General features: G+C 41.2%; 3 protein-coding genes across 3 annotated transcripts; 2 read left to right on the forward strand and 1 right to left on the reverse strand.

The window, feature by feature from the left end:
* The first annotated feature begins 352 nt into the window (after positions 1-352).
* On the forward strand, positions 353-14,450 carry ptpdc1b (protein tyrosine phosphatase domain containing 1b). Its single transcript, XM_036139230.1, has 11 exons — positions 353-398; positions 2,724-2,946; positions 3,385-3,466; positions 5,001-5,166; positions 7,152-7,232; positions 7,348-7,466; positions 10,153-10,290; positions 10,378-11,369; positions 13,798-13,980; positions 14,059-14,169; positions 14,278-14,450. Exons 3-11 carry the CDS (start codon positions 3,421-3,423, stop codon positions 14,413-14,415), a joined length of 1,974 nt encoding a protein of 657 aa, XP_035995123.1. The 5' UTR covers positions 353-398; positions 2,724-2,946; positions 3,385-3,420; the 3' UTR covers positions 14,416-14,450.
* Positions 14,451-14,497: 47 nt separating this feature from the next.
* Positions 14,498-22,508, reverse strand: fbxw12 (F-box and WD repeat domain containing 12). Its single transcript, XM_012871386.3, has 10 exons — positions 22,262-22,508; positions 22,132-22,169; positions 20,474-20,640; positions 20,255-20,379; positions 18,461-18,667; positions 18,212-18,376; positions 17,811-18,021; positions 16,777-16,958; positions 16,537-16,667; positions 14,498-14,914 (listed from the first exon to the last, which is right to left on the reverse strand). Exons 1-10 carry the CDS (start codon positions 22,358-22,360, stop codon positions 14,815-14,817), a joined length of 1,425 nt encoding a protein of 474 aa, XP_012726840.2. The 5' UTR covers positions 22,361-22,508; the 3' UTR covers positions 14,498-14,814.
* A 551-nt stretch (positions 22,509-23,059) lies between these two features.
* On the forward strand, positions 23,060-32,354 carry LOC105932296 (protein Wnt-7a). The gene is made up of 4 exons (XM_036139242.1): positions 23,060-23,529; positions 23,907-24,133; positions 27,146-27,417; positions 30,708-32,354. The coding sequence occupies exons 1-4, from the start codon at positions 23,321-23,323 to the stop codon at positions 31,188-31,190; spliced, it is 1,191 nt and encodes a 396-aa protein (XP_035995135.1). The 5' UTR covers positions 23,060-23,320; the 3' UTR covers positions 31,191-32,354.
* The last annotated feature ends 36,646 nt before the right edge of the window (positions 32,355-69,000 follow it).

The raw sequence follows: 69,000 nt of genomic DNA on the forward strand, positions 1-69,000 counted from the left end.
AAAAAAAAAAAAAACAGAATCGAGAAGCTATTTATAAATCTTTTCCAACCACCAAAATGTATTTCCTAATTACCAACGTGCATCAATTCCATAGGGTTCCACATTTATACACAATACCTGGAGAGGGGCGCATCAAACTTATTCTACGTCGTTTATTTCTGATAAACTGCCGTAAACACAGCAACTCAGCCTCTTTCAGGTCTAACATCATGCGCGCGTCCATTTTTGGTGCGTAACGTTTCTTCTTCTTCTCCTTGTATATTTATGGCGTTTGGCAAACATCTTAAGGTGTATTACCGCCACCTTCTAGATTGGAGTATGGACCAGATGTTCTCAACTTACTCTTCTTAAAAAAAAACTTAAAACTGCTAAAAACTACACCCCAGATCATCTTTGAAGTAATTACCTTATTGTCTTCTTCTTAGTTAGATTTCTAATTAATATTTTTCTGTCATAACGTATATTTATTACATTCTGTTTCTGTTTGTCCACAACGAATACAACAAGCTGTGCTATGTTTATTGATTATTTTAAGAGCACTATTTATTCCTGTATGTCCAATTATTATTTCAATTTCTTCTTAATGTATAATTTAATTATACTCTTAACCTCATTTTTACTTATTTTAATATTCAAATCCACAATATTCTTTTTTTGTCAGCCAATTAATTTCCTATGACTCAAATATGGGCAGGAATCCATACTAGCTGTGATCCATACTTTTTAATCCTAAAGATTAAGTGAGATATATCCAATATAATATCTTGTCTTGATTCTGAATTTATTTCCTGAATAGTTGTTAATGCACTACTTGAGCCTGAACAAATTTTAAGCTTCTTTTCTCTAACTTATTTGATCCATTCTAAAGCCATAAAAATTGCCATTAATTATCCTGTATACACCACTAATGTATCTGTTATTATTTTATTTTTGAGCCTGAACAAATTTTAAGCTTCTTTTCTCTAACTTATTTGATCCATTCTAAAGCCATCAAAATTGCCATTAATTCTTCTGTATACACTACTAATGTATCTGTTATTATTTTATTTTTCATAATATTTAAATCTGGAACTCCTTCTTATTTTGTAAAATCTTGTGGTGGTGTGCAATCGCTGTGTATTACACATTTGCCGAACAGAGGTGTGCTCCACTAAATATAAAGGATTTATTCTAACTTCCATTTAATTAAAAAATAAAAATTTCAGCTAATTTTATGTCCTTTAAACACTTAACTATTGCTTTAACTATATAATGTCACTCAGGCTTACTTATATCACTCATAGTTATTGAAAGTCTTATTTCCCTTCTCATTTCCTCTCCTTCTCGCATACTTTCTACCTTCGACCAAAACATGCTCAATACTTTCTATTTCTCCACATTATGCACAGATCCCTGATGGATTTTCCCTATTTAAATCACTATTTAGACTTTTGTGCCCATTTCTCAGTCGTGCTACCCATACTCTCTTGCCTCTTCATCACGCTGCATCTTCTTGCTCCCTCCTTTTGTAGGAGGGAGCGTGTCCTATCCACGCGTTCATAACCCTCATCCCTCCTATGTGCAAACCATGTGAATTGTATATATACGTATATTTTTGTTGATTTATATTATATTTAACATCTACAAGGTCTTGTAGTCTTGCTGATGTTCTACCATGAATGCTGGGTAGGCGAGACATTGAGTCTGACCATATTACACAGCAAAAACGCAACTAAAAATAAGCGAAATTTTCTTAAAATTAGTGTATCTGTCCTTGATTTGAGCAGGTAAATAAGACTATCTGCTAATGGAATAAGATTTTTGCACTTAAAATAGGAACAACTCATCTCCATCATCTTATTTCAAGTGCAGGATGTCTAATTATCTTATTTTAGGGGTCAAAATCCATTGACAGATAATATCATTTACCTGCTCAAATCAAGGAGAAAAACCCAAATTTTAAGAACATTTTACTTATTTTTAGGTCAGTGTTTGCAGTGTACTGCTTTACTGGGTTAAGCCTCCTCTACCCGATGCAAGGCCAGTATGATTGCTATCATCTCTGCTTAGATTAAAGTGCAGATATTAGATTTCATGTTTTTCTGATTACTATAAAGTGTCCAGCGCAGTTTTGAATGTGCATGAATTTTACTGGCTTCTAGGTCTCAAAAGGCTCTACACAGTCGACTGATCTCCCTGTGCTCACCTGAAGCCAACCTGCATTAGTAAGGTGAAAGATAAGCTAATGAGATTTTATCTATGGGCTACATTACTAGGGTGACATAATTTGCAAAACAGTGGTAGGTCAGCTTCAATGTGCTGACATAAGAAATTCTTCAACCTCTCCACCATATATACCTTAGTTTCTACTTTGAATTCATGATACGTATTTGTCAGATTAAATTATCCAATTATAGAGAATCTAATATGTTTAACATTTAGCCAGGTTACATGATAAATGTTGGGGATACATCTCAACAAGTCCTATTATGTGGTGGACCATCAGGAGTGTCATTGTGGCATTTTTTTCTGGAGGAGTGGGAACTTTGCGATTTAGCTGGACCTAATAAGATTAGTGGTCTAATCTGGGAGGAGTAAGAAATAGGTTCAGAATGTCCTGAGAGGGTCAGAGTTACACACAGAGAACCTGTGCATAACGCACTAAACCAAACAGACAACTTCTCTGCAGTCTCTTTGCACTCTGCAGCTGATTCGATCTCTTGATCTGTCATGGCTTCTCACAGAGGAGTCTCCATCAGAATCCATCGCTCGGCTTGGGCCGCTCAGACTCAGGACATGGAGATAATCTGACGGCAATCAGGCCACAGGATTGGCTTCTCAAAGAGCGGAGAGGGAACGACAACGTCAGAGGTCTGGAGAGTGATGTCAGAAATGTCGACAACTGCAGGAGTGGACCTTTTCCCTTCTGAGGTTGGAGCCACCGGCAGCTCCTCTCCACTTCTAAAGGTACGACTTCCCTATAATTATATACATCATACCATTTCTTGTATTTTTTTTTATCTGTCGTGTAACACTTTAAATGGGAGCAAATGTTTGAATGTTTTTTTTTCCAGCTTTTCGAGTGCTGATGAATTTATATAGTAAAGATGACAGATAAAATCAACTTAAACTGGAAATCTCTTGAGTTTGTTTTACATGTGATCTTTACAGTTCTGCGGTGGTAATCTTTGACTGTGACGTGTGCTGCGTTTATCTGGCCATTTTTTCAGTTTAAAACCAATGACGAACGTGTTCCTCGTAACAACTAGATACTGATGTTCTTCAAATTTAGCACTGCATTTTAGTCACCAGGGTAACACTGCAGGTAACTGGTTTAACAGCATCATTTGGGAGTAAGTCAGACAACGTGTGAAACGATATAACAAAGTGTGTTTGGTTGTCCAGGCCCTGCTATGACCATCACCCTGAGTGAATGTACTCATGGCGTTCCCTGTAGGACTAGGAGGGGGATCTCTGATGGAATACAGTAAGGATAATCAAGTTTTATAAAAATATACCAGAAGAGCAGTTACCTTTTGAGATGCACCACTCAGTAGGCCAGTACTCTCAGTCACCCCGTTTGCATTTGTTTGGTTCTGACCACTGATGTAAAGGTAAAACAAAGAAAAATCTGAATACATTTTTTTGATTCAAGACTTAAAACTCCCACATTTATAAAATTATGGTTTTGTTTTCTGTCTTGTGAATGGGCTCCATATGGATAAACTGATTTGAATTGAATGATTATTTTCAGGCTATGAATACACCCACAAACATTCCTTGATCCTCTTTGGCTTGATTTTTGTAAAAAAAAAAAAAAAAAAATCCTTAAAAAAAAAATAAATAAATAAGGAGGTTGGGACAAATGTTTGGAGGCTTAAATTTGCAATTCCTGCAATTCTCTTTTACCTCTATCATTCAAGCTGACGATGTTTGTTGCTTTCAGTTGCTTGATAAAAAAAGTTTATGCAAATATTTATACTCCTTGAAAAAAGGCTAAAATTAGAATAGTCTCTTTAAACTACAAACCAATCCAGAAATCTGTGTCAGCTACTAAAAGCTTGATTAGAACATCTCTAGCTATTTTTGTTGTAATGCCCTGATGATGAGCTTGCAGGGCCAAAGCAAGGATTAGCGAGCCCACACCTCTGATGACCTTAATTATTTAGGCATTATAAAACGATGTAGATTTTGTACCTGTTGATATCAGTGGTGCTAAAACTCTTTTAAAACAAGTATTACCTTTGCCAATACATGTTTTTTTTCCAAGTTTTGCTACCATGACAGAGCCTTTCAGACACTGGTACAACCATACTGGTTTTGTTCTTTTTTCTTTTCTTTTTGTTTTAGCTTTTTGTCTTACGTTTTAAAACAAAGGACTAACAGAAAGGTTTTGTAAAGTCAGAATTTCTAGATGGAAAATCAGAGGTGTCTCTCTTAGCCAAACCACCTCTGTCTTGGATTTAATGCCTGCAGTACTGAGGTGGATTTGCAACCATTTTTGTTGAATGAAATCTCTCAGCTTTAAAAGTTTAATGCAGAGAAACCCTTTTTTTGTTAGCTTGTATGACTAAGAGTAGTCTCCCCAGTATCTGAACATATAAATAATAAATCCCAACTGTTTTTTGAACTTGCAACTGGATCTCTGTTAAGTTAGTTAAGTCATTATTACCAGAGCCGAGATCTGAATTCCTAGTTCAGTCATTCATCAATTCAGTTCTGACTGTGGCTTCTCAAAATGTTGAATGAAGCAAAGATCAATGTGGATAGACAGAATATATTTTTGGCTGTTGTTGCTCATTATCTCTATGTCACAGGTATTTTTTTTCTTATTTTCTGCACAAACAATTCACACAATTGCCAACAGTTGAGGGTTTCTAAAGCACCACGGATTCAAATATTTTAGTTATAAGGATCAAATTGTCCTGATAAAATGTTACACGTACAGTGACTTTTGATCTAAAACTTTGGTGTAAACCTTTTGTGTAATAGATTCTTGTTTCTTTCTTCCACCCTGATAGTAAAAGCGCCCAGAGCAAAATACACAATTGTTGGAGAAGCTATACGATACATCATCCCCGAACATATGCAATGCTCAATCGGCTGTGGAGGAGAAGATTGCAAGTATGACAACCCAAACTACTGGAGTGAGGAGCAGCAAGCGATAAAAGGCCTCTATTCATCCTGGTACACATATGTTATGACTTACAGTACCATCAAAAAGTGTTTGCTCCCTTTTAGATTTCCTTCCTTTTTGTTTTGTTTTTCACACTTATATATTTCAAATCTCCAAACTCATTTTAAAATCAAAGATATCCTGGGTAAATACAAAAAATCATTTTAAAAGACAGTTCAGCTTTCCAATCCAAAACTGACCCTGTAATTTATTTACAGGCTTTATTAATCCCAGACCTGCAAAATCAAGGAATCTTTTAATCTTGTAGAACCTGTGTGACAACACAAAGTAGGTTAAAAGCTCTAAAAATCAAAAACATTGTTTCTCAACCTAAAGGAATTCCACTCTACAACTATGCAAACTTAGAACAGGGGCCAACTTTCCCAGTCGGGGAAACCCGCCCAGATTTATTTCAGTAGGGCAATCAATTTCTTGCTCAGGAGATCACAAAATTATACAGAACAACGTCTGCGGCACTGCAGATGTCACCTCAGTTAAGTTCAGTGTTCGTGATTAAAAAATGAGAAACTGGAAAAAACTAAACAAAACATGGAAGAGGTCCTAAGTGAAAAGCACTCATGACTGATAGAACCCCACAGAGGCCTTTCTCACTTTTGCCAAAAACATCTTGATGATTCATGAGACTTTTGGGAACATAGTTTGTAAACTAATCAGATGAAATCCAGATTTTTTGGAAGGTGAGGGTCCTGTCACCACTGTTGTAAAACTAACAGCACTTTCATCCCTACAGTCAGACCTGGTGGCTGAAATCTAATGATCACAGGGTGTTTTTTTGCTGCTGCAGCAGATGAGTGACCTGCTGTAAACAGGAAGCAATGAAATCTGCTCTCGACCACAGATTCCTAGAGGAGAATCTATGTACAGCCATCAGTTTGTGACCTTAAAGGGGACATATAGTGCTTATTAATGCCTCCTTTTCACGTTTAAATAATTTAGTTGTGGTCTGTATAAAGTGGAACTGCAACGCTTTGGTCTGAATTCCTCATTAGTGTTGCCCCACAATCGTCTTCTACCCCTGTGTTGAGGTGTGTCTGAGAGCAACTCGTTTTGGTCTCTTTAAATGTTCACATCCCACCTCCCTCCAGGTCCCAGAGCATTCTACACCACTCCCTTTGACCATTTTAGTAGTTTGATGGGGATTGTGTAATGAATCGTGTGGGTTAATGCACCCAAGACAAGAATTATTTTCACTTGTCCACTTGTAGCTTTGGCATCCTTGAGCTTGTACTACAGCATGGTGGCAGAAAATTTAAATGCAATATTGGTAAGCTGGAAGTCCTTGACTTTGTCTAGCAGCTCTGCAGCAAATATTGTGATGTAACTGTAAAAAAAAAAAAATCTAATAGAAAACAGAGAAAATTGAATGGCTTGAAAACTATGCCCCAAACTGAATATTAAGATGTCTGTGCAGCACCTGGAGAAACCGGATTCAAAATGTCTGCACTCATGGAGACTCCAAGTACACAACAATATGTATTTAAGGGTTAAAAAGACTCAGAGTGGGCCTCTGAGTTACGGCCCACTGGGGTTAAGCAGCAGGACAGTGATCAAAAGCCCAAATCAAATCTACCTCTGAATGGATAAAACAAAAATAAAAAGGCCAAAATGAAAGTTTTAGGCTGATCTAGTCAAAGTCTGAATTTAAATCCAATTAAGATTCTTGGATTGTCTTTGAACAGCTTCTCCAGAATGGCTGATTTAAAACAATTTTGCAAAGACGACTCCAGTCATCAATCTAACCGTGTTTAATATTAACTCTGGTAATCTTTGTCCTATATTAGTATTTGCTGGATGAGATGAAACATTTGAGTGTGTGAAAAAAGCTAAATCTGGGGAGGCAAATACTTTTTCACAGCACTGTGATTTAAAAATATATTTTTCAAATCACAGGTTTTAATTCATGTACACTGTACATATGTACAGTTCATGTATACTGTACATACAGTTGCTGACTTTTACTGCTTTACTTTTTTAGGGTCACTGACCATCTTCTTGCTATGTCCAGACCTTCAACAGAGATCATTCAGAAGTACAACGTTATTGATCAGTTTATAAGGTATCCACATCACTGCTTTACAGTGATCAGTTTAAGACATTTTTTTTTTAATAAAGCTTGAAGGGAATGAGAACAGTGACCCGTTTTCTGCTCTGTTATTGTTCTTGTGTTGAAGGAATGGCATCAGAACAGTGATTAACCTACAGTTACCTGGAGAACATGCGAGCTGTGGAAAGCCTCTGGAGCCAGAAAGCGGATTCTCATACCGCCCTGAGGTTTTCATGGAAAACAACAGTACGTGCCTTTGCAGCAGTTTTTCTTAATATCTAGAGCAAGTCATTGAAAAACAGTGACCATTTTCAGTAAGACCAAAACACAATACAAAATTCCATCCTGTCCCTCACCTGTGGTACCATCAACCTAATATCAGGCTTTATAGTATAAGCTCACCCGGCTTACAGTACCGGACTCCAATTGTCTGTCAGCTTCTTATCACCAGCTTCCTGACTGACCGGCAGCAAAAGGTGAGGCCTAAAAGAACCATCAGCACAGGTGCCCCCCGAGGGGTGTGTTCTCTCCCCACTCCTCTTCTCCCTGTACGTTCATGACTGCACCTCGTTAGACCTGTCCGTGAAACTCCTGATGTTTCCACTGTCATTAGTCTGATTCTGGACAAGTCCGCATATAGACAGCAAATGGATTGGCTGGTCCACTGGTGCTGTCAGAACCAACTGGAGCTTAATCTGGTCAAGAATGTGGAGAAGGTGGAGGACTTTCAGAAAACTTCCCCCTTGCTGCATCCGCTCAGAATTCTCAACAACGCTGTGTCTGCTTTGGATCACTTCTGGTTCCTAGGGACCACCCTTTCTCAGGACCTGAGATGGTCTCCAGATACTGTTCAGAAGAAGGCCGACTAGAAACTGTACTTCCTGCAGCGATTCAAGAAGTACAACCTTCCATTGGAGCTGCTGAACCTCTTCTACACTGTTATCATTATGTATGTCCTGTGTTCATCCATCACTGTGTGCTTGGGTTCATCCACAAAACAGGACAGGTCCAGAGTGCAAGGAACAATTTGGTCTGCAGAGAAGGTCAATAGGGCTGACATTCCCGCCACCCAGGACTTGTACCAGTCCAGCGTCAGGAAAGAGGCTGCCGATACCTCTGCAGATCCCACACATCCTGCACACAAACTGTTTAGACTTTTACCCTCAGGTCAGAGCCACGGAGCGCTATTAGCTAAATCTAGCTGCCACAAAGGCAGTTTCCTCCCTCAGGCTGTCTCTCTGATGAACACAATAGAAACTCTACTGCAGGGGTCTCCGACCAGTAGCTTGTGAACTATTTACCGCTCTCCACCACTTTCAAAGTACACGGATAAATGTTTATTTTCTTTACATTAATGGAACAATAAGTAATAATGTCACCTAGTTGTTTAAATCGGAACAACACACACGCAATGCCATTCACTGAGACCCGCATTTACCAGACAGTCCACAGAACTTTTACTTCCACAGGACAGGTATATAATGCTGTATTCTCTTCCATTTCTGGTCTGATTGTCTTACTGGCTTCCACGTTTGCAGGCTGCTGCTCTTTTGCCAACATAAAATACCAAATGCTTCGCTATGTTTTGGGAACCCTGGGAATTCTCATATGATTGGCTCTGGAACCAGGAAGTAATCATGGGCTATGCTCTAAACCAAAGTAGCTCTGGACCGTACCACTAGGTTTAAAAGGAGAAAGACTTGACTGAGACATTGTTGATGGAGAGGACCGATTGTTTAAAAGGAATGTTACTTCCATCCTGGGTGACATATGAAAAGGATTTAGGTTGATTTTACAGTAAATATCGTACTTATAGCTCCTTTAAAATACGCTAAGCGTCAGACGAATGTTACAAAACATTGTAGCTCTCTGCCACTTTCATTCAGTAAAAGTAGCTATCAGGGCTGAAAAGTTTGGAGACCCCTGTTCTACTAACCTGACCCTAGCCAGCTGAATTTTGTTCTGCTTAGTTACGCCTAGCTTCACTCACATCCATCTGGGACCTCTTCCATAGAGAGTGATTTCTTCAACCAATTTTATTGTCCAGCCAATCAGGACGCAGGGCTGGAGTTTCATAGATGTGAGACTTAAGCAGAGTTGGTCACCTAGTCAGTAGGACGTAGAAGGAGCGGCGCCTGTGGACTCCATGCAAATGGGGTCTGAGGCAGTTTGCAGGAATGCAGCCTTGACGGCTGCGCTGATTAGCAGCGGCCAACTGGCTGCGTTTCCTTGGCAATGCAAGGCCCCAGTCAATCGTTCCCCCAAAATGTGATGGACGGTTGTACTGAAACTGAACTTTTGATTGCAATGAAAATTGCAGTTGACAAATAAAATTGATTGATTGATTGATTGATTGATTGATTGAGAAAGCCATAGAGTGATGTGCTTATGCTGTTTAACAGGATGCTGGAAAACAGAAGACAGGATGTGTGTGCACCACTGTAGGTCCTTTGAATGTGATCAAATGTTTCTGTCCAAACTTTTGTTAATTCAGATAAGACCAACATGTGTACAAGGCTGTCAAGGCAGTTGGAGGATAGATTCTAGATAATTTATGATTAGTTTAGCGCTGTTGGTGTATGGGGTGGCAATGTGCTATTGTTAGTCTGAGAAACACTCCCTCTCTGCTTAGGCTTAGCTGTGAGAAGACTGTCAAATAGTGTCTGAAGGAGAAGATTTGGGAATAGTAGTTGAATGAAGCACTAGGGATAGGAAACTTAAAGCCTGTCTGAAGTCACATTGTAAACAATTATTATTACCGCAATATTTTCTATGCCTTTGACAGACCAAGTTAAAAAGTCCAGAATTAAAGGTTTGAAGTTGTGGTTGCTAAATACCTGAATAGAGGAAGCATGTAGGCCAGAATGCATCATCTGTATTTTTAGTCATGAATGTATAGGATTAAAATGGATAATGCATGTTATCATTTCAGTTTATTTCTATAATTTTGGCTGGAGTGACTACGGAGTGAGCAACCTCTCCACCATTCTGGACATGGTGAAGGTGATGGCCTTTGCCCTGCAGGAGGGAAAGGTAGCGGTCCACTGTCATGCCGGACTCGGCAGAACAGGTAGCTTTGTGGAACGGCGTTTCAAACGCTGATCTTCCAACTGCACATCGAGGCGCTGTGCTAAAGTTTTTTCTGAACTCATTCTAGGTGTGCTCTTGGCGTGTTTCTTGACCTATACCACCAGGATGACTGCAAACCAAGCTATTTTATACGTCCGTGCCAAACGGCCCAATTCCATCCAAACCCGGGGTCAGCTGCGATGCATCAGAGAGTTTGTCCAGTTTCTTGTCCCTTTAAGAAGTGTTTTCTCCTGCTCCAAGCCTAAGGTCCACTCCGTAACCCTTGCCCAGTATCTTAACCGTCAGAGACACGTCCTGCATGGCGTTGAGAGAAAGGAACTGAGGCACCTACCCAAGATCATTCATCTAGTTTGCAAACTCTTGGTGGACATAGCAGAGAACCGGCAGGTGATTGAGGAAGACATCCTTGAAGCCCCTGATATTCAGGAAATTGAAACGACTCTCAGTCTCATTGAGAATATGGGGCCTGAAACATTTGCAAAGGAGCCCCGCTTACCCGGTTCCCCCACCTTACCCAGGCATTACAATGAGCCTGCCATCTTCTACCACCGCAAAAGTCTGAGCTACAGCGAGTCTGACTTGAGACGGCTGGGCTCACAGCTAAACCTTCTCACACAATCTCTGACCTCCGTCTCCAAATCGGACAGCGCTCTCCCCTCATCCCAGGGTCAAGGCCAGAACATCAACGCGTCAGATGTCTCTAACCGCTTGGCAGGCTCGCTGTGGCAAATCAAGAATGAGCAAAGCCAGAAAGATGGAACTATCATAGTGAAGAAACTGAAAACGAAAACCATCCATCGCAGCGAATCAGTGGGAAATGACAAACCAACCAAAAAAGGTAGCATGCTGACCAGGTGGAAGACAGAGCAGAGAGAAGAGCTGGCGATGAATGGGGTAAAGTCTCAAGATAAGGAAAACGAGCAATCAGAGGTTCCCTACATCACCCTGCAGTCTGAGCTGTCTCTGGAAGCCAGGAGGATGCTGGTGGCCCAGGCACTCGCAGTGGACCTTTTTGTTGATGGGGAAGAAGAGCACAAGACCAAAGTACTGGCATGGCAGGTAACCAACTCACTGCGTGGATGTTTGGTCAATATACAGAAGCAGTGTTATTGCAAAGGTAGTTCTAACTAGTGTTGCGCCAATGTCATTTTTGGCCCCGATACCTGGCTGTGCAGTATTGGACGATAGATACCACATCGATACCAACTGTGTGAAATTGATGTGTGTGTGTATGTATGAAGAACTGCATACCACTTAGGGTAGTAAAACTTTGTTGCCTACCTGGAATGGGTGACATTAGTTGAATAAACATTTGGCTCTTAAAGGCCAAAATATTGCAACATTCATGAAATTATAACATGTATAATATTAGCACAACAGTAAGACTGTACAATTACATTAATAATTGAATAATATCTTTTAAACCCTGAGTTTTGGCTCTCAAATGCCAAAATAGTGCAACTTTCATGAACTTATATAACATGTATAATACTAGTCGGGAGAGAGAAGGCTGCGTTCAAGTGACATACAAACATCTAAATGGTATCGGTGCCCTATTTGTTGGTACTCGCCGATACTGATGCCACCATTTTAGTTCTGGATTGGGGCCCCGTCCGATACTGGTACCAGTATCGGTGCAACACTAGTTCTAACCCATGCTTTTCCACATTTTATCAAATGGTGATCACAGACTTCAATTTAAATCACTGTATATTTACATTCAGAACCGGCGTCTGAGTCAGTAATTTAACTGCAGTTATAGCGGCAGGTCTTTTGGGGGAATGTGCATGAGGTTTTCATATCTAGAGAGAAACTGCTGCCCATTCCTCTTTTGCAAACTAGTTCTAGCTCAGTCAGATTGGATTGGGAGCATCTGTGAACGTCAGTCATTGTCTCTTGTCACAGTTCTCAATGAGATTTAGGTCTGGACTGGGATTGGGCTTCACTAATCTGACCAGAGCACCTTTTGCCACATGCTTTACTACATCTCATGTAGCAAACTGCAAACAACAGAGCTTTTTTAAGTTGTCTTCCAAGAGTAGTTTTCCTCTTGCCACTGTTTCTTAAAGGCCAGATTTGTCAGTGCATGATTTATAGGACCACAGTAAGGTTTCTCCCACCTGAGTTCTGGATCTCTCTAGCTCTTGCCATTGTCAGATGGGTGACTGAGCAGTGCTCAGTCAGATGTTTAAAGCTCAACATATTGTTTCATAACCTAATCCTGCTTTAATACTTTCAATTCAATTCAATAAAATTTTATTTATAAAAATAAAACGTCAATTCATGATACATGTCATCTCAAGGCACTTTCCAAAGTCAAATTCAATCATATTATACAGATTGGATCAGATTATACAGATTGGTCAAAAAGTTTCCTATCTAAGGAAACTCAGCAGATTGAATCAGGTCTTATTAAGCAGCATTCACTCCTCCTGAAAGAGCGTAGAGCCACAGTGAGAGTCATCTGCATTGTCGATGGTTTTGCAGCAATCCCTCATACTGAGCAAGCATGAAGCGACAGTGGAAAGAAAAACTCCCATTTAACAGGAAGGAAAAACCTCCAGCAGAACCAGGCTCAGTGTGAACGGTCATCTGCCTCGACCTACTGGGGGTTAGAGAAGACAGAGCAGAAACACAATAAGATACAGAAAAAGCACAGAAGCAAACATTGATCCAGGAATCTGTTCTACGTTTTATGGTAATAGCGGGTGATCTGTCTTCCCTGGATGATGTCACAGCTAACAGAACGCCAGACAAGGTGTGCCTACTATGAAGAGAAAAAAAAATGACAGAGAACAAAAAGGAAAAAGATGAAATAACAATCAAGCAAATTGGAGAACAGTAGAACTCAGCAGAGTGAGAATAGACCCTTGTGTCCTTCAGCAGCCTAAGCCTATAGCAGCATAACTATAGAAGTAGATCAGGGTAACCTAAGCCACTCTAATTATAAGCTTTGTCAAAAAGGAAAAGTTTTAAGCATAGACTTTCCCACAACTGTGTCCCTGATCTACGTGGTGTGCTCCTCTCCAGGGAACATCCAAAGCCTTCACATATACGGCTGTGTTTATACTGAAATTCCATTCGACAGAGATCTTTATTTACTAATTAGGGGACTTCTGCAGGAACTCGACTGCCCTACATTGGATTTTATTTAAGTACATATTAGAGTAAAGAGGGCTAACATGCACTCCACCCTTTTTAGGTAAATTTGGGACCATAAAAAAAACACGTATCCTTTTCTTTCACTTCACAATAAAATTATACATTGTGAAAAAATATGTGAAATAAATCATAGACGATATGTTATAGCATGTTATAAAGTGTTGCTGATAGAAGCCATACAGACATAAACTGTTATTATGTTATTTAGATAGTTGTTTAATAAAATATGTTGTATACCACCCCCTGCTTCATGTGAACAATAACTAGTTTTAAGGTGTCAGAACTGAACTTGCAACGGCTGATGGTAGCTCTGAAATGTGTCCAGGCGGAGCTGAATCAAGGCTGTGCGTGGGAGAGACTGTGCACAGAGCGTGACCCGTTCATCCTGACCGGAATAATGTGGGCATGGCTGGAGCAGCTTAAAGAGCCAATCATCTCCGTCCAAGATGCCAACACCCTTAATCCAGACGTCGTTGATGCAAAAGCTGTCCTCAGCACACTCGGCCAGGTCAAAAAGTATTCTGATATAACAGGGTGGAAAAAAGGTATTTTAATCTAAACACTTTTTGTGTTGTTTCTTTTTTAGGCACCTAAAGAAACAGTAACGTGCATACTCAACTGCATGGCTCATATGATGAAAATATCAGAGCAGGTTGAAGATGCTTTTCTGAATAGAGCTATCAAGGCTTTCACCTGGGTAGGAAAATGTTAAACCTTTTTAATCTGGGACTTATTTCAAGTCTTTTAAACTGACTGTAAGTGGACATTTTCACCAAGTTTGGTTTATCCGTTTGCATTTTAACAGATCAACATTAATTCAGAGGAGGGGAGCAAGCTGTACGAGCCTATGTCAACCGTTCTGAGGCGTGTTCTGCTGGACCTGAGAACTGTGGCTATCGAGGAGGAGGAGGAGAGAGCCAAACCTTCACTCCCCGTAGCATGACTGCAGCCAGTCTTACATGAAATAGATACTTCTGTGCCTTGTGACAGCTTTTGCAATAAGTCAAACGCCAGCTTTGACAATATGAATTCATTTGAACTTTTATATTTTGCAATATTAGGAAGAAAATGCATAAGTTTACCATAGTACAGTTTAGGTAACACTTCAAAGAACGGATTAGAATATTCGATTTAAAACACTCTGCCTTAAGCCTTGGTGCATTCAGCACTCCTTGTTTTAAGCACAGTTAAAGAACATTCATTTCTCAACAACCAAAGTGCATGTTGTTGCGTCCTAGTTTACCGCCAACATGATCTCACTCTAGAACCCAAGAGTCCATAATAAAATCAAATGTTGAAAGGTTGTGTAAACTGCGTTGGTCTTTTTGCTGGGCTGTGATGCTCAAGATGTGAAAGAGTAAGCTTTAAGGACATCCTTCCCGTTGTTTCCTTCTACCGAAGCCACGATGCTGGAGTAGTCACAGGCGACGTGAGTGAACCCTCTGCAACGGAGAAACACCAAGCAATCAGTAACACAGAACAAATGCACTCTCACTGGGGTCGTCAGAATCTGTAGTCCAGATTAGCATTTTTTTTTTTTTTTGTTATTGCCATGTAAAATGCTGTGAAAAACAATTAGTCTCCTTTGACATGTTTCTGTTTTGACAATTTTGTCACAGTTAAAAATCGGTTTAAACAATTGCACATTTCTGAGTAAATACTTTATGCAGTTTTCAAACAATAATTATCTTTATTGGGGTAAAAAAAAAAAAAAAAAACTCTACAAAACCAACTTGGTCCTGTGAGAAAATGTATTCCTGTCTCTTTGTATATTATGAATTAGCTGTGCAATTAACCAACTTTATGAAAGCAGTGCCTATACTTTGGACAGAGAGGACAGGTGGTTGAAAAGAGGTGTAAAAGAGCCTATTTTTTGTGAGGGTAGAACAACTCTCACTCTGCGCCTTAAAAAGAAGGGAGCAAGGACCTCCTTCAGCAGCTGGAACACCTGTCTCTGGCAACAACTACAACTCCCAGTAGTCATGTGACTGAGATCATGGGACTTCTTTATTTGTGCGTTAAAAGCCAGAGACATTGCCTGTTTGCACTTACAGCTGATTTTTGTATTTGGATAAACACTTAAACTTTTAAAAACCGTTTTTTAAAAATAGTTTTTACATCCAGTGTTTTGTAGATTAAACCTCCTCAAGAAGCTTTCTGGAAAGGCAAGTTCAATTTCGCTGTTTTCTGCGGACTCAAAATACAAAAGTGCAACTTTTTGACCCAGCGATACAACGAGCTTTGGGAACTCGCTATATATCGGAGGCAACATTTTTATTTATTTTTTTTATAATCCATTACCACTCAGAATGGCTTTTGGGAGTGGCCTAGTCAAAGCCCGGACTTAAATCAAATTGAGATAATGAGGCATGAGTTTAAAACAGTCTTAATAAACAGGTGTTTACCCTCAAAAACATCCAATTTGGCTGAATTTATAAAATTATGCAAACAAGAGCAGACTAAAAGTTCTCCACCATGATGTTAAAAGACTGAATAGGGCTACATACACATTCTGATTTAATTCTTGTTTAACCCCCCCCCCCACCCCCCTCAAAAAATTCACAATGACGTTTACCAGTGAGAGAGAAAGCCTGTATTGGCTGTTTGAGTTTGGAAAGCGTAGATAACACTCTACTCAAACAACATACAAAGCATTTTTTTTTTTCGCAAAGCATTGAAACATCAAAGCATTGCATCAAAATACTTGTCGCTCACAAAAAAAAAAAAAAAAAAAAATCAAACAAAATAAAGCCAAGACTGTAATATTTTGAACGGCACTGCTGAATGAGTTTGGTGCAGGAAAAAAAATCTAAACCATGTAATACCGGCGACATCCAATGGTTTATTTTATCACACTTTTGAGCTACTGGGTTTTCAAGGCATCCACATGGCGCTGATTAATTAATTTATTTTTTACTTTAAATTGTCTCAAATTTGGATTCAGTGCCAGTAAAAGCTTGATCTCAAAATATCAGCTATCAGAGAAGAAGCCCCCTTGGCCGGGACACGATCCCAGCAGTCTCGATGAAGCTGCCGTGGCTAGTTTAGAGACGCTGACACTAACCTGGACATTGCGTGAGAGCCTCCCAGTAAGTGGTACTGACTCTCCAGGGTGAGCCCGCTGTCTCGGTCGTTCTTCCACGTCAAAACGCGTAAGGAGAGGTCCTGAGACGCTGTCACGACACGAAAGCAGTCCTGCAAAACCACAATTCACAGCTCAGTAATCCATCCCTCCAAGATGCTAACAGCTCAGACCAGCTGAGGAAGTAGAACTCTGAACCTCCTTAAATTAAAAACGGCTTACCACGCATATAGAGGAGATGGGCATGGTGTGATCTTTAAAACTAGCAAGCAAGGCCCCCTTCAGTGAATACGCCCACAGCTGCGCTCCGGCTGCCAGGACTATGCAGTTGCTGTTCTTGGCCTCTAGGAGGATTTCTGAGGAGGAGCTGCAAAGTGTCAAGGAGAAGGACTCCACCTGCTGGACTAAGGTCGGAAAGAGGAGATTGGAAATAAACCAAGTCAAGGATACATATATATATATTGTATTTGTGTATTTGCTTGTGTGATGTCACAGAAACACAAATTTAAGCGACTCTGATCCGTAATCCGAAGGGTTTAACACCCTGTGCACTATAACGGCAGTTCAGGAGAAGGCTTTCCACCAGGTTAGGCTTGTTATAATTTTGACCATTTCTCCTGAAGAGCATTTCTGAGGTCAGACACTGTTGTTGGAGGAAAAGGCATGGCTTAATGTTTCCATTCTAATTAATTGCAAAAGTGATCTGCTGTGTCGACGTAAGGCCTCTGCTCAGGCCAGTCAAGTTTTCCCACTCTAAACTTGCTCATCCGTTATAGGGAGACTACCTGCCGCACCAAAAAGTTGGGGACAATGTCCAAGTTTTCCCAAATGTTGAGCCTTAACAGTTCCTTTTACTTAGCTTAGCTCCTGAAAAACAGGCCTCCACCACAATTGATACTTGGAGAAAATATTTCAGATCTGTGCTCACGGCTATAGCTTTTAAAAAAAAAAATCATTCAGGTCGTCTGCCGTTCAATCGCTCCACCCGGAAAAAACGATGATGCCGTTGATGAGTATATGGAAGCTTCTCGCTGGCACCGCACGTTGTTATTATTAAATCCACTGAACGGGCAATAAAAATGCTCCGCATGCCACGAGAGTAAGCTAAATAAAGCGCTAGTGCCAGGAAGATTTCCAAACAGACATTTCTCCTGAATGACTCACCAACAGACTTTTTGTTTCCCCCCCCCCCCCCAACGATCCGGGTTCAGAGCTAAAGCATTTTCCAAGCCATTGTGCTACACGTCAGGCCTCACCCTGGATCTCCGTCTTGTACTTCATCTTTTTAATGCTGACATCGAAGACAGCGAGGGCTTTGTTGCCTCTGGGCCCAGTGTGGTGGATGATGGCCAGTCTGGCGGGCTGGGTGGGTATGAAGACAGCAGCTTGGCACCCGGGGACTGGCACAGACTGGCACAGAGGATCTTCGTCCTCAGACGGTGAGGTCAAGCTCTCGCTGTAAATCACCTGGCATTTAAAAAAAAAAGAAGAAGTAAAATGACAAAAGTGTACAGTGACTTTATCAATACTTTCAAGTATTAACAATTCTCTTTCTGGAGGAATGATGCAGAAACAGACTGGAGCTGGGAACACACACACACACACACACACACACACACACACACACAGTTATGCAGTCACAGATAACCACAAATACCTTTGGACTTATATCAACATTTTCCTTTGTTCCAGCGAAAATCCACTTCTTGTCGGGTGAAACCAGGAGGACGTTGACTCTGAAAGAGTCACACACCATTAGACTGGACTTTTTAGTCAAAGTCAAATCGGCTAGTGTGCAAATCGACCCCTGACCAGTTCCAACCTGAAAGAGAAGATAACGTCAGGAGGGGGAAAAAAAAAAATAATCCACATGATCAATCAGGAGGTTTTTGGGGCTGCTGCTTACAGTCAGGAACCAATCAGTGTCGATGTTGTACTGCAGTAGAGTACAGTGTGACGAATCAGTAGAAAAAGAGGCCAGCTCCTGGCCACTCTGGCCCTGCCAGGTCTTAATGTTACCAGTAGAGTCTGATGTGACGATAACTTCCCGCTTCTCATCAGCTATGATGCCCGTCAAAGGACTCTGCACAGGACTGCACCACAGGCTCTCGCCCTGAGAAACAAAACAAACGTCACGCTTCGTGTTCATACCTCCAAAAAAAGGATATCATCACAGCACATGCCACTCTTTTAAAACGTGCAGCAAGAAATATGGGCAAAAGTCTTTTGGGCAGATTTACAACAGCTGATTCAACGCATACTAGCGGATAAAAAAAAATCAAACACCGTAATTTCAACATTAACACCATCTCCCTTGTAAACAAAGCTATATAGAAGGGTTTTTATTTTGTTATTGTAAGTTGGATCCGTCTTCTCAATAAACCCCAACAGTGGGGAATGCATTTTAACTAACATAAAAGGATAAATACAAAAAAATACGTGCATCAATAAACACAAAAGTTATTTTAGGCAGATAAAAAGCCCCCCAAAAAAGTCTTCATCAGCCAAGAGATTATGACACGCGAAGTGATTGACATCTGTTACTGCGTGGCATATGTAAGGCTGCAAGTGAACATTTTTGTCCCTTAGAGTTGATTAGATTGAACAGGAGTGGCAAACCCCAAGGCCTCAAGATCCTGTGCCCTGCATGCTTTGGATGTCCCCCTTTGTTCAATACACCTGAACCAGACGTTCATAAGGAGCCCTCTGCAGAGCTGGATGACATTGTGAAGAGATTAAATTGGCTGTTTTGTAACAGGAACGTTTCTAAATCATGCAGGACTTTCGCCGACTGAAGTCGGCTAGCCCATTGCTAGAAGCAGGTACAACTGGCAAGTGTGAGGGTTTGAGCGAGTATGATGAGGGTTAAAGCAGAAGTCCAAGAAGGAACACTGGAGAATCACCAACAAGGATAAGGGATGCGCATTTTTGATCAAACGCTGCTCCGTGCGCTTTGATCCAACAGAAAAAGATACCGTAGATTAGGGCTGGGCGATATGGATTAAAAAATAAATCTCTGATTTTATCATACCAAATCCGATTAATCGATTTTTTCCTCCTTTTTGTTTCATAAAAGGAAATTAAAGAAATTATTTTATAACCTTGCTTTTTATGTCAAGCATTTCGTCAGGGAGTTGACCTGAATTAAAAGTGCAACTAAAAACAAGCTGTGAAACATGCTTGTAAAACAAGATGGCAGCCGTGCCATTATAAACAATAAAAATATAACAAAACATTTGCTGCTAGTGGTACTACACATTGAGCTAAGAACAGGCTTCACTTCTCTTGTGAACATCAAACTAAGTAAAAAAAAAAAAGTAAATAAGTAAATGAAGTACCTCGTATTATGGTAAAAAGAAGTTTCCACTTAACAATATTTTGACAATACATTTGCCTAAACATATATTCAGCATCACATGCTGTTCTCTTCATGGAAACCCAATGAGTCTATTGGCAAAATAAAATCCAGATTTTCTAAAAATGAAATCTTAAAGAATTGTAAATTTGAATTATTCGATTAAATCGATTTATCGCCCAGCCCTACCGTAGATCAAACTGCGGAAGATGTTGATTCTGGTTCTGACGGTGAATGGCTATTCGTAGCACACGGGGCTGCACGCCCTATGGCAGTAATAACGTTATACCTGTTTAGTGCACATCTACCGTGTACGAATGATATCACTGAAGGAGTTGCACTGACATTCTGGATGTCCCATGCTCGAACCGTCCCATCAGCGGACGCGCTGCAGACAACTGCACTGCTCTTAGAAAGGTCCGGCCGCAGGCTCGAATTCCCCCGCAGGTACACCAGGCCCACCACCCTGCCTGAAGAACAGGATGTTTCACACTCGGGTTTGACGAGAGGCATCGTGAACTCATGTTAGGGATGAATCTGTCGGGGGAGAGAGAGAACACATACCCGCGTGCCCTCTCAGGCTTTTGCACGTGTAACCTCCGGTCCGACCTTCTGTCATGTTCTTCTCCAGGTGGCATCGCTGCAGGAAGTATCTCTTCCAGGAGTGATTGACGGGGTCACTCCCCAAGGCGGCGAGGTTACAGAAGCTCCAGCGCTGCAGGCATATCCTCCTGAGGAGGAACACACCATGTTTGGACGTTTGAATGTATTTGGCATCTTTTAACAACTTATGCAAATTGTTGATACAAAGAGAAGTGGCACTGTGAAGTTTAGAGCATGTGGACAAAAAATATCAATTTAATCATCAGACATTAGCATGATAACATCTAATCAATACAACAGTAAAACAGATAACTGTATGACTAATCATTTGGATAAAATGTAATGGGAATGGAGATGAAACATGGTTTATTAGTGAATAAAGTTCCACAACTTGCGACAAAAGACAGAAATTGAATGTTGGAAGCTTCTATACCCTTTGCAATAGTCAATGGAAAAAAAAATCCTTAATGGCATTCAAGCAATAAGCCTTTTGTATAATTGCTGACCAGCTTTGTCCATATTTCCACTTGTATTCTTACATTTTAGCTGTGGTGAAGAGCTCAAAGTCTTCCAGGTTGGATGATCTCTTGCCATCACCCTAATCTTTAGCGCCCTTCAGAGGTTGAAATCAGGACTTGGGCTGAGCCACAACGAAATGTTAATATTACTTCCAGTCTAAAGAAGTTGATTACTTTAAGCCTACATTTTTCAGATATACAAATAAAATTGGACTTAACAGTTCCTATTAAAGAAAAACTCAAGACAGAGACAAAGAAAAAGAGGAGGACTAAGTATAGAGCCCTGAGGGACTCCTGCTCAGGACCACAGACAAAGATGGACAGAGAGACCCATCCCCACTAGATATAACTGGAAACCATTTAAAAGCTGCGCCTTTTAACACCAACGAACAATTAAATCATTAGCCCCACCTCCACTTTCTACCTACATTAGACCTGGCAGACGTATCTGCACCAGAGCCTCTTCCAGAGGACACCTAGAGATCCCCCACAGAAGAACAACCTTTGGACAAACCGTTCTATCAGTCAGAGGGGGTCACTTCTGGAACAGCCTCTCAACAAACATCAGGGAATGTCCCACTTACTGCACATTTAAAAAAGCGCCTTAAACAATTTCTTAAAAGTTCTCAGTCATGCACTCACTAATTTTATTTTTGTAATGTCATTGTTTAAACGTATGTGTATTTTGACTGATATTGTATTTTGTGATCTTGTGTTTTTTTTTTCCTGCCTCAGGACGACAGATGTAAATGAGCAACTATGCTATAATCTGGCTCATTTACAATCTGTACAGTAGTATACGATTGTTCATTAATGTGCACTGTCGTGATTAAATAAATAAATAAATAAAAATAAATAAAAATAAAATATGAGAACGATGTGATTGAAAACTTTGCCAAAACCGGTTTAAAGGCTCACAGACATATTTTTCCTATAATAAGAAATTCGAATCAATTCATTAAAACTCGCAAAAGTGCTATCGCAGTAGTCTAGTATGGCATGATTTAAAAACAGCCTTTTGAAAATTAAATGAAAGTCTGACCGCTTTGACGGCTTCCCTGTCTAAAACGTTAAATAAAAATGTAACGCATAATAACTTACCTCCATAACCAGGGAGTCTCTGCAGCTTCATACCAGTCCTGAAACATAAAATAATAATAATAAAAAAAAAACCTGAACTTCACGACAGGATGTTTTCCCCCCTGCCACTTCCGCAAACGACACGCCTTACCTTACAGACGGTAGAAGCGCTGATTAAGTCATCCTCAGTCAAAAACGTGAAAATATGAATAAGACAGTCGCTGATGAGGTGGGGAGGATGTGGATCCATGCTGACATCAGTTTTATCTATCTGCAGAGATTTCGACAAGACCGGAATCCACTGGAAACGAAGTTAGAGGCGAAGCTACGGAAAGCGCACAGGGACAATACGGTTCTTTAACATCCACTTGCAGGGTCTTCATTTCGCCACCAGATGTCACCCTTGTAAAAAAGGTTGTGAATCAAAAAAAAAAAAAAAAAAGAAAAAAAAAAAGACGCACAATCTGTGGCACGCACCGAAATAGACAAAAGTGAAGCAATTATTATGTTTTATATACAAACACAAATACAAAAAAGAAAAACAAAAATCAGTTTCTGATAAAAAAAAAAGACTATTTTACAACCTCCGCGCCAGAAGAGTAAACAGCGAAGGTTGTTATCCGGTGTGAGTCTGTGCTTGAAGATCAGATTCAGTAATTAAAGCGGTAATCATTCTTGGCTTTTGCTCTGTGCTTCTTGGCAAGCGTGGAAACATTTTGTTTGCTGCGGTGTAACGAGCACATGCGCACGACACCCCTTGACTCACATAATAAACCAAATTAATTGCAGTCCCAATCAGTCAAGGTGAATTCTCAGCAGAGGAGTGTGCAAAAGTGCAAAAAAACAAAACAAAAAAAAAAAACCAAAAACGTAAGAGACAGAGTGAGAGACAGTGTGTGTGTGTGTTGAGATTCAGCCCTGGCGGGATTCTTCAGCAGGGCCCCTTGTCTCCTGTGAACACGCCCCAGATAGATGAGGCAGATATATAGCCAAGACCTGCGGGTAGCAGAGGAACTGTGAGAAAGAGATAATCGCACTTGCTCTCTCTCTCTCTCTCTCTCTCTCTCTCTCTCTCTCTCTCCCCCTCAAGGGTTACCTGTGACACCCTCGCAATGACAAGAGGGCCAAGCCAGAGGGGGCCTCGTCAGGGGAGTTTGGATGTTGTCCCGCTCGGTTTGTAAAAAAGTCCCCGGGGCTTCTTCTGTTTTTGATGCTTTTCGTGCTTTTGGACTTCCCCCTGGAGTTACCTGAGCCGTGGTCGAGCGGAGAAACAGGAGCGAGGCGCGTTATTAAAAAAAAAAAAAATCACCTCTGCAGATCCGTGCATGAAACTGAAAGCTGGGCCGCGATGAGCCGGAGAACACGACGCTGGATTTTACGAGTTTTGCTTTGTTTAGGGATTGTTTACCTCAAAATTGGGTGAGGAGTGTTTTTTTTTTTTTTCATTTCTGATAAGCACCCGTGGGAGGAATGCAATGCTCAGAAAGATGTGGCTTTGATAGGAATTAATGGCAGATTTCAAGGTGTGAGTCTCTCCAAAAACATCTAGGTCCTGAACAGGTATAGCTGACTTAAAGAATGCCTATGGGACATTATAGAAGCGTTTTTTTTATTTCACAATAGCCTGCATGTAAATTATGCAAAACATTTTGCAATCATATATAGATAAAATCTGAATCAGCTCAAATAATAGATTATTGGCCTGTTTCATAGGGTATGTTGACATTATGAGTATTAAATAATTTGAGCAGACTACCTTCTATCCATTTTTTAAAAAATATTATTATTATTCGCAGTGGCTTTTCGTCGGTGGTGGCCCTTGGTGCGAGCATAATCTGTAACAAGATCCCTGGTTTGGCTCCCAGACAACGGATTATCTGCCAGAGTCGCCCCGATGCCATTATCGTCATCGGAGAGGGAGCCCAAATGGGCATCAACGAGTGTCAGTTTCAGTTCAAAAACGGGCGCTGGAACTGCTCTGCGCTTGGAGAGAGGACCGTCTTCGGAAAAGAGTTGAAAGTGGGTATGTTGCTGTCTGTTGATTGTTATATATATATATTTCTATATATATTACAAAAACCATAAACTTGTTGTAAAAGATGATGGTGAGCTCGCTTCAGGGGTTAATTTGTGATGAATCCCATCCTTTACCTTTTGGCTCTGTTAGGACTTCCATTATAAAAAAAACGATCAATATTTGCAAAAGACAAACGTGAACTTTAAAATCTGGGCTCATAAAAATGACGAATGGCTCGTTCCCTTGATAAAAAAAACCAGAAACTGTTTGTGCTTGACAGACGTCATGTTCCATTTACCTTATAGGTGGTGTTTCTGATGGGCAGTCAGAAATGTTGCACTACTAACTTCACTTATAACAAATAACAGTTGCACCTGTGAGCATCCCTTAAGGAGCAAGTGTCGTTTACACCAGGCCTAGATTTCCCCCGTACTTTTCTCTTTTCGAACACGTATAAAGGGTATTTTGAAGCCAGTATTAGAACAAAGCTCTTCTGAACGTTGGCAGCCTTTCCTTTCATCCAGCCAGAGTCTCTTGAGGCACATTTTCGCCGGCCTTTTATCCTGGCTGGTGATGGGTGCCGTGGCTCTCACTGTAAGGATGTAGAGCTTACCACGGGTATAAATTACAGCGAGCAACAGCTCGGAGGAAAGCAAGCGCTAAATAAGAGATAGAAATGAGTCCGAGTCAGTGTTCCTGCCGCTGAAAATGGATGAACTCCACGGGGATGGGGGACATTACAGCTGAGAGTTTTGTCACTTTCAAGGAAACCCTTTCAAGGAAACAGCAAGGGAAGAGGAATCGGCTCAGTTTCATCAGAGGCGTTTTTTGTGAAACCGTTTTAGAAAGTACTGCGATATTTTTTTTTAGATAGTTTCTTCCTCCTACCTCAGATGAATATATTTGCATAAAACAATCTCACAAATACTCCTAAGCACAATAGCTGGCAGCTTGGACCAGCTGTTTGAGGCATTGCTGCCTTCTGCTGCTGCTGCAAAAAAAGGATTATCTCTGTATTCTTTTGAATTGAAAACGTTGCTGTTTGACAGCCTGCTTTATGAATGAAGGGATTTTTTTTTTTAGCCAATCGTTTTTTTTTTTTTTTTACTTTCCTCCAAGTCCATAGCCTGGACAGCCATACCAAATAGATTGGTTTCACTGGTCAGATTAGCATAGAGAGTGAATGGTTTCAAATCAATGGCATTGTTGATGTCCAGACTAAAGGGGAGCTGAGCTGCTCCCAGTTGTCCTTCAAGCAAAGGGAGGGATCAGCAAAGTGACATAATGGCGGCACACCTTCTAGACTCAACGTATTTTCTGGCCTAAAATGAAAATCCATTCAGTTATTCTAAAGGTTTTGGTCTGTTTTTTTTTTTTTTTTTTTTGCACCTAAACTTTTGGGCTTTTAAATAGAAGCTTATAGTGCAGGACGTTTTGCACCGACCAGGTGTCGGTCTACTGTAAAAGAAATGCAGTTATATATGACTCCACACATAGCATCTACTAGCAGGAGGTCACATAGAGGGATTTCAATTTAATCAGTGGTTGCAATCTGGCCTATTTCATGAGGACCAACTGGTAAAAATAGGGATCGAAACATAATAAATAGAAATAGGGTGTCAAACGAGGCGTTCATAACTGCAGGCCTCCGCACAAATAAGCGGCTATAGACAATGGATGAGTGGATGGATGAAATCAGAATTGATTTCTTAATCATAATTGAATGCTTAATTACAACAACAACAAAAAATATGTCTATACCGTTGGTTGAAGTACATGGGTATTAAATGGTTTATATGGAGGTACAAAATGGAGGTAGGAAAGGATGAAATGGGAATGCGTAGGTAAAATACGGGGGCAGGAACTGGTTAAGGAGTGAAATGAACTGGAGCCAACTCTAAGCTGTCTTAGATCAGACGTTCGTGATTGATATAGTAAACGACCACTCCTCCTTGAACCTGCGCGGGCCTCGGATGTTTGAACCGTTCATCTCTCATTATGAAGTCATATAGCCTTCATTCCGTCTTTTGCACTGCAGTCTGCACGGACACGCCCTCTTCTTTGGCTCGGCGCCCACGAAGTCTATAAAATGTCCACATAATTGATGCCTCAATATTAGTTTTTTTTTTTTTCTTTTCCTTTCCTTTCTTTCAATGGCAAGGGCACACATCCAAGATGTTTATCAGACACATGGCAGCTTTACATAGCAAAACGGTGTGGCCGCAGGAAGCACAAAGAATGTATGATGTTTGTTTAGAGCAAACAGCGACAAGAGGAGTTTATTTGCACGTAGATATGACGGATGTCGTAATCGGCAGTTTCCTGTTTGCATTTTGATATATCCCAGATTGGAAAATTAAAAGTAAATCACTCTTCTTGCTTATTGTGTTTACCAATAAAACACTTTTATTCCGTCGCGGGGATGTTTCGACATGGTTCTGATTATGAGAAAGGATTGTAATATTCTTTGAGAGCGTAATTAACTTTCTCTCGGCTCATTAGTGGGATATTGAAACTTTTTTTTTTTTTGCCGGCTCTGCCCAGGTTACTCCTGTCGGACTCTCTGTCAAACCTTTACTTATTTTGCCAATATTTCCGTATGTGTAAATGATTTGTTCGCTGGAATTGGGGACAGATAACAGCAGAGGGAAGATTCTGATATCCCCGCCTTACGAGTGTACACACAATGTAACAGCTTCCAAATGGATCAATAGCCGTTCCTTGCCGACAACCCTCTTATTCATACAGCTCTGTTGACAATACCGCTAGCAGACATTTTGGTTCATGGGCAGGATAGTTTCCAGGTCGGGTTTCAAAACACTGCAGCTCTTGAGCGACATGTCAGCAAGACTGTGATGTAAGCACACAGCCGGTTAATGATTGACCCCCCCCCCAACTTTTCCCCATTTATTCTATCCACTTCAACTGAAGGATATACACCATTCATTTCAATACTTCACTATATCTAAGTGCATCCTGTCCACATATTATTGATCACCTTCTTATCTACTCCCCTAGGTAGCAAAGAGGCTGCGTTCACCTACGCGATCATTGCGGCAGGGGTGGCCCACGCCATCACGGCCGCCTGCACACAAGGCAACCTGAGCGACTGCAGCTGTGACAAGGAGAAGCAGGGTTTCTACAGCAAAGGACAAGGATGGAAGTGGGGAGGCTGCTCGGCCGATATCCGATACGGACTGGGCTTCTCCAAAGTTTTCATCGACGCTCGGGAAGTCAAGCAGAACGCAAGGACGCTAATGAACCTCCACAATAATGAGGTGGGACGCAAGGTAAGGAGCGAGAAGGTGTTCTCTATCCAACTTTTAAGGGAAAGACGGGCTCTCACGCCTAAATTCAGAACAGGACCGTTTGCAGATTATCACGGATGTTTTTGCAAAACCGAGATTTTCCGCTCCGTGTAGCAACTCCTGCCGACACTTCGAGGTTTTGGCAGGAAGAACGGACATTTTTTTTTTTTGGAATATTTTTTTAAAAGTGGAGTTTTTGAAAGAGTCTTGTGTGGTGTATAGCTGAGGGCTTGATTTAAAAAAAATGACTGAAGTGTGAGAAACCACCAAAACAGTGTCCTGATTCTGTTTGCTTTAAACACCAAAAGTTAGCTGAAGAACCTAATAACTGTGAGCAAAGGCTGTCAACAAAAACTTTCTACAGCTGTTTTCAGGGAATCTATAGCCTGGCACTGCTTTAGCCATGCTCTGAATCTTCTTTGTAATTTTTCTGTAGTTAATGTTGATGATTTTCTCGCCCCCGTCCTGGCTTTGCATGCGTTACAGCATTTTTGATTGATCCAACTGTGTAAGAATGGAGGGGAAATGCTCGTTAAAAAAAAAAATCAGGTAGTATAAACTGATTTTTTTTGGCTGGATAAACTGAGATTTGTTTAAAAAAAAAGTGCTTTTCAAAGTGAAGATTTATGTGAGATCTGGATGTCAGAAGAGAATATGGAGATCCACTTTGCCATTTTTCACCTTCTGTGTTAGAAAGTGGTTCCACAATATTGGAACTACTTTTATATTGGTAATATTCCACATTTGTTTTGATTTCTTCTGGCTTTGTTCCCAGTTAAACTTGAAATGGAAGTTGAAGATAAGGTTTACATAGAGGCGGGGGTCAACAGTGCCAAAGTAAAGCCAAGCTACAATTCTTTTGGGGGAATCTTTGGCCAAGCCGCATTTTAGCCACGGATTTCTTCTACTTTTGAAGTTTTATGCGGTTATTATCAGCAGTATCACTACCTGCTGGTATTAACGCTTTCTGCATCTACTGAGGGCGTGGAAGCACATTTGGTTAAAAAGAAAAAGGCTGGAAAAATTTTCATTTTCGACATAATATCTGGAAAATTTGTGTTTTTTAAAAATGCATTCCAAATGAGAGATTTCTTTAAAAACTATATTTCGTCTCTATGCCTAGAGTAGATATCTGGAGATCTTTGGAAAGAATGACACAAAGGCCCACGATGCGGATGTCACCTGTTGCTTTTGGCGTTTCACACCACAACAGTGAAGCCATTCTGAGGCTATAATACACATCTGTCCCACTTTGTATTAATTCTGTTTCCATTAAACCGCAAACGTAAACGGAAGAAGTTAAATACTGAAAGGACAAAAGGGTAAACAGCGTCCTACTATGCATTAACCACATAACAATTCTTTCCTCTTGTTATGCAGTTAATGTCGAGGTCATTATCATCACCTGCCTGTGCAGTGGACGTTTTATGGCACCTTTGACCGGAGTTCCGCTGCCAATGTGGACACAGCGGAACATTATAGGTTTTAAATAGTATTTCTGTAGTCGTGTTGCTGAAGCTGTTAAGTTTCAGGCTGATCTTAGGAAGTGCTAACTGTCTCTATTATTTCTTGGCTTGACAAAGAACCGTGGAGAAGGGGCCCGAGCTTAAACAAGAAGCAGAATAAAGAGCTGCTTTTAGGGGAAGAACTGTCTAAGTGGCAGGGTTTGATTACAGCCCAGATCCATGCGCCGAAAACAGACTGACACTGTACGAAAAGGCATTAACTCTGTCTGCCCCCCCATGTTTTACACGGCCAGGACAGTCTTCAGTTACAGTTATGACAATCTGCAACCAACAGTCCCACTAATCTTACAAACCCACATCAGTTGAAATGTGTTTGCACACGCACCTTGGGGGTGTTTACGTTTTAGCTTGATTGTCACTGCTGATGGATCTGTTTTTGTTTTAAAGGACTGCAGTTGCTTAAAACAGATAAACTCTATATTTATATTAAGTGCCGTTTGCAAGACTCCTGTATCTTGATCAAGAGTCCGACTTAAGTTGAAAACTTCATTATAAACTATAAAGCAAGTCACGTTTTATCTCGGAAAAATAAGATGTAATCACCCTTTATTCACGCCGGAAAGCATCAAAGCGACAAAACGTTGAGGATTACGCCATAAAAACATGAGGAGGAAGAAGACTAATTTGATAAAATGCCATCGCCTGATTGTTTTCACTTGCGTGTTTTTCCTGCATGCATGGGTGCAAAGCGCTGCAGAGCGACAAAGAGACTCCGGCGGGTCTGAAAGTTAGACCAAGTCGAGTAATGTGCCAAAGTCAGGGCTAGAGGCAGCACTGACCGGAGTTAACAGATACCCTCTCTCACACTGCCTCTGCCAAAACAACCTAATTCTCACCACCGACACGTCCGAAGCAGCGGCTGAAAAGTCTCCTCACGCCTCCTTGTATAAAGCAGATCACTCTCTGATGCGTGCTTCTGCACCTTGAATTCAAATTGGCTTATCTGGAAAGCTAAATTGCCTCCCAGGGAAAAGATTGCACTTGTGAATTCAGTCTCCGAAACCGCTTCTCTTATTCCCCTTTCGTTCTGCTAATAAATAGAGCCTCTGTTTTGATACCCTCCACCCACCACCCCGCCGACTCCTTTTATTTATGCTAATCAAAAGCAGCGACGGCGAGCAGGAGCAGCGTTCAACGGCTCCCCGGCGGAAGATGTGCGGACAATAGCTGTCACAAGTGTTGGTTACAGGACAACTGATGGTTGAAGGAGTTGAAGCCGAGGTTTTTTTTTACGAAGGGGTTCACACAGGAAGAAGTTCCCGTTCGCACGTTTGGGTTTAGCGTTAACTGTTGCAGCTTTCTTTGCCAAATCGCATTGCCGAACACGCAGCGTTTCAGGAAGAAAGGGTAATTGCGATTGACCTTGCAGCTACAGAAAGCTGCAGTGGCACTTCTCATTGTCATCGGCTCGGGCTTTAGCTGTAATCCTAGTCACTCGGCGCCTTGTACAGTCACTCTTGACTTTTGTGGCTTGTGTGTGGTAACTACATACACGGGGCCTGAAATCTGATACATTATTTTGGCTTTTGAGTATACGCTATCACGCGGCCGTGTGGTGGGGCTGTACTTAATCCCCCGGCCATTGTACATTTCTTAATCACAACGTTGAATCAGTCTCTTCAGTTGCGTTGTGGCCATGAAGACATTAAGCTTGACTTTAAACCATGGACATTGGATTGGAATAAAGTGGAATTGGTTAAAGGGTGTTTCACCTTGTTTTTTTTTATTTATTTTCTCTGCGTCTAGGTTCTGGAGAAGAACATGCGGCTGGAATGCAAGTGTCACGGCGTCTCGGGCTCCTGCACGACCAAAACCTGCTGGACCACGCTCCCCAAGTTCCGCGAGCTCGGCTACATTCTCAAGGAGAAATATGCCCACGCCGTGCACGTGGAAGCGGTCAAAGCGAGCCGCAACAAGCGTCCGAAGTTCCTGAAAATCAAGAAGCCGTACTCCTACCGGAAGCCGCTGGACACGGACCTGGTGTACATAGACAGGTCGCCGAACTACTGCGAGGCGGACCCGGTGACGGGGAGCCTGGGGACGCAGGGGAGGGTGTGCAACAAGACGATGATGCAGCACATCAGCGGCTGCGACCTGATGTGCTGCGGCCGGGGATACAACACACACCAGTACTCCCGGGTTTGGCAGTGCAACTGCAAGTTCCTGTGGTGCTGCTATGTTAAATGCAACACCTGCAGCGAGAGGACAGAGGTGTACACATGCAAATGAGGATATTTATTGGAGGGTGTGTGTCTGTGTGCGTGTGTGAGGATGTTGTGAGTGCGTTTTGTATTTTTCATGGACAGTTTTGTGGTTAAAGCCTGCAGTCTGCAGTCTTTTCTCGAGCGACGAACGACTACTGTGCTGCGCGTGCAGCAAGCTGAAGATGGGGCAACACGGTTGTTTTGCACAAGAAGCGCTTCACCCTTCTTCTTGGTCTCTTTGTTGGGACACAGTACCACGGCGATCTGGGAAAACACTGGTAATGGAAAACTGCAACGCGGAAATCCCGGGACAGAGAGGGACGACGGTTCTAGTCGGTGAAGCAAAGCTCCTAATAAGACTTTAAGCTAAATGGACATGTACTGACATCTTCTCCGTTTGGACTTTTTACGAGATGCAAATGAATCGAGGCGGGTGAGACGCTGGGCAGGACGCCGCTGCTGCAGTTCTCACGGCCCTGTGCACAGACGAAATTAGAGATAGCCTTTTGAAATATTTAACATGCTGTATTTAGAGAATAAGACTTATTAATATTAATTTATTCTATAAAAAAAAAAAACTACTGATTTTGTCCAATGTGGATCAAAAAAAATAACTAAATGTCAACAGTTTCTTCTAGTTTGTTGAAGCAATCAAACACGTGCACAGTTAACACACTGGATTTGAGTCACATTGTAGCATAATGTCGTTCCAACGGGAACCATTGTAGGCTGCTCACATTGACCTATCTACCTTTTTTTGTGTGTTTTTCTTCCTTCTGTTGCTGCTAGTCTAGAAAATCCCACTTGTTGAGGTAGAGGTCCGTATGCTGTACTCACTGTCTCCACTCCAGCCTGGTCCTACTGGACCTGATGTGCTCATCCAAAACATGGGCACATTTTGGTAAATGATAGTTAATAGAGAATATATTTGTAAAGGCCTATTTTTATATGAATGTTTTATTTATATCATATTGTTCCTACTCATTGTCACGTGTGGACATTGAGATCTGTCTATAAACCCCATGTGAAAAGCTGATATATGACAGTTGGCCCAAGATGTCACTGCCATCGCTTGCTGTATATTGTGCGAGACAGAGGCTGTCTGTATCTGTCTGTGTTCAAACCTTTTGTTTACTGCATTTCACGACTACTACTGATGGAATACAGGAACAGAGCTACGCTAACGAGACCATATTTTCATTATTGACTCCTCACACATCACCATCACCAAAAACTAGAGCTGCACTGAGAAAACAACAGGGAATGACCTGGAATTGGGATGATTTTGCACTCGATTGTCTCTGATCAGTGATTGTTGGAAGCCAAAAATCCTATATTATTTTTCCAGCTGTACATTTCTGCGACAAGACCATGCTGACAACAGCACGCTTTGGTGTTGAAATTCTTACTGAGGGAAGTCTCAGTTAGCGATTTTCAGCATCGATGGGCGGTTTAAAAACAAATTCAGAGAAAAAAAAGGCTTTTGAAGCTTTAATTATAAAGGCAGATTGAGGAATCTGATTGTATTCCAGCAAAGATTCTCAATTTTATCACTTTTGAAGGGTCCATTTCTGTTTGTCATGAGAAATATCGAATTAGGAAATGTTATAAAATCTTTTGGAAATCTCACGGTTTATGGCAGGGTCTCTATACTAAATATCAACTTAATAATGCTAACCCCGTTAAGTGCGCTGACGACGCGAATCGCTAAATTAACATGCTAAACACCGTATACATTGTCTACTTTGTAACCATTTAGTCTTTTTTTTTTTAAATTGGGGAAGTCCTGTTCAACTGCCGAAGCAGTATAACATAGATTCTCTCAAACGAACGGCGTGCTCACAAAATAAAAAAATACAGATTGATCAAATGCTGTTGCTTAAATTAATTAATGATTTAACAAGCTAAAAACACTAAATCAGAACCTTTTTTGTCCTCGGGCATGTGGTTAGACTCCGTTGTAATTAACGTTGAAAGACAGTCATCAAAAAACAGTCATCCTGTGATATGGCACACAAGGTTTCTAAAAAAGAAAAAAAAGTTGGTGAGCTTCAATCTATCTAGTAAAGAAGTTATGATCTAATTATTTTAAGTTGGTATCATTTATGGATACTTATATCCCATAGCGTGTGGATTTGAAAGTATTTGTAGCTTTTTGGTGATCCAGTGAGGATCCACTCAACCTTTCCTGCCCACTTTGAGATGTAATTCTTCTATTTTAATGACCAACATTTTGTTGTTAAGACAGCTCATTTTCAGTGTATCTATAAGGTAGAAAAATGCCTTTTATTGTTAATTGTAGCTCAAGAGGAGGAACCTGATTTGGCTAAAATTGGTATTGGCAAGAGTGCCACAAAATCTCTGATCGGTGCGTCTCTGAGAAAAACAACAATGTAATACTATTCTTTTTGAGTTTTCCTTTTGTCTTTTGGAGAATGAAACACAGAATTACGAAATGTAACATCCTACCAATACCTTGTTATGATAAACTGAAACAAATGATCTTAGGAGAATAAGATGTTTTACCATCGAATTGTCATTATTTGTCGATAAGCATAAACCAGCTAATGAAGAGAATCATTACATTTAATTAAATTTCACTCGGTTGATAGCAGCCGCGGTTTCTGGCTTGCACCGCCTTTCATCATCAGATAAAGATAAATGTTCTGCGCTATTATGTGGTCACCATGGCGTTCTAAATCAGCTTTTAGGAGGCAAGCACAATGTGTGCAGTGCCGGGCCAAAAGAGAGACGTTCTTTCAGAGGGGGAAAGTTATTCAGGCTTAATTGAGGGCCCATCCTGCAGACTGGGAAGCAGTTGAATGTGCTTGTCCTCTTAATGGTAGGGTACCACCGTAATTGATGAGGCCGGTGGGGCAGACGTGTCACCGTGATGACTTGCTCAGTCGGGGGAGTGGGAGCTGTCAGGTGATAGATGACACGCACATCTGCTTCATTCACTCCCGGGCCACTAGTTGCTACAACAACTCCGGCGCGGCGGAGAAAATGCGGGGCGGTTTCCAAGAGAGGCCGGCCGACGTGTCAAGGAAATGTTAACGATGCTAAGGCCCACAGTCGTTACGGATTCCACTCTCACAGGGGCCTGGAAGTGGAGCGAGCAGCCGGGGCCCGAAGGTGTTGATGGAAAACCTGCTCCCAGTAATCTCCCTGGACTGAAGATTGCACCTTGTAAAGTTTTCACCTGTGCTGGATTTTGTATATATATAAAAAAAAGCATCTCCCCAGTAAAAAACACCTTTTTTTTGTGAAACTGAGCAGAGAATTCGGGTTAACCTTACAGTAGATAAGCCTTATTTTGTGTCAGTGACAGTGATAATCTACCTGGTAGAAAGGGAAAAGGGCGTGAAGGGATAATAGCCGAGGCTTGTCTGTCTGACAAAAGCTTTCAGCTTTCATAATATTGATACAAAAGGCTTGTATAAGAAAAGGCAGCTGTTCAAAAGGTTCTGGTTAAAGCTAAACTAGGGTTTTGTGTGAAGGACTCGCACCGCATTATCTCATGCACAGCCGGTTGCATCGACTGCTTTAAATGTCTCCCATTAACTTTCGCCCGCAGTGATTTAACTCTTGAAAGAGAGTGCAAAAAAAAAAAAAAAAAAAAAAATCCTGGCTTTGTTTGGATTCCTTTAATGTGCTGCTCTCTCTCTCTCTTTCTACACGCTGCCCCCGAGGTTTGCTAATTTTGGATTACCTGTGAGGATTCGCACCTGTTATTTACAGCTTGCTGAGTCTTTTCTCACAACAAACAACGTGCCCTCGCCGGCCTATTCGTTAGGCTACGCCTTGTGAACGCTGGGCTGGACCCGTCTTTCTCTCTGTTGCTGACCGCAACGTCGTTTCAACATGGTGTTATAAGCGTTCCTCAAATAATTCGGTCCATGTTGGTGCCGCCGCTGGAGATTTCTCAGCTTTGTCACGTCGACTGTGTGAATCTCCCGTTTCGTCAGATCCCAAAGGTGCTCCGCTGGGTTGAGATCCGGCCACTGCGGAGGCCGTCAGAGCGCACCGAACTCGCTGTCTTGTTTAGCAAATAAATTAGAGAGAATCTGACCTTTTTTAGGCGGCGTGTAAGTATGTGGTCATAAAAGGACGGGCATGGTCAGCAGCGATGCTCAGGTAGGCAGTGGTTTTTAAATGATGGTCAGTTGCTGCAAAGGGGCCTAAAAATATCTCCCACGCCATTACACCACCGCCCCCAGCCTGACACATTAACACAAAGCAGGACGGGTCCATGCCTCCATGCTGTTTTAGGCCAAGTTCTGATCGCAGCTGAATGCTGAAGCTGAAGTCCACAGTCACCAGACAAGGTAAAGATGTCCTAATCCATCATTGTCCAGTTTTCGGTGAGCATTATAGCCTCGGTTGTCTGTTTTTAGCTGGCAGGAGTAGCGAGCGGTGTGGCTGTCATCTGCTGTAGCTTCAACATGTGATATTCAGAGATAATCATCTGCCATAATTTTAACAAACGGTCGTTTCAGCTTCTGTTGCTTTCCTATTATTGACACTCCGTCCGTCCGTCCGTCCGTCTTCTTCCGCTTATCCGGGGTCGGGTCGCGGGGGTAGCAGCTTCAGTAGGGAGGCCCAGACGTCCCTCTCCCCAGCCACTTGGGCCAGCTCCTCAGGAGGAATCCCAAGGCGTTCCCAGGCCAGCCAGGAGACATAGTCCCTCCAGCGTGTCCTGGGTCTTCCCCTGGACCTCCTCCCGGTGGGACGTGCCCGGAACACCTCTCCAGGGAGGCGTCCAGGAGGCATCCTGACCAGACGCCCGAGCCACCTCAACTGGCTCCTCTCGACGTGGAGGAGCAGTGGCTCTACTCTGAGTCCTCCCCAGATGACTGAGCTCCTCACCCTATCTCTAAGGGAGAGCCCAGACACACTACGGAGAAAACTCATTTCAGCCGCTTGTATCCGGGATCTCGTTCTTTCGGTCACGACCCAAAGCTCGTGACCATAGATGAGGGTAGGAACGTAGATCGACCGGTAAATCGAGAGCTTCGCCTTTTGGCTCAGCTCTCTCTTCACCACAACGGATCGGTACAGCGCCCGCTTCACAGCAGACGCTGCACCAATCCGCCTGTCGATCTCCCGCTCCATCTTCCCCTCATTCGTGAACAAGACCCCAAGATACTTGAACTCCTCCACTAGGGGCAGGACATCCTCCCCAACCCGGAGGAGGCACTCTACCCTTTTCCGGTTCAACACCATGGTCTCGGATTTGGAGGCACTGATTTTCATTATTCATTATTGACACTCTTACACTGTATTTCTGTCCACACCACTGCTGCCCACTTGACATCTCCTCTTATTTGGATCATTTTCTAGCCATGTGAATATAGCTGCGTGTGAAGATCATCAGTTTCTGAAACATTCAAACCAACCCTGGCACCAATAACCTTGCGAGGTCACCTAAATCCTCTTTTTTTTTTTCTCCGGACGCTTGCTTTAAACATCGGAATGTCTTATTACCACAGCCAGCTGCCTAAAGACACTGAATGGCTGCAGTGTTCTTGACTGATTTACTGTATGTATTAGCAAGCAATCAAGCAGGTGCACCTAATAAAGGCGCTGGCGAGTTTAATTCAGAAAAACCACCTGCGGTGTTTCTCAGCCAGGTGCAAAGCTCCACCGCTAAAGAGTCCGCCATCACTTCATCCCTGTTGAGTCACGACCACAAAGTGCCACCTTCTTTGATAGTTCAGCCCATGTCAGACACCCTGCAGGATCACCGGGACTCTGATTATACTCTTAGCCGTGTTTCTCCGTAAACAGGACCGGGCCCATGCCGACATGTTCAGGGGTGTAATATCCTTGTTCCTCTGAAGTAGGGTTGCCTTACCCTTTGGAGTTTTATTTATTGAGACACACTCAGACGTACGAGCGCGTCCTGGGCCCCCGTCACCTGCGGTAGCTGGAAATTGGTGGTAGCTGCAGATTTATGGTCGGCAGTCTGGCTCACTCCCTTTGTTATTGCTGGAGGTCTGCCACGGCTTCCCTATCTGCACTCGTGACCCTGTTACATCAGGGCCGCCCAGCTCTCTGCTCCAGCCAGCAATTAGCGTCAAAGCCGACAATGCGTCTTTAAAACATATTTAAGCAAGACCCGTCCTGCTCTGTGTTTTTATCATTAGATCAGCCCCGACAGCCCGAGTGGATCAGATTTATAACTGACTTTAAAATTTTATCTGATGAAGCTGGAATTTGTTGAAGCCAATGATTCGTGTCTTTCTGATCCAGTTTTCTGTCCTCTTTTTTACAAATAAATTCACAAATCCCCATCTTGGATTTCATTTTCTGGAGGAAATGTTTGAAAAGAAAAACGAAAAACCCACCAACCGTTTAAGGAAATGACTCACAGTTTCACTTTAATAAAGCCGTTAAATCACTCTTCTTGTAATGCCTTCATTGAGACACGGCCTTTTTGTGTGTGTTTGTGTGTGTGTTTGTGTATGTGTGTGTGTGTGTGTGTGTGTGTTTGTGTGTTCTGGTCAAACCACTTCCAAACGTTTCACTCATGCAAGTGGACAGAGCTAAAGACAATAACTCCAAGCAGGAGGAGGAGCAAGAAAAAAATTTGCTCTCCAGTTTTCCTCTCCCCCCCCCTCTTGACCATAAATCTTCTGACACATGATTATGTCAGTCATACTTTTGTTTTTCCTCTGGTTGAGACATGCACAAGCACCTGAGTGCTCGCACACTAAATTGCAGAGCACAAGGTTGTCTTTATGTGATTCCAGAGATACTGTAAGGGTGCAGAGCTCATTCATGCACTCTCCAAACGCCGCCTGCCGTTTGAGGCTCTTTGATGGAGGCTGCAGATAGTTGACAATATCCACTCCTCACAAGAGAGAGATCCACACGGGTCCTATCTGCCTATCTGATTTTACAGGTAAACACGTGGTCAAGTCTCTTTATAGTATTGTCAGCGAAATTAAAGGGATGGTACAAATGTTTTTTTTTCTTTCTGAAGTGAGCTTCTGTGACGGCTTTATCAGTAATACGGTGCCCTACATTTTTTTCATGGTTCAACCACAAAGTATTGGGGTTTTGATGGGATTATATGTGACCGAAAAAAAAAAATCTGAAAAGTTTAGCATGCATTTGTACTACGCAACCTTTAATGTGGTACATCTAAATAACATCTAGTGAAAGGTAATGTCTTTTAAAGTCAAAATTTTTAAATAGTTAAATAAATGATTTAATCTCAGAATAAATCTGTTGTGCACATTTAGGTTGCAAAACAATAATCTAAGCTTTTAACATCTCAAAGAGTTTTCACGGCATCACTTGAAAATAGAAAGAGCATGGCTACCAGGCATGGCTGTTCATCTTAACCAGGGGTTCCCAAAGTTGGGGGTCGGGGTCCCCTTGGTGGTCAGGAGAGGATCTGATGCTGATGCGCTACAAAAAGATTTCGCTTTTCCTTATTTACGAAACCGATATTGAAATATAACTTTTTAAGATGATCTACATGTCTCATTTTGACGCCGTGCACCTTTTTGTAAGAGTTCTTACTAAAATATTACTTTATTCTTCTAATTTTATAACTTATTTTCATGATTTTCAGAATAAAAAAAAAGATCACTCGCCAAAAAAAGGGGTCGGCAGTATCTGGCACCGTTATTTTGGGGGTCGCTGGCTGAAACATTTGGGAACCCCTGATCTAAACCGATTAAAGGAGTACATTAATCAGAGAAGGAGCTCAGAGTTCAATGCTAACTCTGGAGGAGCTGTAAAAATAAACAGCTCAGGTGAAATAACCTGTAGCAGGTTATGCCACAGATTATTTCACCTGAAAAACTATTGCACACCTCACAAATTTGACTTATATGGACAACGAGTGAGAAGAACATTAACGTTGACAGAGTAAAGATATCGAAGAAGATGCTCTGATGAAACTAAAGTCTGCCTACATTAAAAAAAAAACGTTGTGTGGCAAAAAAACGGCACACTGAGTGGAAGACACCACCCCCAAATTGTACAAAATGTATTTGTTTTTCCACCAGCTGATTATTATTCGGCTCAAGTTGAGGAAAACTCGTTTGTCCTGATCTATGAAGCTAATTTTTTTATTGGATTCTCGGTCTCTCTGCGCTCAGTCTCAACTGAAACCCTCAACTCCCGCGGCACGGAAAGCCGCTTTCGCTTTACGAGAGTTTCTGTCACAGCAGACTCGGCTTTGTTCGGGCTGCTCATCCTGTCACCAGACACCGATCCTTTTGAAGAGCGGTGATTTATGTTGCAAGCGATCGCTGTGGTATATGTGCCAGCTGACAATGCGGCCCGCTGCTTTTGTTTCCTCCTCAAGAGTTGCAGGTGACATCAGATCATGGGTCAGATTGGTTTTTTTTTTTTTTTTTTTGCGCTTCCCCCCCCCTGAGAAAAGTTGGAGACACAAGAAGCTGGAGATTTTACCTCACCTTCACAGAGGAACTTGTCTCCTCATCATATCGCTGTCAGTTCATGACAGGGACGCTTTTTAAACGCAAAAGAGGAACGGGTCTAAAGACTTCCTGCCACAATCCCTTCAGGGTGTTTGCTATTGTCTGGCGCAATTTTAAAAGTCCCTGTCCATCAGGCTTTCATTGCGGATTTCACAAGGAAAACAGGAGACACTCACTGGTGAATGGCCCGACCAGAAACCGCCATTTATAAAGCCCGGGCTCTGTTTTGGAAAGACAATGAGTGCAATATAACGTTACAATAACCATAAATCAGCATACTGTAGGTCTAAAGCGCCTCTAGTAGGTGAGCTCCCCTTCGCTGCTCCATTAATCCTGTCTCACTTTTGTCCTTTTCGTTATCTCATTACCATCACTGAGGCTGACCTCGGCGCGGAGGATCCAGCTGCGTTCCCCTGCCCCACCAAAAACACCTCTGACCCCGTCCTGAACCGCAGGATCATCCGGCACCGTCACAGCCTCATCTACCACTGTCACCAGGCGACCCGCACGGCTCAGAGGTCACCGCGTGCACTTTACCCACAACTGTCACATCAGCCGATTTGAAGTGCTTCAGTGCCTAATAGTGATGCATAGTGTGGGAAAAGTTGACAGTGGAAAATATTTTGTTAGGACGAAGGAGCAAAAATGACCTAAGATATCACCCGTCAGACAGAAGCCTTGTTTACAGCCAACACTGGCTGTTATTTACAGGGAGTCACAGACATGAAACTCTTATAGAAGTGGTTATTAGACCGGATGACATCAGTGTCAAGAACTGTGTATGCAATTAAGCGCATTGGCAGCAAGGTTTGTGATCCATACACATAAACAGACGGTAAACAAAAGTGTGCCCCGTGAACCTTTTTCACATTTTGTGACATTGCAGCTTTAGGCTTTAATGCGTTTTATTGCGATTTACTGTGGCGCATTACCGCAAAGTAGTGTGTGAGTGGAAGAAAAGTGCTGCATGCAGTGCTGTTAGAAACTGGTAGAAATATAAGTCTGAAAAGAGTGGTGTGGATGTTTTCACCTCCCTGAGTGAATACTTAGTACAGAACCAATTCAAGTCTTTGGGGAACCTCTCTAGCAGCTTTGTAATGATTGTCTATTCTTTGAAACATTAGCCCAAGCCCCATTGTTAACAGAAGGTCTTGCCACAGCTTCTCAATTAGATGTTAATCTGGGCTTTGACTAGGCCAGCGTAATAGATGGAGGTATCTTCACCCATGCATTTCTGGTTGTTGCTTAGGGTTTTTTGTCTTGTTGGAAAATTAACTCTAGGAATGTCCTGTGTTTAGCTCAACTGAGACCAGATTCTGTGTCCCCACTGACAAAAACATACACACAGCATGATATTGCTACCACCATATTTCACATTGAGGAAGTGTTTTCAAGGTAATGGGCAGTGTACTTTCAATGTGTAACATGATGTTTATCCTGTGTAATTCACCAGAAAAAGAAACAGTTCTAATTGTGTTTAACAAAAACAAATGAGTGAAGGTGAAGTGATGGACTTGGACCTGAACCTGAACCTTCAGAGACACATTAAGACAATTACAAAGTTGGTCTTTTTCAAGGACTGAAGGATTACTGCCTCAGAAGGATCTGGAAAAAAAATTTATCATGTGTTTATCTTTAGTCAAATTGATTACTGCAACAATGCCTTCACAGGTCTGCCTAAAGAGTTGATCTGACAGCTGCAGCTGATCCAGAACGCTGCTGCTTGCCTCATCACTAAAACCAAGAAAGTAGAGCACATTGCTCCAGTTCTGAAGTCACTGGCTCCCTATATCTCAGAACAGACTTTATAAAACTTCTGTTAGTTTATGAATCCATCAATGCCTTAGCATCAAATTACATCTGATATTTTAGATTGCATCAACCTTTCTGACCCCTCAGGTCTTCTGGTGCAAGTCTACTTTGCATCTTCAGAATCAGAACTAAACACGAGAAGCGGCATTCTGTTTTTATGCTCCTCTAATCTGGAACAAACTCCCAGAAAGCTGCAAAACTGCTTCCTTTAAATCCATACCAGAATCAGAGTCACGCAGTCTTGTGTCTGTCCTATTTAAACTGTTAAATGACGTAATTGATTTTAGTCTGTAGTCAAATTTTTCTTCCCTCTCCTTTACATTTGCCACTGAAAATGTACTTCTGCTTTTGTTTCATCACGTAAAGCACGTTGAATTGTCTTTTTGGTGAAATGTGCTGAAATGACCCTGCATGAACAATGGATGGATGTATTTTAACATTCAGTCTTCTCTGGTGAGATTTCACCTGCAACACACGTATTTTTGGATAATTTTGATGCTTTGGCTAAAGGATCCAAATGAGCATTAACCAGGACAATCATACTAGGACAGTGGAAATTTAGCTTAGGTTAGCTTAGTGCTTTAACATATTATCAGTCATGAGGGTGTGCATATTTATGCAGCCAAGTAATTCCACCTATTTTATTTTTCCTTTTTTTTTTTATCCTGACAGATGTCTTTTGCATATCAGTTTGATTGTATCTGAAAGATATCACGTTATGCGAAGAAAATATTTTAAAATGAACACAAACGTGGCTTTTTAATTGGTGTGTTATCAATGCAGCAAACCGTAAACAATAATTCTTATGCCGTTTTTTGCACATTTGTCTTGTCACTCTTCCGTAAAGGCCTTATTTGTGAAGTGCAGAACTAACGGCTGTCCTGTCAACAGATTTTCACACCTGAGCTGGGGATCTCTGCACCTCCTCCAGAGTTACATTCAACCTGTCGGCTGCTTTTAGGATTAGATTCTTATGCTTCTTAAATACAATGTCCTTTCCCTTCCACTTCACACAAATATGCACTGCTTTGTGTTGGTCTATTCTACAAAATCTCAGTACAAAACAGTGAGTACTGTGGTTGTGATGTGTAAAAAATGTGAAGAGCGAATAATTTTGCAGGGCACTGTAAATGTGCGCAGGGACTTTTCGGCATATTGTCTTCCCGTTTCTGGAACATGTATTTCAATCTAGCAGCAGGGGAATGAAATGAAGATAACGTGGATGAAAAGGTCTATGGCACAGACTTCAAAACGTTTTTTTTTGTCACCTGCATAGTGGGATACATATCAAAAGAAGCACTTTCGGGTATCTCCTTACCTCGTTTTGGTCGGAGCTATGGGTGTTTCCATATCTTGGCAAAGAATGAGTGGAGAGAGTGAGAAGATTAATGATATAATAGCTCTGACCACACTGTTTAGTTATTTAAACTGGCAGCATCAGCTCAAATTGTTTCATGGCTTTCTGCAATGATACATTTGGGAGCATGTCCGGACAGGCTGCGAGATGCTCGGAGAGAACTCGCTGCAACTCCCTCTGAACTCAACCACTTGTCAGGAACGTCGAAGTTATGACACCATCAATTCACGCTGAATGTTTACTTCCCAGCAGCTTGTTTGTGCACCTCTACCTGGCTGGCTTTGAAAGAAATAAAGAAGCGAAACACCTACAGCAGTGACTGATTCATTGATTGTCTGATAAACCGTACCCTCTGAGGCTCTCTTTTTTTTTTTTTACTTCCATGTCAGTTCTGTTTAAATTCTTGTTTAAAGGTGCTTTATCACCGGGAAGACTGAGGTTTATACAGAAACTGGTGGATTGCGAAATCAAAAAAAAGGAACAATCTCCTGGTTTTTCCCCCTGAAAAGGTGAGGTTAATATCCCACCTGACTGGCACATGACGCCGGATGATGATCTGTGATATTTTCTAAGCGTGTCTGAGTCTTACGGGGTTGTAGGGAGTTTGATGTTATTGCTCCAAACATCCCGTGTCAGAATGCCCGAGACGTCGGAGGATTACTGTAAGCTTAGCCCAGGTGACGTTCAGTGTGCGTGTGGGTGGGAACTGGTGTGGGGGGGCAGGTATGAGGGCCCTCCATATACCTGTTCCAAGTAAAAAAAAAAAAAAAAAGTATCACATGGGGCAGGTTATACGACGATTCAGTGCTGCAAACCTTCAAAGTCGGCTTTTCCCCAAGAACAATTAAAGTTTGTTTAACCCCATTTCTGAGAAGCATCACTGTTCCCTCTTTTAATATTTCTAAAGCCTTTAAAGGCAGGTTAAGCAGGTCGGTATGCTCCTTTAAATCACTGAGAATGTCTCCTTCCACAATCCCGCCAAAGATCTTACGCAGCCTGGGTTTACCTTAAAGGGGTAATTTGGATTTTCTGAAGTGAGGTTCTATGAAGTTATTATCAGTAACAGTTCTCTTGCCTGTGGTACGCAGATGTCAGATAGCAGTGAGTTTTCACAAAAGTTAAGAAATCCTCAGAGGGGTAGCTGGCTAAACCCCCCACCTTTTTGGCTCATTAAAACGACTCAGACTGAAATGATTCGTGTCTGTGTGTATTTAAAGGGTACATACTGCTAAAACAAGGCAAAATTGGAGGGGGAGGGGGGTCTGTAAAGGGAAAAACAAACACATTGGAGTGAAAACCATTAAAAGGTTTTCTAGATTTTCAAATAAAAACCTGTAAATAGCGATTAAACCACAGTAAGTCCATATCAACGTCTCTGAACAGCAATTTTTTTGGTCATGATCTAGGATGGTGGAAGGACCAGGTGCAGATGCAGATAAGCTGCAATGATTTAAAGGAGAAAAATGGAACTTACAAAAAGGAAGCAGTTCAAGAACTCAAAAACATCACGAAGGAACCTGGAGAACATGGGTACACTGGGTGAGAGGAAAAGGAGGCTGCAAGCTTCCTCCCGCGGCTAATTTAACATATGAACTTTGCAATGTTCCTCACCGGCGCTAAGGAGCTATAAGGTATCCCATAATCCTCTGCGTGACATGATGTATATGCACAACCCACCTCACAAAAAATTCAAGAATATGTCTGGAAAGAAGAGAGTGCGTCCTTTGTAGTTCAGTTTTGGAAGGCAGTAGGCCCGGATTTGACTCGCATCATTCATTTGCGTTTCTGTCACATATTGACATCGGAGTTAAAGGCTGTCCGAAAAAGGTACAGCAGTCCGAAGCTCCTTTCCTACCCATGGTATTGTTCTTGCTTTTGAACCCGTGAAATGAAAAGGAGCCAGGAGCAGGAGCGAAGAGCTATTATTAAGGGCATCCGGGATGGAGCCACAGGGTAGAGTAGAAAGGTGAGTGCGGAGCCAGGTGAAAGTAATCAGAGGAAATGGGTAACAGGTGAGAGCAGTGAAGGCAGGGAACTGAGAGAGAGGGAGAATGATTGACGGGAGCAGAACAGGGAGGAAGCACATAGAGTCTAACAGAATGTGAAACAAAAATAACAGTACCAAATGCACTAACTAAATCACAAGGTAAATATCAATAACCTGAACGATAACAAACCAAAAAAGGCATGATTCAGGAACTAAAAGAACGATTTCAGAACAAACACCTGGAGATTGTGACACATTTAAGTCTTGCCCCAACATTTTCTATCTATTCTAAAACGATTTGATGACATGCATGACATTGCAGGTCTGACTTAAATGTTTAGGGTCATTGCTCAGCTGTTAATTGAACTTCCAACCCAGGGTCAAGTTTTTTTAAAACGTCTTAAACACATTTTCTTGAAGGTTTGATCTGCATTTAACTTTATTGATCTTCCAATCAATCAATCAATCAATCAATCAATCAATCAATCAATCAATCAATCAATCAATCAATCAATCAATCAATCAATCAATCAATCAATCAATCAATCAATCAATCAATCAACCAATCAACCAATCAATTCTTATTTCTATAGCCCTTTACAACATACAGGGTGAACCCTGAGCTGTACATAACATTATAGACACAGAATTAGAACTATAAGATTTAATTTATCAATGGAAAGAAGTTACCCAAGTCAAGATTTTTATAAGGTATTCGTTCTGTTATATCTGGTGTAAAACTAATACTTTAGAAAGAAAAACCACGATACCGCAATATATAACGCTCTACACACAGTCAACAATTGTAATAGTCTTATGGTCTGGGTGTTATTAGCTTCTTAAGGACTTTGATGACTTGCTGTAATCAATAGAAAGTGATTTCTGCTCTCTAGGAGATAATCTGATGGAGAATGTTATCAGTTCATGACCTTAACCTGAAATGCACTTGGCTTATATAGCAGGACAGTGAAGACAATGATCTGAAGGACATCAGCAAGTCTACCTCTGGAAAAAACAACAACATAGTGCACAGTAGATCAGTCGTGACTATGGTTGATGTGAGCGTTGGGGTCATTGTGGCCCTGGAATACAAAAATGTGTCAAACTTTCATATCTCTGATAAAAGCTGTGAGCTCTGATGACATGATATATACGGGGATGTTAAGTGACCATCTAGGAATCATCAAGGTGGAAGCCTGACATATTCTGAAAGCTGCTGGAACACAGTGAAGCGACTTCTACAATGACGTGGACGCCCCTGCCCCTATGGTGGATCGCACATATGGCCAAAATATCTTCTGGGGAAAAAAGAGAATTGGTCAGACAAGTTAGAGAGAAGGCTTTAAAACCTAAGAACACTCAGCCAATGGTAAAGCATGGCGGTGTTAGGGTCTGTCAGTGCCAGTGGTACTAGTGCACTGAATTAGATGGGTGAAATAATGAAAAAGGATGAGTACCTCCAAATGCTGAAACGTTGCCTGAAATCATTCCGATGAATTGCTGAAAATTGAAAAGAATCTGGGGTTCCAGGAACTTGCTGATGGTGTTGTTTCTCTGCAACTTGCCATGAGACATTCAACCGAATATTCGTCAGAGTGTATCTGTACATTTGAACTCATAGGTATAATTTTGTAAAGAAAAAAGTTCACAATAAATTCCAACTCACGTTCTAAATTGCTTTCAAAATTCACAAAAATTGTTTGATTGTTCCACCTTGAACAAAAGAACAGTTCAAATGGGCCTTTAAATGCTTATGTTTATTGTACATTTAAAGACCACGAGTGCTGTGTTTATTAAAAATATTCAGGCCTGAAAATGGTTTACTGTGAACAACAAAGTACATTTTGTGCAACAGGAAGACTTACTGAAATTGTAACGGTAGCTTGCCATAAAAACCAAAACATTAATTCATGTTGTGGAGCTGGTTTTGAAAGAGACATGTGACTCATTCAGCATACAGTCTATACCAGAAAGCTGCAAAGATCCTTAGTAAAGTACAAAGCAAACACTCCTGAGTTCCTGCCCCTACAAAAGTTAAAGAGAAAACCGCTTCCTCAAGAGGAAAACAAAAATAGCTGCTGGATTATTTGGATGTCAGTGCTTTGCTGTGGACTCATAAACGAACCCCAGAAGGAAAAACATGCCTCCCATGATGAAATATGACTGATTCAAAATGACTCATTGGGCATAAAGGGGATATTTTGCTCGGCTTTTTCAGCAACTGCGTAATTTGCTGTTACTCAGTGCGAAGAACAAAGGTGGGATGAGATCAAATCAGGCCTAAAGAGCCTCCCTACCTGCATTAGATCTCACACTTCTCATTAAATCTGAAGTTGGGCTTTTTCTGAAAGACGAAATAAAAAGAGAGTCAGAACACAAGTGACAGGTTTGTCAGGGCTGTAATGACAGGTTTATCTTCAGGAGAGTCAGAGACAAACATTACCTCAGAGCTGCCGCAGACTTGCTCTTACATCCCGAAGCAGCGTCAGTTCACCGAGTCTGCGCTGATGTGTCCTCGGGGGGAAAATTCCTTTCTACCACTGTCCCTCTTTGCAGCAGACTGTAGTTGTCAGTGTTGGGTCATAGGATGATATATCTGTGCGCTCCAATGGTGGAAAACATTCCACTGCTGTTGTCACACGCATGAACACTCAGGCTCGAAACTGAAACGCGAAGGATTTAACGTTTGCAATGATTATATAGATGATTGGGAAATGCGATAATTGGGATCGTTAAGTTCTGTGCGAGTCAGATTCGATTTGAATGGCTTCGAGTGAAATCAAGATGTGTAGGTGAGGAGTATTAGAAGGTGAGACTTTACATTTCTCACTTATGCTGCTCAACCAGCCGGTGCAGTGGCACGCCTCTGAGAACCCTCAGAAGCACCGACAAAATTGAACAAGTGGCTGAAAGGGAAAAGAATGAAATTACCTTTTAACTAACAGTAACTGGTTTAGATGTGCTGCAACGCTTAGAAAAGACTTTATCCCTCTTCCCACAAGCTGCCTCAAAGCCAGTCGGACAGGTTTTTTTGTAATTACATAAAAAAAAAATGGCTTTGGTTCCTCCGGGGTTTTGGCCGCATTTGAAAGACAGAAGTGTGCACAGCTTGGAACGGAGATACAATGGAACGCTGAAGAAGCTGTGCAATTAAATGCATTTTGGTTATTTAGTATTTAATCAAATCACCTTCATCCTGTCAAGTATTGCCTTGTGAATATTAGCGCAGTTTGGCAAAGATGGCAGGACTATAGTTGAAAGAGTGATCTGGCATTCTCAAAAAAGGGAATTCTGAATATATGGATAAATCAGTGATGACCTCGCTTCAAAATAAGAATATATTAACATAAATAATTCAAGTTAAACATATTTCAGTCAACAATTCTTTAACTAGGCAAGTAGAACTTAACTGCAATTACTAAGCAAAATTAATGATTAAAGAAAACTAATGAACTATGGACACACAAAAGAACTGAAAGACAAACAAAGATGGTTAAAAACCATTACCATAAAGTGATTGAATGATTTTAAAGATCAGTGTGGATATTTGCTAGACAGAGATCATTTTAAAGAATCTGGAATGAGGTCAAATTAGCTTAAATTAATTCAGAACAAGTGTTTTAAGTATTCACCCATTCACAATGCAACTCAAAGAGGTAGATTAAACTCTATTTTGAGGTAAATTATTTCAAAGAATGATTTGTCAAATTAGAAATCAATAACATTTAGGAGATATGATTCTTAATATTATGTGCTTATATCGCAGGAGTCAATAGATAAGAATTGGTAACTCTTAAAATGACAAAGCGAAACTTATTTAAAGAGTTTGGAGCACAACAGAAGTTACTGGAAGCACATCCAGTTCACCGGTAGCTTGCAACAAGCCAATCGGTGTAATAGCTTCCTTTAGTTTCAGAAACAAGCAGCCGGCTCAGTGAAAACAAGACCAAACGAAGCAGACCAAGCAACCCACCACTCAGTAATACAGAGGCCGATTTATTTATTTTGGCGCTGAGATAACCTGGAAAAAGGATTCAGTCGGAAAAAATCAGTCAAGCCCAGATAAGCGACTCCACATTCAAAAACAAGCCTAAAAAAAAAAACAAATTCATAACTTACAAACTTTGCAAGTGACTTTGGAAAAAAACAAGCCCAAGCGGACTTGGCAACACTGGCCCCGGGCACCGCAGCTCTGCTCAATGACTCCACTGGATGCCGATCTTCTGGCATCAGCCAGTTAAGATAAAGTATTTTGACTGAACCCAACAACAATCCCATGCAGGGTTTAGTTAGGTTCAGCAGAAAGTCTGTAAACAACCTTTATTACTTTTAAAACCTTCCAATCTTATATAACAGTTACTTCACAAAGGAACAATTCTGAGTGAAGGGCCCCTGGATATATGCCCTCTTGGCCCTCATGGTAGATTAGGACTAGTCATCATGCATATCAGATCTAGATCCTGTTGGTCCATCCATCCATCGCCTTCCACTGAGATCAGATCATGGGAGCAACATATCCATGAGGGAAACCCAGACATTCCTCTCCCCAGCGACATCCTCCAGCTCATTCTGGGGTCCTAGATCTTCTCAAAGCCTTTGAAAGAGCTACACTCAACTAAAACACACAAACTAAACAGAGGACTGATAAAAATGTGGGTTAGTTGCAGTCCATCCATCGTCTATACCAGTTAATCTTGCAGGGGTGGCTGATGCCTAGGAAAGGTTGGCAGTCTATCACAGGGCAACACACAGGACTAACAACCATGCACAATCACTCCTAAGGGCCATTTAGAGTGACCAGTTCACCGAACATGCATGTTTCTGGATTGTAGGAGTACAAAAACTAAGAGCAAACATGGAAAACTCAATGCAGAGACACCCCGGGGCCAGAATGCAAACATGGGACCGTCTTGTTCCAAAGCAACGACACCTGCAACTGTGCCAATGTTGCTTATTTTGTTGGAATAATGGTTGTCACGGTTAATATTTAAACATGACATTGTAATTGCATGTATTTTCTCAATATCCTGCAGTCCGACCACCAATACAGAGCTGTCGATTTAAACAGACAGGGCGGGCAAGGAGAGCCTTCATCAGAAAAGCAGCCAAGTGTCAGGTGCACTGATTTGTGTGAAGGTTTTTGGTGCTTCGTTGGTCCGGTCCCAATACTCACACTACACCCTACGACCCTCTATGATGTGTGTACCTGGTGGAAGTGCACAGAAGGGTTCGAGTGCGCAGGTCACGAGCGTGCAAATTTGGAGAATTGGGAGAGTATGGGTTATGTCATCGACCTGCGTCTCTGTGTCGTAACTGCGACATAAAAAATGACGGGCTGGCACTATTTTTACAATTTGAATAAAGCTCAGTAACCAAAATTTGAGAGGACTGGGAATACTAGAGCGGGTATTGCCACAAATAAAAAAGTAATGGAAAATTATATTTTTAAAGCATGTACCCAAATAAATCTAAAATAGCTGGAAAACTTATGTTGTTTGTATTTAATTAATGATAGCACCTTGCTGTGACATTGTCTAAACTAGTAATAAAGATATTTGATATTTTTCATAAATTGTTTATTGTATTCTTTACAACTTCATCAACTGCTGTTGTGGGGTAAAAAAAGATGAACAGAGCTGACAGAAATCATAGCTGGTTGCTTCCTTTTTGGGGAAACACAGCAACTTTCAGATAAAAAAAAAACTCAACAAACATCACTTGCTGCTTTCAGACATTTTAACTTTCACAAGAGTTTTAAGTGCATCAAACAAGGTGGTCAACAAGTCTCTCAAACCGCAGTTCATTTGTTCCTGAAAAATGTCACGGCTAGGCTGTGTCCCGGTCATCGTTCTCTTTTTGCCTCCTCTCTGTTTTGCAGAACCGTTCCCTAACGTTGTCTTCTGCACTGTCATCGCTTTCTAATCCGTTTCCCTCTTAGTCCATCATTTTATTATTTCATTGCAAGAAAATACATATATTAAATATATGTATTTAAATGTATTGCTTTAGGCTTATTTAAAATATGTTAAAAAATCTTTACAGCTGTTAACTCACTCATAGGCTCCATCCGAATACCTAGATAATAGCTAGCTGTTGTTCCCTGACATTTCATGGGGTCAACAATAAGAACACTATTGTGGGAAGGAAAGGAGCTTTGGACTGCTGTCCTCAAGGCTTCTTAGCGCTGGTAAAGGACGTCATGGGGTCCCTAGGCAAAATTAGTCGCAGGAGGAAGCATACAGGCTTCCTTTCTTACCTCCTTCCTTACTGACTGAACTATTCGAACAACACTTATGAAGGCGACCACTGACGCACTTCCGCTTTCCAATAATCGGCACAGCATGCCGAAGCTCCTTTCCCATCCATGATAGAGTTCTTAGTGTTGACCCCATGGAGGGTCAATGAACGGGAGCTAGGAGCTATAATGAGACGTATTCGGATGGAGCCATCCAATCGCTCCACTGAGCCATCGCCTGCCCGTCCACCCTCCCACGTCCAAAGATTACCGGTCGAGAAGCATTGCACAGACTGCCACTCAGACTGCCAACCACAGCTCTCTGTGTGCCAAACGCCATAAGACAACCGCTTAAGCTCACCAACCTGTTTGCTGATGGTGTTTAATCTCACTTATTTTCTGCTTTCAGTCTGTGACCAGAGCCCTCCCAGCATTCCCAGTTTCCACCTTCACCCTTCCTTAATAAAACTTCTTAATCACTCATCTGCCTCAGTGTTTGTTTTCTTGTTTCGAGTCAAAATGAAAAATGAAAAAAAAAAAAAAAAAACGGACACCAATAGGATGTGCAAAGATCTGCACCTCGGGTGGGAAAACCCATTAACAATCATAAGGAGTTTCAATTAATGTTTGCTACAAGACATGTAGAGGGAATAGCAAACAGGTGGAAGAAGATGGAAATTAGACTATTTATCCAATGTACTAAATGCTATGTATGGCAGAAAACCAACACTCCAGAGATCCAAACATTTCTGGCACAACTTCACCAACTTTCAAAGAGTATGAAGAGCATAAATGAACTGGTCGATGAAAACCTCAGCAATAAAATCTGCTCCTGAACCTTCAAGTGTTGCTGAAAACTTACGCTGCACAATACTCTGAACGCATCATCCACACAGAGAATCATGGTGGTGGCAGCATGATGCTTAGGAGATGCTTTTCTTGCTCTAATTTAGGGTGATATGAGGATGTATTAAGTTAAATGCAGGAAAATCCTGGAAGAACATTTATTTGCTGCAAAAACATGAAGCTGGGGAGGATGTTCACTTTCCAGTTGAACAGGTACATTCATGTGTTAAAATGGTCTAGACCTGAATCTGAGTGAACTTCGGCAGCAAGACCTGAAAACCGATTTAAAGATCCTCGTCAGCCAATCTGATTGAGATAAATTATGCACAACGTTCTGTGGGTCTGTCACATAAAACCTTAGTAAAATACACTATTGTTTGCATTTACAATGTGATAAAATCTTAAAGGGAGATTAATTATTTTTAAGGCACTACATGAATACAGGAAAGTTCTTCACAGATCCCAAAATGTTGTCTGAATTGCATCGCTGTAAATGACACTCTAAAGTTTTTACACAAACATCAGTCAAAACTAAGTAACCACATCTGTCAGTGTTGCCGACGAAGCGGGCTCGACTGACTGCAGAAAACTCCGAATGCAGCCCGCGTCCAGCTGGTTTATTTTTTTGCAGACCTTCATGACTTGTGTTAAATTGTGTGAGATTCCTCCCTAAATCCCGGCAATCAATCAAAGCCTGTCCGAAAAAAAAACACGCCTTGAGCAACATATTCAGGAAAAACCCCGCTGAATGTGGAGCTCTGTGGAGGAGAAGCTGGAGATAAGCGTGAACACCCACCCACACACACACACACTTCCACCTCCACCCACCCACCCACTCTGGTGCTTGCCCCTCGGATGAATTTATGATTAATCTAAGTTGTATCAACAAAACTAATGTTTCGCTGTGCACAAGAAACATGTTTTGAAACCTGACAAAGTCTGCTAACTAGACCAATCCGCGGCCTCGAACAGATGTCGTCTGTGGCTTGATAGATTTGGGTGCGAGCAGTATCTGTCTGAAGCTGCAAGGGCTGCCAGGTGCTTCTGTATCAACACCTCTTTTATCACCTGAAGAGGCTCTTCTCGCCAACTATGACAGTAATTTCACATGAGAGGGCCACACCGACATCCCATCATGGATGACTTCGATCGACTGTATGTACTTGAACATGCTTTCTGACAACGCTCCCTGTTCGTGGCGAATGCTCTCGACTGATGTTTCCCTGAATTTATGGAGTCAATAACAAGAAGACCAGGGCGTTCTTTCAGTGCCAGCCCCCTTCTTGCTGTTTTTTTGCACACTGGATGTTGATTTATTAAAATAAATAATCCTCCCACGCAGAAGAGCACAACAATTTAAAACTTTCTGTTCTTTCTTGCCGCTGCAGACGGCGCAAGATGCACTCAAACATACTTGCCTAACCCTGATTTACTTTCAGGGTTAGGCAAGCAGCGTGTTTGGTGGTAAGAAGAATATGTGCTGATTTACACCTGTCGGATTATACAAACAGATATGAAGTGTGTCTCAGGGAATAATCATCTAATCAAGTGGCAACAGTCAACAGACATGAGGTGCGGGCAAAATACTGAGGTTTGCTTTAAATGGCCTTAGGGTTTTTTTTTTTAAAGTAAGTTCATGTTTCTTGGTTTAATAAAAAGATTAGATGTTCCAGCGCATGAAGAGGAACCCGTAATAACCGCTAATTAAAAGCCCGGTGAGCATGGCTGTTTCCCCTCAGTGTGAACTGATTTTTGCTCGTAAACAAAGAAGAGTTAGCACGTTTTTAAGATATACCTGTACCTCATTTATTTGTTTTGATGGCACCTTACCTCCAAACTAAAGTACTTCACTTCCCAATCAAACACTGAAAAAAAACTTTTTCTGATTTTTATTATTTTTTTGCTTATTGTAATCATAAACTATAGTGTGCTTCATTGGGATTTTGTGTAATTGAACACATAACAGTGTGTAGTTTTAAGATGGAACTTTTTTTTTTTTTTTTTTACAAATAAAAGCCTAAAAAGCCCAGTATTCATTTGTTTTCAGCTCTTCTTAGTCGAGACTTTTGTTGTTGTAATGGACCCAAACGCAGACAGGAGGCAGGTAGAATGATGTGAAAAGGCAAAGTTTAATTAAAAAGTCCAAAGTCCAGAATTTACTACAGAAACAAATGAGAGGGCCGGAGAATCCAAAAACAGGAGCAACAAAAAAGATGAAAGGAACGGGAGAAGAAACCAGACAGGAGGGAATTAAAGAAAGAGAGCCTGTAATTCTGGTAACAATCACCATGTGAGTCCAGTGAATGATCTATATATCTATCTATATATCTCTATCTATCTATCTATCTATCTATCTATCTATCTATCTATCTATCTATCTATCTATCTATCTATCTATCTATATCTATATCTATCTATCTATATATATATATATATATATATATATATATATATATATATATATATATATATATATATATATATATATATTTCTGGAAGCTAGCTGTATGCTGAGCTTCAGTGGCAGAAGGGCATGGGTAATTTTCAGTCTTTAATTTTTTTTTTTTATTCCATGGTTACCATACATTTAAATCCGCCCATATTCTCATCACATCAGACCTGTTTCTGTCCCCTCAGAGAACTATGCTGCCTGATTCATTATGTTTCACCATGGAGTGTCAGATCTTTCTCCATACATGCATGCTTTCAAGATAAAAAGTTATTTTTGCCACATTTGACCTGCACACATTCTTGCATGTGTACTGTGTTACCCTAACACACTTCAAAAAGGGAACTTAAAGTGGGTAAAATCCTCCTGAAATGAATGTATTTTTCATTGAATTGAGCTGGTAAATCAGAGGATTTGCCAATGGAATATGATTTTTGCACTTAAAATAAGAACAATTCATCCCCATCATCTTATTTCAAGTGTAGGATGTCTAATTATCTTATTTTAGGGGTAGAAATTCATATTCCATTTGCAAACAGTCTTATTTAGCTGCTCAAATCAAGGAAAAATATACATATTTTAAGAACACTTTACTTACTTTTAGTTCCCTTTTTGCAGTGCATAAAGAAGACTTAATAAGGCTTTCAGTGAGAGTTTTATTGCCACGTCCTTAAAGGCCCAATCCTTGGAGTGCTCGACTGATAGCCTTCCTGTCAACAGGTTTTCCTAGCTGAGCTGTGGCTCTTTGCAGCTCCTCCAGAGATACTACAGGCCTCTTGGTTGTTAAAATTCATTTGCAGGACTAGTCAGTTTAGGCGTAGAACCATTTATTAGATTTGGTTGAATCGGATTTTAATTTAAGGTGTATTAGAGTAAAGCGGTCTGAACACAAATGCATGCATTTTTTTAACCACTTATTTTCCTTCCACTTCACAACTGTGAACAACTCTGTCTTGGTCTGTTAAAATCTAAATGAAATGCAAAGAAGTTTGTGGTTGTAATGTGAAAAAAAGAAGCAAAAACATTCAATACTTTTGAAACCCACTGTATCTATGACATTAAGGGGAGGATAAGCAACGCTTACTTGGAAGAAAAAAAAAATGGCATCATCTCCAGTTATGCTATTTTTGGATTCTGGTTGTTTTCACTGACTGACAGAATTTTAGGGAACACCTAAATCCCTCGCCTCGAACACAACATGCCACAGCACAGTCCGTGACTGCATGACGATTGCACCTTGAAGGGGAAAAATACCTTTTGGAATAACAAACACTCAAAGGCAGTTCATTACTTCAGCGACATTGTTCCTTCCAAGGCAAGCCTGAACTCTTCGTCGTCATACAAAACTCTGCCCGTTGCTCACCCTCAGAAAATTTATTACCCTTGCTCAAATTCACTTAGAGCAGACTGTGTGCATTCCTCTGCTTGTTGGCTGAAGCAGCTCCAGAGGAATGCCGTACGCCAGCTGAGGCGATGTCAGGTATGAAGCCACGCCTCCGCCTCCTTTTTTTTGACCACAAATAGATCGCTGCTGTTAAATTGATTCACGTTTTAAAGGACAAAAGTAGTTTAAGAAGTTACAACTTCAAAATGTGCCAGTGGCTGTGTGCTTCTATGGGGGGCTTAAGGTAATGCTAAAATCATGTACCTCAGTGGGAGGCAACGTAAAGTTTATATTAAAATGGCAAGAAATTTCGATCCATCCATCTTCTGTGCTGCTATGCGTCATGGATGCTGCTGGGACAACAGGTGCAGCAAAGATGCAGAGCCATCATCCATTGCAACCTCCATCAGTTCTACTGTGGTTACAAAAGTACGTAGATCCAAACCAGTCAAGAGACATCATTTCTGATACATATCGTTGCCGTATCCCAATAATACCAGGAAGCCTGGGTGGGGCGCTTAATTTTATTTAACCTCTAAATCCGGCAACCGACAACTATCAGAGGAAACACATCCATCTATCGTCTAAACCCGCTGATCCAAGCAGGATCGCCTAATAACAGCAGTCAAAGGGTCAGAGGCCGGAGATGATAACGTTCACAATGCAAACACTATAATTTACTTTTTATAATGTTTTTTTTATTTGACATTTAGTCATTTTGTTTTGTTTTTTACATAAAAAAATACTTGTTTAATTTATTCACCCGTATAAAGGTCACTAAAGAAATCCAGACAATAATATAAAACAATTGATTAAAAACACCTCTAATTATTATAATCTTGGTGTCATGGTGCAGGTGCGGGTACATGAATGCTTCTTACAAAGGGCTTGAACGTAGAAGCAGTGCAGAGGAGAACGCAGAATGACCCAACAAAGGGGAAACAAACCAAGGGAACTTAAATACAACTGGGGATAATTGAACTAAATAGGACACAGGTGTGAGATAGTCAAAAGGTAACCGATACGGCTGGAAAGCAACTTAGGAAGAGGCGTGATAAACAGTAAATGAAAACAAACACAATAACAGAACATTTGCACGATCCAAGGATTAAACTCATAAACAGAACAACCTAGGGATCGTGACACTTGGTAAGTCAGATGAATTATTTATTCAGTTTGTTCACATATACCAATGTACTATTCAACGTCTACCACCAATGGGATAAACCTCAAAAAGTTCTCAACCCATTGATCTTTGCAGTCATTTCAGGGAGGAGATTCATTTCATTTTTGCTTCTTGGTGTTACATTCAAGAAATGCAAGAGGATGTTTGTAATATAACCATAGAGCAAACATTGATCACCCCCCCCCCTCAAAAAAAATAAATAAATCAGCAAACAAAGTTCTGTTGTTTGGGATGTCCAACAGAGCTAAAGATATTCCTATATCACTGTGTAAATGAAAGAGTTTCCTTCCTCTTCACAACGTTTGTCTTCTATGAGTTTGCCTGTTAGTGGCTTTAATTTGGTAATTTAAGAAAATGATTAAGGGTTGAGGGTGTGAAAACCTTTGCTGTTTTCGCTCTCACCTGTAAAGTTGGACATCTCTGTTGAGGTATGGACTTTGCTCAGCTCGTTAGTTTGTTTTTACTTCGACCTTAATGTAGAGAGGATTCCCTGGCATCTGTTAAAAGCGTACAAGCAAGTTCATACAAACAAACCAAAGTGCTTTTAGCCTTAACCTAATCAAGGTGCCGCCCATTTGCTCAGAGACCAATACTGCTATGAGTGGCGTGTCGTTTCACCTCCCTGACACTAGAGGACACTTTGACAAAGCATCTGTGTCTCTACACATGGTTCCCAGGAAAGGTTAATGGATGTTACTGTGCTGTGTGCCTGTTTCCAGAAGGGTTCTTCGAACATTTTATCCCCCAATGAAGCCAACAATGTTATAATTTATTTATTTCCTATTTAAAAACTGTTTTAAAAAAGGTCACAGAAGATCTAAAGCTTGAGCAGTTTGGAAGCTGGCCTCTTTTATTAGGGCGTCTGGGATTGACCCTTTTGATATCGTTCTGGGGCAATGTCTCAGTCACCAGCTGCTCCTAGGCCCACTGTTCTGCTGCTGCTGACTGAGGAGGAAGGACTCCAAGCAGAAAACATCACTGAGTTCACGTAAAGGAGAAAATTACAGCTGTGCAACAACTCCTAACGATTTCTAGACGATGTTTAATGCAGATGTACAGCATGCGGTGTTTTTCTATACAGAATAATACAAGCAGAGAGCTTGACCTACATACCAGCTCCCTTCTCTTCCCCAATTTTGTGTTCTACGTGCAAAAAAATAATAGTAACAATAACGCTGGCGACTATAAAACTTTTTATACCACTATTACTGTGATGGGGAACCCATATTAAAACACAAATATATTCATATTGTAATGCAGATAGACCTGCCAGTCTGGGTGGAAAAGCACGCTGAGGATTACATCATCCAGCAAATACCCTCGAAGCAATTCAACAAAATGGCCCTTACTGTGGGGGGCTGATGTCTACATCCTCATCTGTCTTAATTTTGGTTAAGCCCCCCCCAAAAAAAGTGCAAATTGTTTAAATAACCTGTAAAAATGCACCCTGTTATGTTTTGACCTGGACATTTAATTTAAATTTTATCCCATATTTTGCCAAAATTAGACATATTCTGTCCAGGAGGGATGCTGAAAAACTAGTCCATGCATTTGTTACTTCAAGGCTTGATTATTATATTTCTTTATTGTCAGGAAGTCCACAAAGTGCAGGTAAAAGCCTGCAGCGTATCAAAAGTGCTTTTGCAAAGAGTGCTGATGAAAAGAGAAATCACATTGTTCCTATTTTAGCTTCCCATCTTTGTCTTCCTGTTAAATCCAGAATAGAATTAAAATTCCAATTCTCACATATATAAAGCTCTTAACAGTCAACCTCCATCATATATCAGAGACCTGATTGCTGCAAATGTTCCTAACAGAGCGCTGGCTCTCAGACTGCAGGTCTACTGGTGGTTCCTAGATAAAAGTAGAGTGGGAGGCAGACCTAGGAACTAGATCCTGTGGAACCAACTCCCAGTTTTACCCTGTAATTTCCTTCGCCCCTGTACGTGTCCGCTCCGTTCCAGACAGCCTCCGTGAAGAGCAAGGCCTAATACATCCGCAGTTACTCTGTCCAGCTCCGCTTTCTTAGACCCCGAGGAGAGCATGTGCGCTCATTGTCATTACAAGTAGATTGCACTTTGAAGAAAATTATCACATTTCCAATTAATTGTTGAGATGACAAATCTACTTCTTTATTTGGTGCAAAAACAGTGGTTTGCATCCGAAATTTAAATAAAACCGGTTCATTTTATTGTGAATCTTAAAAAAATATTTTGGGGTTAACAATCTGTATTTACGCCATTTAACTTTGACAAACTGGAGGTTGCTGATGTTCTTTTTCCTGTTTGCTACGATTGTAATTGTGGCGCTTGACCCGGCCGGAACGGAGCAGAAAATTTCACTTGTTCCGTATTTTGACAGCGAATGACAGAGAGCGTGTCTGCTGACGGTGACGTTCGAAGAAGTTACGGAGAATGTGGAACTGTTCTGATCAATAAAAATAAAAAAAAGCAGCGTAGTTGCTCTGTTGGTCGGACGTCCACACAGGTGAAAGGAACGGAGCAATCAGAGGATGCGCAATCTGGGGGTTAGTCGGTGAGATAGACACCCTGTCTACTTTAACGACTGGTCTTAAAACTTTCCTTTTCGATAAAGCTATAGTTACAGTGGCTTAAGTTATCATGATAGGCTAGAGGATGAAAGAGAGCACAGGTAGTCAAAGTAAAAGCTCAGCCAATAGCTATGTCTATGAGAGGGACAGGGTCAACCACTGAAAGACGTGGGCAACGGTATCATCTACAGGAGAAACTCTTTGCAGCAATAGCTCAGCCGCCCTTCCCCTCCAAGACGATGTCACAGAACACCTGGACAGATGTACATACTATGAAGAGAAAAAAAAAAAAAAAAAACATTGAAAACATAAAGCTAAAAGCTTGAAATAGTAAATAAAACTGAACAGGAGAACAGTAGGAGAATGTGGCAGAGTGAGGGAAGGTGGTCTGTATGTCCTCCAGTAGCCTAAGCCTATAGCAGCATGACTACAGAGATGGCTAGCTAGCCACCCATGGAGCCAGTACTGCCATTACCCTTTTAACATAAAAAAGTATTCTTCTGCTTTTTTGTGTCTCTGCTCTGTCTTCTCAAATCCCCAGTCGTTGTGGCAGATCACCATTCACACTGAGCCTGGTTCTGCTGGAGATTTCTTCCTGTTAAAGAGGAGTTTTCCTCTCCGCTGTCACAACATGCATGCTTGGGATGAGGGATTTCTGCAAAGTCAACGACACAATTCAAGTGAAAATGCAGTTATTCAACAGGTTTACCCATTTAACAGTAACTTGACCTCTCACTTTTTGCTTTGTCTCTTTAATTTCCAACATTTAAATACAATTGGGAGGTTGTTTGGTGTTTTTTCGGTGCTTGGTACGCTTTCCATTGAGTAGTATGTTCTTCTAAATTGCCATGCAATCTCAAAAAAAAAAAAAAAAAAAAAAAAAAAAAAAAAAACACTGGTTGTATCATAAATCTGATCCATTCATAAAGCTTTTTTTCCATAGCTTTTAAAAACAATTAATAGAATTTCACTTACCTCTGCATGACAACGAATTTTTTGTTTTACCACTGTATTCCTGTAATTCAGTCTTTATTCCATCCATCCATCTGGGCTGGGTATAGCTGGCTGTCAGTCCATCACACTTTAAAGTTGCTTAACGCCTTTTACACCGCAGACCATGGATTGGTGATAAAATAACCTGAATAGACAGTATGAGAGGGGTAGCACTTTCATGGATAAACCGTAGTCTTAACAGTAGATATCAGAACATACAAATACTGTAATGATCAGAGGGAAAAGACCCAGAATTCAGCCAGACCAGCAGAGGTTTCTTTAAAAAGAAGCTTTTTAATCACAAAAATCAAAAGAACAGGGGACAAATCCAAACAGGCTGTGAAAACAAAAAGATGAGACAAAAAATAAACAAACGAGCAGGGCAGACAAGGCAGGAACAGACCGGACAGAATGGCTCAGGTTTCTGGAGGAAAAGGGGTCAAAAATCCAAAAAGTAAACCAACATACAGAATTTGCAGGAGGCGACTCACCCATACTCAACAGGACAACCTGGCACTGATGTCTGGTCTCAGCAGTTTATATGGAGGTGGAATCAGGTGAAACCGGTGAGAGGTGATTGCAGCAGGGGTGGAGTTAGGCAGGTGTGCAGAGTAAGTAATTAGACCAGACATCAGTGCTGAGGCTCAAAACAAGAACAGATAAAAAAAAACCAAACCAAAACTAAGAAACTTCTGAAGACATAACAGAATAAACTACAACAGTAAACACTAATCTAAACAAGAAACCAGACAAGACAGAACTCAAAACAGCCAGATAATAAAAGACAGGAGAGAGAAGGAAAAACTAAAACTAACATATACCATAACAGAACTCAGAATATTACAAATACATGATGTTGACTCAGATTTACGGAAGGTTACTGTGGGGTACCACAAGGTACTTTACTAGGTCCTATATCTTTCTTTTACACGTAAATGTAACATATGTAACGGCTTAAATTCACTCTATTTGTTATGAGGTATATGAACCAGACGTCTTTTGGCTAAGTTATTTGAATGATCATACTACTATACTCAATTTTTTGACAATATATGATCTATTTGCATTCGTTTAATAGATCATGTAATTTGTGTGGTATTGTTTAAAATTACTTTTTCATTTTATTTATTGATTTGTTGTTCCCATGGGAAAGGAGCATGTCCTGTGAACCATGCAAAAAAAAAAAAAATTCTTAGTGGTCCTGAACATATTTTCTGCAAACACAGCTGTCTTGATTTTTTTTTCTTCTGAAGGCTCTTTCTTTCCATGATTGCCACATCTATCTGACTTTGAAGTTTTGATTAAAGTCTTTAGGACTAAACAGCAACAAGACCACAAAGTTCTGAATTCTCAACATGCATCTTTGAAATAATTTTGTGTCATCAGCTCCTGTGGAAACAAGTCTGAAGATAACTAATTCAGGAAGCCCATATTAGAGTCAATGAGGCAGAGTCTAACAAATATACAGAAAACACCGCCCTGAAGGTAAAACTCTGCTGTAAAGAGGAAGCTTCAAACTGCTTGGGTGAACTGCCCTGAAAAAGTGAAGAAGACACGTTAAAACGCCTGCACAAGAAGAATGTGCACTTTTTTTTTTTTTTTATTAAAGCAACCAGAGATTTCCGCCTAAAAAGCTATTCATTGTTTGGGGTTTTAATTGAATTTAATTACATTTTTTGCTCTTTTTGTTCTGGGCTGTGGACAAGAATGATTTTTCGCATTGAAAAAGAGTTTAATAGAAGTGAAAAGTTAAACGCACAGCATCTTAAAATAATAAACAAATGTTTTCTGGTTCTGAAAGCACAAAGGCTGACTGACACTGTCGTGCAGAAGATAGTCATGGTTACATATCCAGGATGTGACTATAAGAGCCGTTATGAGGCCACCCAGAACTGCATGTTATCCCAAACAAACATCATAAAGGTAGATAAGCACAAAGCAAAAGTAAAAAGATTTTTTTTCCTTCTTTCTTTTTAGATGAATCACAAAAAAGGACTTGTAACTCACTCTATAACTCGACTTCAAGATAAGTTCATCAGCATGGCAGATCTTGAATATCGTTGCGTCATTGGTACAAGTACCAAGCATCAAAGTAAAGACATGTTCCTTGCTCTCTAATCAACCCCCTGTTTGTTTAGTAAAGTCTAGAAATTATGCTGGAAGTGATCATGTCGCATTTTCCACCTTTTGAACTAAAGATTTATAAAAGCAATTGAGCCGGTTGCTGCAAAACAAATACAACTAAATTAAACGTTTCGTGCAATATATTTCTAAGAATAGTTGCAAGCATAAATCTAATAGTGAATTCCGCCTGTGATCAAATTGTCAATCTAAGTTCAGGTCTCATCTTAAAGTTTTTCTCAGGCCAATGCTGCATTTTTTTTTCTTCTATCGAGGGGAATGCAGGTCTACAGGTCCAGACCAGAAGGTCTAATTCTGCTTGCATTGCAACTTCGTTTACTCTGACTAACTCAGTTTTTTGAATCAGCCATATTGCATTCCATACTTAATTCTGCTGTTAACTTAAACCCGCATGCACCTTCCACAATCTATTATGTATAGAGACGAGATCACTTCTACTTACCAACAAAGCTTTTTTTTTTTTTTTTACCATAGATTTGAGCAATACACTTAAACAAAGTTTGAAAAGTTAAATAAATTGATAATAGCAACTGAAGGCACTCCTTGGATTTTGGTTGCTCCTGTTGCGTTATTTGAAAGTGAGTACAATCAAGGGTTTTCAGGACTCTGAGTAGATATGCATCTGCAGATTCTGGCCACAGTGTAGGGCTTCATTGCCACTGAATTGTTGGCTCAGGCTGCCCTCTCTTTGCATACCTGTGCTTGTGCATGATTCTGCATGCATGATTGAAAAGGCATTTGGGTTTTTGTGGCTTGCAACGTCTTCTGCACCAGAAACCCTGGATTAAAAAGCTAAGGGCAAACTCATGCATTGTTTTGTTGATCGATTTTTCTCTCTAACTCCATGTAAGCACACTTTGAAAGAACTGTAGTAAAATCCATACTGGGCATATTATATGAACATTTAGAGCCATCGTTTTGATTTAATGTTGTCTCCTGTTCATCTGTGATTGACCAAAATGCATAAAAATTAGGCTTCTCTTTTAAATCTGGCTGAAAGGAATGCATGTTTGGTCTTCGCTCGCCTGGGGCCCTGTTGCCTGCACCAAAGAGGGAAAGGAAAAAGGAAGACATATAGCACCTACTGGGGGCTCCCATGTTTACAACTGCATCACAAAATGCTGTTCGGCACAACCCCCAAGTCTTTCCTGGGAAAGATTGCAGAGAAATTTAACAGTACTTCTGAACATGTTTCTAATTTAGCTATTGAAAGTCACTCAAGGTGTCGGTAACAACCCATGTGAGCCAACATACAAAGAAAGAAGCACACTCCATTTTATGCAAACAAGTGAAATTGCATCATAATCTGTTCCTAAAACTGAAGTTCTGTTTTTACTTACAAGAATTCCTGTGTGCTAATGATAGCTTCAAAACATCTACAGCATAGAGAAACTGGTTGTTTGCATTGCTCAGGTGTAATTTTGACTTATTCTTCCAGACAAACCGTCTTCAGTTTAAGTAGAAGGACTTTATTGTCATTATGCATAGTTTAATGAAACTAAAGACACTTATGGTGCACACGGTTTCTTGGGGGTTCTTTAATGTGGTCTGATTTTTCCCATTGGTTTTTCCTCGTTTTCAAGTCTGAGGGTTGACTAGGTGACGCTAGCCACTTTACTTTCTTTCTCTGAATGTAGTTGAAGGTTTCCCTGGTTGTGTGTTAAGGATTACTGCGGCTTGCAAATCCAACTTTGTTTGATCTTCAGATTCTCGCGAAGAACGCCCAGAACGTTTCTCCACTGATCCTTCCTGTTCATAGAAATCTGCTTACCGTACTACTACACACTGAAAAACGCTGTAATGTTCTAACATCACTGTTGCTGTGGTGTTTTTGTGTAGTGCCATTTGTCCTCCAAACATGGTGTGTGCAATCACATCCAGTTCACACTAGGTCACATCTAAACAGGCTTTTGTCTCCCTTTAATTTAATAACTTGTCCAAACTTTCTGCATCAAACTCTAAATGACCTTCACCATGCTTTTCTTTCAACAGTGGAGTCTTGTGCAGGGAGTGTGTAAACAAAGATGTTTTGTTTTCATGGAAAAAACCTGTACATGCTACTTCCAGGTCTTGGTAACTTTTCCTCTGAGTGCTTCCTGACTCTTGAACAACTTTTCTGATCAGATTAGATTATTCTTTGTTAGAAATCTGGCAAGGAGCACCTGTTTATGGCTGGTTCATGGTGAGGTGATGTTCTTTGCGCTGCAGTGGACTCCAATGGCTTACCAAAAGAAATACGTCTGTAACCAATGCTATCAGAATCTTTCACAAATACAGGCTTGTGAATGTCTTAAGAGAACTGTTTGCTTTTTTTCCCTTAGAAAATGCTTCTTCTATGATACACTGGTAATGAGAAACGTTTTCATAGAAGACCAGTTCGGACTAAACCAGCTGACATTAATACACATTGATAGGCTACATGATAGCTTACCAAATATTAACGGGTTGTCACTGTTTATGAGCCTTTTTATGCTTTTCTTTACCTTTTTGCAGCTTCTTTTCTTCATGTACTCAGCGTGCTATAAATTACCTGTGCAATTACACTTTATTGCACACAACAAACATGTTTATTTGTTATTTCTTTACAAGTGTGAATTACTTGATCTTTTTATGGCGTCCAGTGTGAATTTTCTTTCAATAGCTCCATTAAAGGAAATATAAGAGAGAACCGTTGTTCGACATGTTTCACCACCACCACCACCTCCAGCACTTCACAATGGCTTTATTGTCATTGTCTTAAATCACCCCATAATTAGTTATTCTTTATTCAGATCCAATACTAATCTCTCAAAAGGCGTATTCTACTTCCCAGACCTGACTTTTTAAGCCTATAATGAATCTGTCCTTTAATTTCAAAGTCAAAAAAAGCGCTGTCGTTCCCTCGTTACGTGTATTGCTGTGTGTATGAACACATACATGCAAGTGGAGACATGAACGCAGACTGCAAACTTTCACCATTTTATTCTAGCACATGTCCCCGTTGTGATGGTTGTTCTGCGTGTTTTTCTTCCCTGTGTATCCAGTGTAATTGTGACCTACCAAGACGACGCTCCGACAAACGGTGTAAGTGATTCTCTCCAAAGCCCTTTCTCATGAATTCAGCCTTGACCAAAACATTCACAGTTCAGCAGATCTTCATGCAGAAGCTGTGAGTGAGACAGAAAAGGCACGCAGCCTTCCCAGCGCAGTCGCAAGTCTAATGAGCCTTCACACCTTAAGCTTCCCAGGGAGACGGTGGGGGAAGAAATCCAAAATGAAAGACTATCTTAATGAAACAATGACTAAGCTTTTCAAATGGGGAAATCCCTACCTCATTAAAGACTTTTAGCCGAGATCCGTTGTATTCACCGGCTACTAAATTACGCCAAAACAAAGGGATTTCCCCGCAATAGCGCGCATAATTAATTAAAATACTGTGTGCATGGGAATTTTTCAACTTAATATCTTGTGTGTTTTTTTTTTTTTGTGTTCTCAGAGCTGGAGGAATGATACTAAGTTTAAACAAGGAAAAAAAAGCCCAGATGAGAAAGCCTGAAAAGCTCCTTCGGCTTAGCCTTAACCTTAATAGTGGCACTGCGGGGACACCTAACATAGAATTAAATGCAATTATGAAAAAATGTTTCCAACCAAAGAGGTGCCTGTGAGAGGTAAAGCAGAGAGCCTGTGTTCTTCACACAGCCCCGGGTGTCTGGAGGATATGGCAGTCCTTTTCATATTGGCAGCTGTTTGATCAGACTGTGCTCCTCTGCTGTACCGTAGCTTCAGGTCTGAGCTAAACACCTCATCAGATTCAAAGGAGACACTTAGTCTCCAATGCACTCCAGGCTCTTTCCATAAACACACCTGAAGGATTCCTTTGAGCCCGCTCGCTTGATTCTGGCCTATATTTTGCTTTTAGAAGGCGGAAGGTGTCCCACAGGAATGGAGACGGAGTATTATACCGGAGTGTCACAATAACTTCCAGCAAAGGTGTAAAAAAAGTGTGCCATCTGATAGCTCGGAGATTGATTGCGAGAGATAATCTTCTGTGAGGAGAGCAGCAGAACGAGGACTGAATTCCCCACAGATGCTGGCAGTGAAAAGAGACGCAGCTCTGCGATATGTGTGGATTATGGTTATCAGCCATACTAGATGGCTGATAAAGTAGGTGTGTCGCTCCTCAAGTGTGTGTGTGTGTGTGTGTGTGTGTGTGTGTGTGTTGTGTGTGTGTTTGCATGCACTTGAGCGATCTGAATGACTGCACAACAAAGAGTCTGAATGGATTTAGCCAAAGCTCAAACGCTGATGCAGCCGCATTCCCGGAGGTTTATGATGTGAAACACCAAAGGAAAGGAAACAATGATCACATTCATGAGATGTCATTTTCTCCCACTTTTATCTCTGGAATTTGTTGGGCACTTTACCTTTTTTTTTCACACAATGTAATGTATTCAAAATTGGCTTTGGCTGTAGGTTTGCTTCTTTTCACAGGTTCAAATCATTGAAAGTAGCAAAGCGAATGGAAGTTACCCTTGGACAACATTCAGATTTACACCAGCACTGATCAAATATAGGGTCACCACAATCACCAGAGCCATGAGAAAAAAACTTCACAACGCCTGCAGCCGCAACTTCTCTGTCCGACTATTTTTGTGAATGAAATTTGGCCCACCTGTCTGCATCATTTCCTCAGTTTACTGAGGTTTGCAGACACTGATTCATGCAGAGCATTTTAAATGCTCTGGACATTGGCTAGGCCATTGCGACACCTTGATTCTTTTCCGTCTCAGCCACTGTCTTGTATTTATATTTGCTCCCCTTTGCTTTGAGATCATTGCTCTGTTGACTGATAACTGGCCAAGCTGCAGCTGTCATTAGTCCACTAAAGACTATTTTGGTATACAGAGGAGATTGGAATCGACTCAACCACAGCTGTGTCCCTATGCCCTTTGCCTACAAAAACAAGTCCAAATCATTACTCCACCACCACCGTGCTTTACTCTTGATGTTGTGCTTAGCTTTGCCGAACATGGTATTTGTGTACCGGGCACATGATCGTATGGGATGTCAAAGAAAACAGCTCAGTATTTTCTGCAGAACAGATTTAGACGCAATATTCGGCTTCTGGTCACTTTTTCTTGTGCCCTCTGCTCCATACTGAGAAAAGTAAAGGGAGGAGATGAGAGAACCCGGGATGACCCACAGAACCCCAGGAGTCACAGACAAGGCAAATTTCTGATTTCCCACAGCCAAAATCAGTGAAACAATGGCAAATAAAGATAGCATTGAGACAAAATTTAATAATTAACGTCAAGAAACCTAAAATATAATAATAATTATTAATAGTTGTCATGGTTTAAGCTGTCTGGCTTCTGGTTATTTTGCAGTTTACCCAGCTCTCCCTCCCTCAGCCATCAGTCACACCCGTCTGGACTGTAATTAGTCTTCATTCCCGTCACCTTTCAGGCTCCCTTTATAACCTCACCCCAGTCTGTTCCTGGTTGCCGGGTCGTCAGCAGTCTTTACCTGCAACCTCCACTCACTCTACGCCTGTGTTTACTGCCTTGCTGCTGGAACTCCTGTCACCCCAGTGCTTCACTACTTTTGTTTTCTCCAGTCAGCCCGCTCCTGCAACTCATCAACTCCAGCCCGGTAACTGACTCTGGTTTTCACCTTCCACTACTCCTTTTTTGCAATAAACTCTCAAGATCAGCTCTGTGTCTGTGTGCTCTGTCTGGGTTCATGAAGACAAATCATGACAATAGTAATATCAACTTTATTGTCATTGAAACATACATTAAAACGAAATTTGTTCTCTGCCTTTAACCCATCACCCATGGGGAGCACTTTTCATGTTGTCTAAGCCATTACAAGGCCTTTGTTTGGGCAGTAGTATAAAGCTTGGTACTGCACATTACTCCAGACTTTTTTAATTCCGCTCAACTGAGGACGCCATCTCCTCTGCTCTTCACCTGAGCCTAGCACACCTGGAGGAGAAGAACACGCACGTGCGGATGCTGTTCCTGGACTTCAGTTCAGCGTTCAACACCATCATCCCACAGCATCTGGTGGGAAAACTGGAGCATCTGGGCTTCAGCACACCCCTTCGCAACTGGCTGCTAGACTTTCTCACCAACAGACCTCAGTCAGTCCGGGTCGGACAGAACACCTCTGATGTCATCACCCTCAGCACGGGCTCCCCTCAGGGCGGCATCCTGAGCCCCCTGCTGTTCACTCTGATGACACACGACTGCGTCCCCAGGTTCACCACCAATCACATTGTGAAGTTTGCAGACGACACAACGGTGGTGGGCCTGATCAGAGACGAAAACGACCGGGACTACAGAGAGGAGGTGGAGCAGCTGGTGGGCTGGTGCAGAGACAACAGCCTGATCCTGAACGTGGAGAAGACCAAGGAGATCATCATCGACTTCAGGAAGAACCGGCCTCAC

Source organism: Fundulus heteroclitus, chromosome 1, assembly GCF_011125445.2.
Source record: "Fundulus heteroclitus isolate FHET01 chromosome 1, MU-UCD_Fhet_4.1, whole genome shotgun sequence".
Lineage (NCBI taxonomy): Eukaryota > Metazoa > Chordata > Actinopteri > Cyprinodontiformes > Fundulidae > Fundulus > Fundulus heteroclitus.

Coding starts and splice junctions, on each gene's coding strand:
- ptpdc1b (XM_036139230.1), top strand. CDS start 3,421: ATGGCGTTCCCTGTAGGACTAGGAGGGGGATCTCTGATGGAATACA. Junction 13,981..14,058: donor TCCTCAGCACACTCGGCCAG/GTCAAAAAGTAT, acceptor TTTCTTTTTTAG/GCACCTAAAGAAACAGTAAC. Junction 14,170..14,277: donor CTATCAAGGCTTTCACCTGG/GTAGGAAAATGT, acceptor GCATTTTAACAG/ATCAACATTAATTCAGAGGA.
- LOC105932296 (XM_036139242.1), top strand. CDS start 23,321: ATGCTTTTCGTGCTTTTGGACTTCCCCCTGGAGTTACCTGAGCCGTGG. Junction 23,530..23,906: donor ATTGTTTACCTCAAAATTGG/GTGAGGAGTGTT, acceptor TATTATTCGCAG/TGGCTTTTCGTCGGTGGTGG. Junction 27,418..30,707: donor ATAATGAGGTGGGACGCAAG/GTAAGGAGCGAG, acceptor CTCTGCGTCTAG/GTTCTGGAGAAGAACATGCG.
- fbxw12 (XM_012871386.3), bottom strand. CDS start 22,360: ATGGATCCACATCCTCCCCACCTCATCAGCGACTGTCTTATTCATATT. Junction 20,641..22,131: donor GAGACTCCCTGGTTATGGAG/GTAAGTTATTAT, acceptor GTTCCTCCTCAG/GAGGATATGCCTGCAGCGCT. Junction 18,022..18,211: donor ATGTTGATATAAGTCCAAAG/GTATTTGTGGTT, acceptor TTTAAATGCCAG/GTGATTTACAGCGAGAGCTT.